At 48.4% G+C, this 70682-nt stretch overlaps 3 protein-coding genes across 4 annotated transcripts in view; 1 reads left to right on the forward strand and 2 right to left on the reverse strand.

Moving 5' to 3' along the window:
* Nucleotides 1-3948: 3948 nt before the first annotated feature.
* On the forward strand, nt 3949-26643 carry Itprip (inositol 1,4,5-trisphosphate receptor interacting protein). 2 transcript variants are annotated; one of them, XM_048423565.3, is made up of 2 exons: nt 3949-4600; nt 23081-26643. In XM_048423565.3, the coding sequence occupies exon 2, from the start codon at nt 23094-23096 to the stop codon at nt 24762-24764; it is 1671 nt and encodes a 556-aa protein (XP_048279522.3). In that variant the 5' UTR covers nt 3949-4600; nt 23081-23093; the 3' UTR covers nt 24765-26643. The 2 variants fall into 2 exon arrangements, with proteins under 2 accessions (XP_048279522.3, XP_048279521.3); XM_048423564.3 differs by lacking the exon at nt 3949-4600 and adding an exon at nt 8638-8764.
* Nucleotides 26644-37009: 10366 nt separating this feature from the next.
* On the reverse strand, nt 37010-59253 carry LOC125393513 (glutathione S-transferase omega-2). The gene is made up of 7 exons (XM_087907816.1): nt 59068-59253; nt 53360-53522; nt 53006-53114; nt 50415-50637; nt 48428-48529; nt 38482-38588; nt 37010-37305 (listed from the first exon to the last, which is right to left on the reverse strand). The coding sequence occupies exons 2-7, from the start codon at nt 53391-53393 to the stop codon at nt 37134-37136; spliced, it is 747 nt and encodes a 248-aa protein (XP_087763942.1). The 5' UTR covers nt 53394-53522; nt 59068-59253; the 3' UTR covers nt 37010-37133.
* Nucleotides 59254-60301: 1048 nt separating this feature from the next.
* The window catches only part of LOC148121296 (glutathione S-transferase omega-1-like), a 13373-nt gene continuing 2992 nt past the window's right edge, over nt 60302-70682 (reverse strand). The window contains exons 3-6 of the mRNA XM_087907817.1: nt 70432-70654; nt 65217-65315; nt 61435-61541; nt 60302-60751 (exon numbers count right to left, since the gene is read on the reverse strand). Coding sequence (XP_087763943.1) covers nt 60598-60751; nt 61435-61541; nt 65217-65315; nt 70432-70654 — 583 coding nt within the window. The 3' untranslated portion in view covers nt 60302-60597. The remainder of the gene's footprint in view (nt 60752-61434; nt 61542-65216; nt 65316-70431; nt 70655-70682) is intronic.

Raw genomic sequence — 70682 nt, forward strand, 5'->3', positions numbered from 1 at the left:
CAAGTTCTTACTTGAGAGAAACAGACCCTTCATATTTGGGTAAAGGTTTTCTAGTCCTAGACACATAAAACAACAGCTATGCAGTTTGTTACTTATTGACAAAATACTCCGTTTAAAATTCATGTGGTGTGTGTGTGTGTGTGTGTGTGTGTGTGTGTGTATGTGCAGTGTGCACATGTGTATTTGAACTCTGCTCCTCAGAATTCTGAAACAAGCACTCTTTAACACTCTAGCCCCCTCCAATCTAAAGCATTCTTAATTGAAAAGCTGAAAGTCTGTGTTTGGTGACACAGGCCTGAAATTCAAACCCTCAAAAGGTTATGGCAAGAGGGTTCTCAGCTCCAGCCTAGGCTATGCAGGACACATGGAGAGTGGTGGGTGGGAAGGAAGGGAGGGAGGGACCGAGGGAGGGATGAAAGGAGGCATTCCTCTGGTTCTGAGCCTGAGGGTTTCTAGCACGTATGTTGCTGATGGTTTGGGAGCTGAACTTCAGCCTTTGTTTTATTCATGTTGCAGGAGTATTTGTTTATCTTTGGATGCTGAATTCCAAGGACTGTTTAACATTTGTTGTGAGTTTTCAATTTTTCTCTTGTGATCTGTTTGTGCTGTAAGTTGCTGAGGTTCTGTTTGCTAATGTTTTATTTAAGATTTAATATTTATTTCAATTTTATTTTATTCTATGTGTATGAATATGTCTGTGAGAATGTATTTCTGTGTACCATGTGTGTGTGATACCCAGGGAAGCCAGAAGAGTGCATTGGATCCTCAGATGGTTGTGAGCTGCCATGTCGATGCCGGGAATTGAACTTGGGTCCTTTGCAAAGGCAGCGCTTCTCTTACCCACTGAAGCTGTCTCCCCAGCTCTTGTTTAGGACTTCTGACACAGAACCCATAAGTGAAATTATTACTTTTCTTTCTTTTCCTTTTCTGTGGATTATTTCATTTTTATGTCATTTTTATACCTTAAAAATGTCTTGAGATTATAATACGATTTCATCATTTCCCCCTTCCCTTCCTTCCTCCAAACCTTCCCATACATCCCTCTCCACTCCTTAAAATCCATGGCCTCTTCTTTCATTAATTGTTATTACATACACACAAACACATGCATGCATGCATACATACTTGCATACCATTTGGTAATTGACAAACACGTGATGTGCTCTTCCAACATATGTCTACTGTCTTAATGGGAAAACATCCAATCATTAAAGTTTTTAAGTGTAAATACTGAATTTTCTTGAGCATTTGTAGCTTTTTCAATTTATCTATGCTCTCCTCTACATTCTGACTATGGCTGTCACATTCTCCCGGGACTGGAGATCCAACCAGGGCTCTGAGAAGGTGCTCTGTCACTTAGCTATAGCCTCAGGCAGTGGGGACACTTTATATTACTTTTCCCAGGTTTTCCTGTTATCTCAAGGACTTTCAGGGCTAATGCTCCCCTTTATAGGTCTACAAACTTATAAATTTCATGAGATTCATTTTTTAATTTGGTTTGTAATTTCCTTTATCTTTTCAAAAAAATTGTCCTCTCATATGGGTGTGGTTCTGGATATTGGAAATAGGGCCATTAAACCACACATCCAACCCTCTAAACAAAACAGCACAAAACAAATCCGTTACTTATTTTGAGACATAGTTTTGGTAAGTTACATGAATTGGCCTGAGCTCACCTTGTAGCCCAGGTAGGCCTTGAACTTGCCATCCTACTGAAATTAGAGGCCTGAACCTGGTGTGCCTGGGTCCTGACTTCTTAAGCTCATGTGCAGTGGGCATTATTTATTTTGCTAAGTATCAGAAAGAACAATTGAATTTTACATTTGCCTATGACAGACTACGGAGATTTAAGACTTTGAAACCAGCTTTTATATTCTTTACTTCAGGACTGACTCTCTCTCTCTCCCTCCCTCTCTCTCCCCCACCCCCCCTCTTCTTTCTCTCTCCTTCCCTCCCTCAGCCCCCCCACACATGAGCAGTATACCTCACACTCATGCAAAGCATAAGGTGTTTGATTTGTATGGGGACTGTCCTATCTATGGTTACTATTGCTGTGATGAAGCACCATGACCAAAAACAAGTTGGGAAGGAAAGGGTCTATTCAGCTTACACTTCCACATTGTAGTCCATCATTGGAGGAAGTCAGAATGGGAAGCAGACAGGGCAGGAACCTGGGGGCAGGAGCTGATGCAAAGGCCGTTGAGGGGTGCTGCTTACTGGCTTGTCCTCCATGGCTCACTCAGCCTACATTCTAACAGAACCCAGGATCACCAGCCTAGAGATAACACCATACACAATGGCTGCCCCCACCCCATCAAACACTCCTTAAGGAAATGCGCTACAGGCTTGTCTACAGCTCCACATTAAGAGGCACTTTCTCAGTCTCTCCTCTCAGGTGACTTTAGCTTGTGTCAGGTTGATGTGAACTATCCAGCACCTCGACAATCTTGTTGTTGGTTTGGCTTTGTTTTATTTTGAAACAAGGTCTTGTTGTATGTCCTCCCTGTGTGATCCAGGATGGCTTTGAACTCATGATCATCCATCTCATACTCCTGGAGATAATAGGCATACACCGACGTGTTTTGTTTTGGTTTTTATTAGTCCAGGCCCCAGACAAACCACACACTTCCTTCCTTAACCAAAACCAGTGGGAGGGGTTTTTCCATCCTTGCATTAAAGAGCTTCTCCAATATTCCAACCTTGGGCAAACATCCTAAGCCTAAAATTCTGTCTTTCTAGAATTCAAGACTTGTATGGGTCCTAACCATATCACCCCCTCCCTAAGGGGTGTCCAACCTAGGCAAGAATTCTGGGAGGGGTTGCCTTTCTTGAGACCTGAACACTGAACACATAATTAAGAACAGGTGTGTGTGTGTGTGTGTGTGTGTGTGTGTGTGTGTGTGTGTGAGAGAGAGAGAGAGAGAGAGAGACTGGATGGGTGTGAGAGTGTATATGAGTGTGTGTGTGTGTGTGTGTGTGTGTGTGTGTGTGTGTATTCATTGTGGCACGAGTGCGCTATATGCTTGGGGACACGAGAAGAGGCCCGCTTGTGAAGGGCTTGTATGCAGGTTAGGATAATGGGCGTATCTAGTCCTGAAAGTAGACAGGAGCACCAAAGGGAGCACTGGAGTAAAATCATCAGGTTCAAAAGGCAAACAAATTTAATAAATGATTCTCATATTAATAAGTATATGCGGCTTGCTAGAAATTACTGAAATAGATCTTGCAAGCAGATGGCAATCCCAGAGTGCATTGGAGCACTAACCTTGACATTCCAAGCATAACACTGACCTCAACCAAAGGACTGCCTTTAGTGCAGGGCCCCCACGTCCCAGACACTTCCCCCACCTGTTCTGGGTGTCCTGTCCATTGAACTTGGAGTCGTTTTTTTTTTTGGAAATACACAGCTCTTTTGATAATTCTCAAAGTTCCTCTCTCTTCCCTGGCCCCCAACTCTGCAGTAAGGCTCCCCCACACCAGGAAAGGGTTCTGAGCAACAGTCAGCTAAAGACTGAACATAAAAGTGCCCCGGGCTAAGAGCCAGATAGTCTATATTTAGAACATTTTCCTCATCGCCTGTTTATCCGGCAGACTCGGGCAGTGCGTTCTAGGAGAGTGTTAACAAAGTCCCTGGACTGGACAGCAAAGGAGCAAGGTGCTCTAAGACCAAATGCCAGGAGTATAGACATCATCTCTAAGACACAATTATTTCCTCTGCTTTCTATGGGCGCTCCTGAAACAGTTTAATCCAGCCCTTCCCAGCCACTCCCACAAGTTGTGGGAATGTGCTGTCCACAAAGGCAGGCTTGTTGTTTGTTTAAAGTATGCATGCGACCCTGTTCTGTACCAGTCCTTGAGTGCTCTAAAAGCGACCCTACATCGACTTGACAACTGGAAAAGAGAGCGCCCCCTACAGCATTCGCGCATCTTCTTCCTTTGTGCCTGGTTGCTCTGGCGGAGAGACAATGCGTTCTTTAACCAGAAAATGTAGAGAACTGTTTTAATCCAGTCAAACTGCAGGAGGGAAAGCGGCCGGCCTTGTGTCTCGACTTATGTTTTCCTCAAGGGACAAAATAGGTAGCCCCAGGAATTCCACCGCTTGTAAAACGCGCCACAGAAATGCGGGTTGACTTACACACTGGCTTAACCCCTTCCATTCTGAGGCCCAGACGAGCTTTTAAGGGCGTCCTTCCCGGTTCTCCTGCTTGCCTTCCCTATTCCTCTCCAGAGGCCGGATCCTTAGCGCCAGGTCGCTGTTCAATTCCGCTGTCCTCTCGGGAGCATCTAGGAGACCGAGGGGAGGGTCTCCGAGGCGGACCCAGAGTCTCTCGGCCGCAACCCACACGGTCGTCCTTAAGGACCTACGACCGGCGCCAGTAGAGGCGGGCGTTTTGTTCTTATAAGGAGCAAAAAGTTTCCGTGACAACGCGGAAATGAGTAGTTTTGCAGCCCAGTAGCGCGGGGCAAGAGGAGTCTAGCAGGCGGGAGCCACCGCGGTCTGGTCGCCTGCGTCCCTGGATCCCCGAAGCCTGCAGTCCCGGGACCTCAACGCAGCGTGGAGCGAGGCACCCTCGGTACCCTACGGCTGCCGCGGCCGAACGTGAGTGAGGGCTCTCGAACGTGAGGCTTTGATGCTCCCCAAACTCGATGTGTGGGGTGAAGGGCGCGCAAGATACTGGGGACTCCCACAGAGTTGCGCGGGAGATCGTGGCCAGGAGCGCGGGGTGCGACGAATGCAGGGACCCTGGACCGGGCCGAGCCCAGGAGCTCCTTTAATGCACGCGTACGAAGTGGGCATTGTCTCCCTCATCACTCTTCGTGGGTGATGCACAGGGATCTCTCCTCCCGGGCGCCACGGAGCTCCCGAGTGCGTCCGGCAATCTGGGAAGCAGGCAACTGTGCTCCCCGCGCTGCCGGTTTTGGAGCCCCTAGCGGGGGGCCACGTGTTTGTGCCTAGAGTCGGGACCTTCCATCTCTTAAACCGGGTCGGGTGGCCGAGCCTCAGTTCTGGAAGAAAGGAATGGGAATGACGTTTGTTTCTTCATAGCTTGTCTTGACGCAAGAAGGTTGCTTCAGGCCGGATGAAGCCCCTGCCACTTCCTCTTTCAGGACTTCTAGTGGAGTAGACCCTGTGCTCTGTAAAACTTTCTCCAGGGCTTTAAGTAGTCTCTGCCTTTGATTTCCAGCCCCATCCTCGAGGCCCACTCTGAGCCTCCTTCGTTCAGGCCTTTAGGTAAACGGACTTAGAAGCCCCTGACCGATTCTTCGTACAAAATGGGACAATATTGGCCAAACCAGGGAAGAACCTCATTTAGCCTTTTCTCATACTGTCTAGTATGAGAATGGCCACCCTTCCCAAAACAGAAGGGAGCCAGATACTGGTACCATATAAATCAACACTGGGGGGCTCTCTGTTGTGTTTTGGGTTTCTTCTCTTTACAAACCAGTTCTGCTTTGGGGAGGCTGCCAGTGAAAGCCAACACAGCTGCTGTGGTCATTGGTCCAGGGCAGCAGTGACAAGGGTGGCCGCTGTCATTCACCTCCTGGTGCCTGCCTGCCGGCCTGGTTTGCATAAGTGGTCCTGTTACTTGCTGATTCCCTGTGAATGGCCGCTGTCCCTGGCCGTGCTGTCTTCAGATTTTCCACTTGTGGGTAACCGTGTGGTGGTTGGTTATACCCTCTCTCTGGATGGATCCCTGGGGAAGCTGGAAAAGCGTTTGCTTGCACACTGTCCTCACTGTGGCTAATTTTCAGAGACGCAGCAGTTTCAGGCTCTGGTGTAAAGGGGCAAAGACCTGAACTTTTAACCTGATGCCATCACCCCAAAAGTCGTTACCTCTCCAGGCCATGAGCGAAACATGAAGGGTGTGTGGGTGAACTTTTAATCAGAGGGCAGGAAGGGGCGGTAGCTTCTGGGAGATAATTGCTCACTTGTCTGCAAGAAACCTGGTTTTATAGTTTTCCCTTTTTGAACCCTCTGGGGTTAGTGTACAAAGGGATCCTGTTTGATAATAGTGCACACTGTCTTCAAGGAGACAGTGGTATGCACCTGGTGCTCTGCAGCCTGCAAGAGTGAGGTTGAGCTGGTGGAGTACACACTAGCCCAGTTCTCAAAGCCACAGCCCTGGCAAAGCAGAGCTTGTCCAGGGGAGAAAGGCTAAGACTGTGTGAACAGTGGAGAAAGCACTTCTGGTGAGGGAAAAAGATCACACCGTAAGTAACCCAGGGATGAGAAACTCAGGGGTGTGGCTATGGCTGTCAGGTGGTCCAAGCATTGAAAGTTGATCAAAGAAATGGCTTGTTCGATCTGGCCTCAGATTCCCTGGTTAGAGCAGAGATAGGGATCGACAGAGCACAGGCGACGTGCTGGTCATCAGTGTGAGCAGAGGTTGTGAAGGGGGCGGTGCCTTCTGGGTGCATGGCTCCATGATTCCATGCTTGGAGGTGAGAGGTGCCTCCGATAAGGGTCTGAGGCTGTTGCAGCCTTGTGGCTGTAGTAGAGAAGTATACTAAGCCAGGCTTAGTTTTTTCAAAAATTGAGCTGTGATTCGTGCCTGGTGTTGGTCCATCTTGAATACCCGCATCCAGTCTTAATGGCATGGTGAGGATGCTGAGAGCTGATGGTGTCTCCAGAGCCACCAGCACCAACCCAGTCCTTTGTGTGAATTAGAATAAGGTTCTCACTTCTAACAAGATGATACTGTACGGTGCCATTTAACACAAGGGCCCCATAGCTGAGCCTCTGAGACTTGTCCTTGCTCCACCAGCCTGGTTCTCTTGAACAATATGATAACTGGACAATCATTCACGGTAGTCAACTATTAAGAGTTTAACATGGACTGGAGAGATGACTCAGGGGTTAAGAGTCACTGGCTACCCTTCCAGCGAGCCCTGGTTCAATTCCACAGCACCCACATGGTGACTCACAACCAACTGGTAACTCCAGTTCCAGGGAACAGACACCCCCTTTCGGTATCCAATGACATCGGGCCTGCAAGTAGTGCACAAACAAACACGCCAGCCAAACACCCATATACCTAAAATAAAAATTAAAAAAAGATGGACTCATCCAGCTGGGGAAGGGAGGAAGGAAAGAGACAAGCCCATCCCTGGTGGGTGATGTGAGCCTTGGCCCAAGCATCAAATAACCGTTTTGATTACTGAGTGGTGTGAGGTGGCAGATCCAGTTTGCATCCTAAAGTGACAGGGATGAGTAAGTGCCACCTGGGTGTGGTGCAGAAGGAAAAAGTGACAGCCACATGCAAGGTGGGGTTTCCCAAGAAGTAGAAGGTGATAAGAGAGATCAAACGTGCTGACTTGCTCGTCCAAGCCATTCAGCCCCTCTGTGTCCTCTTCCTGCCTCCATCAAATCCTATTTATCTGCACGCATCCTTCCCAAAACCATGGAGGAAACCATTCCTAACACCCCCTCTCTTGACTCAAACTCAAAGATTGCTTGGCTCCTGTACCACCTGTCTTGTGCTCCATTAATTGGGAGGGCACTTTAAAACATAGACTTTATGGTGACTTATGCCAATAGACTGATTGCCTGTTTACCTGAGCAGAACATATCACAGACCTTGGCTCCTTATAGCTATGCCCACTATATACCCACCAAGGTACATATACAGGTGCACTAGAAGACACCTCCTGGTAGGATTTCTCCCTTTATGTTTTCATAATGCAGCTTCTTCTCATTTTATTTACCTATTTGCTTAGTGCTTTGCAAGCATTAACCCTCAGTCACACATATTTGCATAAGGTAAACATTATACAATCTCAGGGTTTGGGGGCTGTGCACTCCTCTATGTGCAAATCAATAGGATATTCAGGTGAGTGAGTCAATAGAAGCCAAGCACAGAACAAAGAAACAAGGTCCTTAATTAGCACTAAGGCCCTGGGGAGTGGGTGCGCACAGGGGCCACTTAGAACCCCTGCTTAAGCCAAGTGAGGCCTGACAAGGACAGTGTCTGCTTTGGCTGCCTCAAGCCACCTGCCCTGCCCAGCTGATCTCTCTCCCTGTTGTCTGTCTGGGCCACTGAGTGTCCGTGATGAGTGAACCATATCTCCAGGTGCTCCCCCTTCACATGTGACCTGCATGCGCTTTGGCCCGCCTCTCTCTAATTGGGTGTTCTCAATAGCTGGGCAGTTGCCTTGTCTATTCCAAGTCTCAGTGCCATCTTTAAAATCAGGATAAGCCATCTCAGGGATGAGGTGGGGAAAAACCACTTAGCTCAGTGCCTGGCCCAGGTCACAGTGTGGCTAGTCTAAGCTTCCTTCCAGTTCCCATCAGGCTAATGTCCCTCAGCTTTGTCCACTGAGGTCTAGATGAAAAAACAAGGCCACAAGGTTCTAGACTCTGTCCACCCCGGTACAGACAGAAAGCTTCCTTGTCTCCTAAAGCTGAGGACGAAGGTGACCTTTTGGCCTGAAAGAATACCAGTTTCAAGCTTGGCCTGCAGCAGGTGCCCAGACAGGAAAGCAGGGTGGGGAGGCCTCTAAAATAGTCTCTTGAGTGTTCAGAAGACCCTCTTCTAGGGCCCTCTTCAATGGTTTAGGACCCCTGATATTTTCCCACAAAGATTTATCTCCCCTATGCCATTATGCCTCACCCAGTGATGTCATTGGAATGGGAGCTCCTCAGATGGCATCACTGTTGCCCAGGCAACACCGCCACCATAAGGCAGACAGGAAGAACACAAACCACCCTCAACTGTAAGACACGTGTTACAGGACAAAAATCTAGAAGATGTAGCTACCACAGGTGGGTTTCTCGGAGACTGCAGAGAGGGTGGGCCATGGTGGGAGCCCAGTGTGTGCTCTGGGCTGTGGAGCTGGTTGGTGAAGGGTCTTGAGGCATTAGGTGTGTGTCCCAAGGGGAAGACACATTGCTGACTGCTATGTTCTCTCTCTCCTCTGAGCCATATTGACTCCATACGGGGGCTTCTACTCCACAGCCCAAATCTCCATGGAGAGGTGTGGGATATACTGGTACAGAGACAGCACTGGAAAAATAGCTTTCCCATGTTCTCCTCCTCCGTCCTTACTACAAGGGTTCTTCACTGATTAAGCAAATATGACAAACATGGCACTATATTAGGAATTCAGTAGCCTCGGGAGCTTTATAACCCAAGGCAGGCAAAGGGAGGAATGTGTGGAAGCCACCCACCCTCCAAGAGGTAGACCCCTACTTATCACCCAGCTCTCACAGGCCCCGTGGGATTCTCCAAGGGATAAATCAGTCCTGTACAGTCTCTTCATCTTCAGGAGCTTGTACTGGTCTTTTCAAGATACTTGGTTGTTAGGGAGTGACAGTGGAGAGGGTAGCCACGGTTGCTTGCTGTGTACCCAGGGGCGCACTGAGGACAGCTCTGTGCACCCAGCTGAACGCATGGCAGTTGTGACTCTCTTAATTGCTGACCCCATGGCTTCAGCCTCACCTTCTAAGGTGCTACCTGCTGCTGTCCTTCAGACGGAATTCCTGAGTGAGGGCTGTCACAAGCCATTGTTACCAATGAAAGATGCAGGCAGAGGAGCGCTGCCCTCCCAGAGAGAAGTGAAAAACCAGATGGTGTGGCAGGTCCTTCTCTACAAAGCTCCAGGACCCAAGGCCTTTCAGCTTCACAGGACCTGAGTCGGTCTGCTCGGTGCAGCTAGACATCACTTCAGGGGCATCTCTGTGTCTGATGTCCAGTGACGGTGGCAAAAGCAATAGCCCCAATTTTTATAGGAAAAATTTTAAGGTCCTCAGTGAAAATTGAAGTATCCTTGCCTGGGTAGACAATTTGCAAGCTCACTCTTCTACTTGGAAAACTGCCTCTCCCCCCCAAAAAAACCCACCTCTCAAAACCTTACATTCCTACAAACAGAATTATCTTTAGGGAAAAGAGCAGTTTCGTGCACTGAACATCTGCTCCCAGCGAAGCTTCCAGTGAAGCTTCCAGCGAAGCCTGCCCATGGCCCTTCACACGCCTGTTTCTCTTGCTCTCGGCAGTCCCTCAAGGTGCATACAGTCCCGTTTTCTAGAACAAGCAACAAGCTCAGACTCACCCCGTGTCCCTGAGACACGATTCCAACTTAGATCATCTGCTGTCGCGCAGGCCTTTCTCTCTGCCACCTCAGGCGTCTCTGCCTGGACTCCACAGAAAGCAGCATGTAGAACCCCACCGCTTGGGTGTTAAAAGTGAGAAGCTGGAAGACAGATCACCAGTTCCAGGCCTGAGCCTCCGATCCCTGTCTACTCTGTGATGTTAGCAGAGGGGACTGCTTTCTTGTCTGCTTAATGATGGTGGTAGCGGCTACCACATAGCATGCACTACATACTGAGATGCTCCCATAGGAGAAAACACAGAGTCCTTGCTTACCAAGTGACTCACTTCCCATGACTGACCACTCATGGTTTACCCGGGAGGAGAAACACTACTCCAAAGCTGTCCTGAGTGCCACTGTGAATAGCCAAAGAAAGTGCAGAAGAGTGTCCCACCAGCAGCATCCAACCTGGAGGGATGCTGTCTGTCATCATCTGGGCCCTGCCTGTTGAGAGAACCAGGCACTCATAGCACAGTTCCCACGGGAGCCTGTTTCAATAGCCTTCTTCTATAGAGAAGTCACCTGACGTTCATGAACGGGTCTTTTGTTTGCTGAGACTCGGTTCTGAATCTCTGAGGAGGCAGGAGAGCACCCTAGGCTAGAAGGGAGGAGTCAGGGGATGCCCAGGTCCCACCCCTACATCCTGCCCCCAGTACCCTGAGTTTACCCATCACTGTTTCTTCCTTATGCTTTACCCCAACACATACAACCCCTTCCCCTGTGCCAGAGAGCCCTGTTCCTTTTCCTAATGGCTCTGAGAAGGCTTACCCAGGTCACAGGGTCTCTCGTGAGACGTAGCTCCGTGAGTTCATTCAGAGGCTCATGCCTCATGTCCCACAGACGTGGCTTGAGCAGCATAGCATCCTGAGATCCTGGGAATGAGACTCCATACATTCCTGTACTCATTCGTTTTTCAGCAAGCGTTCCTAGCACAGCTGTCCTTCACGCTGCCCAGAAACTCTTTAGAGACGCACGATGGTTAATGCTGGCCCCCTGGAATTGGAGGGCAGGATGCTGCTGAACCCCCTAAATCACTAGACTTTCTCTTCTCCTTCTGTGACCTTTAGAAGAAGGTGAGGAGGTGGAAGATATAATTTTGTGTCCACAGGCTCCTGAAGAGTCTGCAGAAATGCCATTCATTGTCTTCTTCCCAAAGAAACAATACAAAGCCATCAACAATGTCATCTCCAGAGCGCAGCACCCAATGTGACGCCTCCATATCTCACCAATGGGCTGTAAACTGTGGAGTGGGTGTGATGATGTCATAGCACATGGCAGAGACAGGACTCAACAACTGGTCCTTCTGATCAGTTTGGCCCCTTTAGTGTTCTCTAAGCTTCTACAGACTTAAAACTCTTTCTTGCCAAGAGCTTTGGACTATTTCTGGGTGACCTTGGAATGGGGGAGGGACAGAGGTTTGTACAAATGAACTTATGGGTGCTTACAGATCGGTCATGGTTCTTGTGTTCATCTGGACACTTAGGATGTTCCAGGCACAGCCTAGGTACAACACGTATTTTCACATGTGGCCACTCCATCCCTGTGACTGGAAATTGAGTGGCGGCAGGTTGCCATTGCTGTTTTGCTTTGGGTAACTCTCGAGAAGCGGTGCTGGGCCATCACGGATAATTCACGGAGTGGCTTTCACAGCTGTTCCAAGCTGGACAGTTCGGGCCCTCTGCGCTCCAGAGAGACTTCGCTGGCTTTGGCCAACAAGTGTAGGAGGGCAGACAGGGGACAGGCAGCCATTCTGTTGTTCACTGTGGGTGAACAGGAACCTGAGGTTCTGCACAGGCAAAAGCTGACCACAGCTCTTGGTTTTTTACAGTTGGGTTGGCTTCCCTCCTCTCTGTTCCCCTTTAAAAAGATGAAAGGGTTTTGAGATCTTTGCAGGCTCAGACTGACTCTCTCTCTCTCTCTCTCTCTCTCTCTCTCTCTCTTCTTCCCCCCTTCTCTTCTCTTCTCTCCCCTTCCCTTCCTCCCTCCCCCCACTCTATGTGTGTGTGTGTGTGGGTGTGGGTGTGGGTGTGGGTGTGGGTGTGTGTGTGTGTGTGTGAGGCCTGAGGAGCTTCCTTTCTCTCCTCCTCTTCCTAGCTAGCTCTGTTCAGACACTACTTTGAGGTCCTGACTGAGCCTAGGGAGGATGAGCTTGTGGGGCCTATAGTAGGGGAACAGACCTTTCTTTGGCTGCAGAGATAGGTGGGGGTTGATGGTAGGAAGGCTTCCTCCTCTGTGTCTTAGAGCTGCAGGAGAATTCAGATAGGCCCTCTTCTGAGCTGACTTTGTTACCAGGCAAGGATCAAAAGGAAAGTGGCTCCTGGGCCTAACAATTCCTCTAATTCCCCATTCCCAGCTGCTCTGGAAGGGGAGGGCGGGGAGGCGGGGCTGTGGGGGAGGGGAGGAGCCGGGGAGGGCTTTTGTTTTTCTTTGTGTTTGCTCCTCGGTTCTGCTCTGCTCAAGGCTTCTATCTTTCTCTGACTCCAGCAACCAGCTCTGCTCTGTCGAGGCCTTCTGCTTCCACTACCCTGGGGCCTGTTCTGCCTGCTCCACAAACCAGGGAGCCTTGGAAGGCAGCGTGTGTACAAAACTCAAGGTGGAGAAACAGGAAGGGGGCAAGTGGGAGCCCCCCCCCTCCGACATGCCCTGCCTAGAGAGGGGAAAGGAGGGCTGTGTGTGTGTGTGTGTGTGTGTGTGTGTGTGTGTGTGTAGGGGATTCTACTCTGAGGAGTGCTTGCCTAAGCCAACTCTATATGAGCCTGGGAAGTGGTTAACAGGTCGTTCCTGTGAGTCACAGTGCCTGCTTTAGAAACTTGTGTCGGAACCCTGGGAGTCTAGGGAGGCCCCTCGAGCCAGTGCACACTTTAGGAAACTCGCGGAGAGGAGAGTCAGTGAGAGACGGATAGTCAGAGTCTGTGGAGGCGGCCCTCAGACTGTGGTGTGCCCAGTGTAAGCCCTGAGTCCTTGGCGCCAGGAGCGCCCCTCCCTTTGCCCTGGAGAAACCAGACCACTTAAGAGCCGCAGCTAACTGCTGAGGCCAGCTGCTGTGTACAGGTGTGGGCCTGGAGCAGTTGAATGACCTCAGACTGTTCCACTTGGACGCCTTGGGCCCCTCCCTACGAGGTGAGGTTGAAGGCACCCTCCCCAGAGGCAGTATCATGGGATAAAACACTAAGGACAGAGGCCCAGGCAGCCTAGTACTTGGGTGTGCCTGGCCCTTGTCAGGGCACACATATGAGAAGCCGCACCTCCAAAGGCCCCAGACACTGGCCTACTTCAGAACCTTCGTAAATATGTCTGACTCCCTTCCCTTGCTCTTCCCTTTCAAATTCGAAATGCTTTTGGGGAGGAGTTTACAAAGAAGACTAGTTACCCAATTTTAGCTTACAGAAATGGAGGCAAGGGTAGAGAAGGGTGGAGAGGCGTGCACGAAGTCTTTAGAGGACAGAGGACGCTCTGAAGTGGCCAGGCAAGCAGGGTTCAGAGAGGGACCCCCGAGTCAGGCTCTGATCGTTGTGAGACCTCAGGCTTTGATCTTGTTGTGTGGAAAGAGGACTACGCTCAGGTAGGGGAGAACTTCAGGACTGGAGAAGCAGGCCGTAGGAAGACAGAGTACCAGGACCTCACCCCAAAGGTCTACACTGTCTCACGCATCATTGGAGCAAAACAAAGGTCAGAGCATAGCCAAGCAGAGAGCCTGGGGAGGTGTTTGCTGCGGGAGAGGAGGCAGGCTACTTTTTTGTTGAGACCACGCCAGCTTCCTGAGACTGTTGTAACAGGGTATCCTCAGGACCAGACCGGACCCTTCCTTTCTCCCAGCTCAGATGTCCCTTGATTGACACAGCATCCCCTATCTTGATCTAGGATTTAGTCTCCCATTGCATTTCCTCTGCCCTATCCTTTCTACCTCTCAGAAGGGCTTGGGAACCCATTTGGATTCAGGATCTCATCCTAAGCTGCTTCGTCTAAACACCTCTACAAAGTCCCTTTGTCCAAGTAAGGTCGCTTTGGGGTCCGGATATTAGCCTAGAGTCACATTTTCTGCCTTTCAGTCCACACAGTGACTGCTGGATTCCAGGTGTCCTAAAGGGAATAAATGAGAGGAAAGGAGGCGTGGCCAGGGCTCAGAGCTGCAGTCCTTCCTCCTGCCCCTACCCCTGGCTGTCTGTTCCCAAGATATCACAATACCTGTGATACCCTTGGGCCTGGTCCTCTGCTGCTGGGAGTCAGGCAGAGGTCTGGACAGGGGAACACCTGGTCCCTCCTGGGAGATTGATGGTTTCCCTGCCTTGGTTAACGGTGGACACACCAACTAGTGAAAATGCAGACCAGGAAGGATGTAACCCTCCCACCAAGCCCAGAGTCCAGGCCCCTGTCCTTCCTGCCCCTTGACTGCCCTGGCCACTCTCATGACCCCAGTCCAGACAAGAGGATTGGCATCCTGGTGGCTTCCTTAAACCCCTTCCTCTTCCAAGAATGCTTTTGGCGATGTGACCTGGTACCGCCTTTGGGTCCAGCCAGCATCCCCTTGTGGGCTCACTGGTGGTCTGTTTAGTCTGTCTGGGTCTCCTCTGACTTCGGTAGAGGAGTTTCTCTGATCTTTGAGAGCCACAGACCTTTAGCACGGTTTCTGCATTAGTGGATACTCTTGAGACCAGAGTCTCTTCGAGTTCCTGGAGAAGCTATGGGGAAGAGAGCAAATACTTATGGCATCTGTGTGAAGCCCCCAGCACGGGCCTGGCATGCAAGCATCCCTCAAATGCTGCCATGACGATTCTCCCCAGGGTAGGTGCTTGGCTGACTGGGAGACCCGGGAACAGTGGGGACTGGGCTGGAGGCGGGACTTAGGCCTAGGCTGGGGAAGTAATTAATAGTTAGGCCAAGTGGTTGTTGAGGGGTTGGAGGCAGGAGCCCAGAGAAACAGCGTCCCAGGGAAGTGAGGTAGACAGCAGCAGCGAAGAGGCCCAAGGCTGCCGTGGAGGGGCTGCCGACAGCGTACACAGGCCCCGGTGAACCTCTGAAATACTTGACTGGACTCAGGTGGCTTTAAAAGAATGTTTTGAAATAATAACCAGTCATTTAAAATGGAGGATTCTGATAAAAATCCAAATTATTGGCTTCTTTTAGGGAGGAAAAGGGGTCTTGCCATTCTGGGTTCACAGGATATGCACTGTGGTGACCACTGCCCACAGGAAAAGCGTGTGCCATCCAAATGGCCAGTGCCCCCGCTGCTCAGCCCTCCACAGCAGGCTGACCTATTTTTCACTGGTGTCCTGACCTATCTCCCCACTTCTCCCCAGCAACCATGGCTTCACAAGCACTATTGCAGGGAGATCAACCGGAAGAAGAAAAGAGAAAGAGCCGGGTGGGGGAGGAAGATGGCAGCTGAGGCCCGGGCTACAGGATTCTGAGTAAAGGAGGTGGGTTGGGATGGACCACATCCTTTCTGCCTCCTTTCTCAATTATTCTTGTTGATCTTCTTCCTTCCTCTTTCTTTACTTCCTTTCTTTGTCTGCCCCTCCCTCTCCTATGAGGACGCGGGCCTGCGTGACCCAGCCCCCAACGGAGATGTCCTCCCTGTCCCCATGCAGGTACAAGTGAAGAGCAGTCCAGTCAGAGATGTTTCAGTGGTACCTTGTGTCCCCCGACCCTTGCTTGGACAAGGGCCAGCTCCATCAGGCCTTTCTCCTCCCCAATGTTCTAAAAGGGTAGTAGGTGCTGTTCTAGTTGGCGGTAGAGACAGGTGACTGCCATATCTGTATCTTCCCCGGGCATCTCCCAGCACACACTAAGTCAGCTCCCACGGACAAGCCTGGGGCAGTGCTGTGTCCAGCCCATGCACGATGCCTTGGAAACTGCAGAAGAACACTTGGTCGGCTTTGCCGGACTGTGGGTGAGGAAGCAGAACTAATGAAGACACGGGCATAGCAAAGGGCAGGACATGGTCCAAGGTTACAGCCGGACTCAGAACCAGCCGAGCGGTGATCCACTTGCTCCCAGAGGAAGCTAGTCTCACACTAGGGGCTCCACTCCTAAAGAACTTGAGAGATGGGGTGTAACGCTGAAATATAGGAGGCAGTCTGCTCTGGGCTCAGGCTGCCCGGGCTCAGCTTTCAAACTCCCAAACCAAGACGAAGGCCAAAAATGGCTCTGTAGTCAGCTGAGCCTTCATGATGTGACCCTGATTCTCCAGGGCCTAGGAAACCTGAGAGACAGTCACCCGAGTGATATGGTTAATTGCCACTCACATTGGGGCCATGAGGCACCCATTAGGAGCAAGAGGTGGTGGACGCACTCACTCAGTTCCCCTCAGCTTCCTGAGGAATGGAGACAGGGCAAAGGAAAAGGCTTGGCTTGGCTGGGATGATGCTCACTGACAGTCCCACTGCAGCTCAGCTGGATGATGCAGCTGCCAAGCTGATGTTCCGAAAGTTAAAGACACTCACACGCACAGTTCTTAGCACTGTGTCTGGCACCGGTAGCTAGCGTGTTCAAAGGGCCTGGCACGGAGTAGCACATTGCAGGGTGCTTAACATCATGCCTGACACGAAGTAGCTCTCAAAAATGAAAGCATCTTCTGCTATGCTTCTGCACAGACATTCCTACCAGATGTCACCTGGCAGGGCCCAAGGAGGGTGCCCAGTCTGCCTCAGCCCCCACGACATCACCCTCCAGGTCCAACCTTGCTGCTCTTTAGGCCTCAGTTTGCAAGTCCATAAATTGGGCCTAGATTAATGCAGTTCTAAATTCTTGCTTTCTCAGTATTGGCTTTACTGACAAAACTGGATATCATTAACTGGAACTGGAAACCCAAACAGAAGGCCCAGCACACAGCAGGGTTCAGCACAGACAGGATAGCCTGGGTCTTCTTGACTCCTTTCTTGAAGGAGCCAGAACTTAGAAAAAAACACACCACCACCACCCCGACGCGCGCGCACACACACACACACACACACACACACACACACGAATCTGCCATCAACCGCCTCCTTTTTTCCATTTCAGTAAGGAAGCCATCAGATGTTCCTCTGGACTCTGCCTCTCCAGAACTGCTATTGTAATTAATTAGCAGAGCTAATTACATCTGATGGGCAGGGCCAGACAGGAGCCCTTGGCAAGTGCCAGAGTCCAGCTGGGACACTGCAGGAGCCAGACTTCCCTTCTCCCCGGAGGGTACCTATAGGAACCTGACTTTAGGATGGGTGGTCCTCAGACTTGAGTACTGAGGGGCCCAGGAACCACCAGGAGAGTATGCTAAAACACCGGTGTTAGGCCCTACCCTGGGCTTTCTCAATGCTGGCAGAAGGTAGCATTCAAAATACATCTGTCTGGCAAACGCCCACGTGGTGCTGCTGCTGGGAGCCTTGGAGACCTGCAATCCCAGAAGGAGGCCCCTCATGGCTGAGGAATGGTCTGAGGTTGAAGCGCTTTAGTGGCTGAGACCATGGTGGGCAGTAGTTGCTGTTGGGGCATGAGACAGAGAAGGGCACAAGCTTGTTGCAGAATTCTCTGGAAGGAGGGAAGGGAGTGAGTGTGGAGCCTGGGACTTTGGGGCCAGAAGAGCCTTCAAAGGACAGGAAGGACTGAAGCTCTCTGTGCTTCTATGTGCCCCAGTGAGGTGTGTGTGGCTGTCTGACTCCCCACATGGACTTCCCTGTCAGGGATGGCCCTGCACTCATCACTGAGGGTCCTGATACATCCGGCCTTCTCCTCGCACTCGGGCGCTTGGCCGCGCAGCAGCAGCATGGGAAAGCCTGGGTGAGCCAGGCAGAGCAGCTGGAATCCCTACTCGCTCTGGCCTCCATAACCTCACGTCTAGAAAGTCTTCTGAGCTTTGATGAACCCATCTCTGAACCAGGGAGCATAGCCACCTCTTGGAAGGTCACAATGGTCACTGTGGACAGTGCCAGGCACAGGAGGGCTTGTCAGACAGGAGCTGCTGCCAATAAACTGCCAGAAGAGTTTGTTCCCCAGAGCCATGGTGAGGAATGCTCTGGGGTGCAGGAATCAGAGACCCCCTTAAGTAGCCACCTCATGCTTTTCCTCTGACAGGAAAAACCCGTTAGAATACCTGTCCCGGCCACCGCATTCACTGAGACACCCAGGGGTCACCATCTTCCCCAGTCTTGTACCCCAAGACCTGACTCTTTGCCAGGCTAAGTTTAGCCATATGAGCCACCCTCCCTGTGGGTGAGGCTGGAGTAGAGAGGAATTCAGCAAACTTCCTGTCGGCTTCCTGGCAAGTAGGCGAAAGCCCGCCAAATGACCCAGGTTTATTCCCAGAGCCAAGGCTGCCAACAGATGTCACAAACCCCAGGTGTGGGACAGTCCCAAAGCTGAGAGCTTTGGGACCAGCAGAGACAGATGTCCTTGGAGTGCCCTCTGGGGAAGGGTGTGTGTGCATGTGAGTGTGTGTGCATATATGAGTGTGTGTATATGCATGTATTCCTAGTTTATGAGAGCTTTACATCAGAACAAAAAGTCCTCCCCACTCCTCCAGGGCAGGAAGGTCCCTATTAACGGACTTGGGAAACAGGAGGACAGAGGCTTCAATCCCAGCTCTGGCAGACTGGGTGGCAGGCACAGAGTGGCTATAGCATTCAGTATCTTGGCCTGGCCCTCCCACCCCATCCTTGGGGCTCTGCTTACAGCCTCCACAGAGGTAACTGGGTTAAATCCCTGGGAAGGGGGTGATGTCTGAGCAGGGTGAGTCAGCAGGACCTCCCCCCTCACAGGCAGGCCCAGACTCTGAAGGAGTCTCCCCATTTGCTGGGGGGCAGGGCAGAAGGAGCACTGTGCCCAGGAGCGTCAGGAGCAGGGCAGTCCTTTCTGCTGCCAAAGCACTTTCCAGCGTGCATTCCTCCACACCACAGACTTGGGAAGGGCTGGGGTGCTTGGCAGGTGAGAAAACAGGCCTGTGGAGGCCAAGGGAAAAAAAAAACTGTCACATGGGGAGTGCCCGCTCTGTGCCAGGCACCATGCTGAGCACCCGTGTGCACTCGACCTTAGCACCCTTGTAAAGGAGGGGCCTCCTCGGGGGATGAGGATGGGAGCCCTTGAGTGATCCTCCTGAGAAGGCGCCACCGCCAGGGGCAGAGTCTAAGTTCAAACCCAGGTCTGCTGGGCGTCTCTAAGGCAGGATGCCGTATGTCTGCTGTGCTGCTTCCCTGGTGCTTTGGACAAAGTCTGTCTGTAGCCCCCATGGGTGCTGCCTGTGTCCTTCCAGAGCCCCCCTGCAGGCAGGGACATCTGTGTATCCCCACCCAATCACAGCTACTCTTTTGATAAGCGCACTCAGTCAGTGGCTCAGATCTCACGAGGGCTCTGGGGGGCATTGCCTTAGTGGGGCTTTACAACACCAGGAATCTCTCTTCCCGCCTGACAGATGCAGAGACGATGGGAAAAGCCGTAGTTTGTCCAAGGTGCCTAGGCTTCTCCTGACTTGGTCTGTCTCCTCCAAGTGCTCTTGACTCCCAGGTTTTGAGTTCTGATCAAGGGGGGCTCCTAGAGTCGAGCATCTAGCAGGCGTAAGGCCTTGCTCTGGTGCTATAGTTTGAGCTATTGTATGAAAGGGAAGAGCATTTTCCAGTCTGGGGCTTCGTGTTGGCCACACTGCCCATCTGGTGGCCCGTTCTCCCTCCTCTACTGATGTGGAAACCGACTCCTGTCCACGATGGGAGCTACTGTGAGTACAGCTGTGCCCCAAGGCCGCTGCCTGTGCTACCGGGGCCTTGAAGGGCCTAGGAACCGCCTAGGGTCACCTAGCTAGCTGGCTGCCATCTGGTACTCCTTTTAAAGTCCACAACCATGCTTGTCAGCCAGCCTCACAGTTCTGCCGTGGGCCACCCGGGTGGATCATCCTTGGCTGTTTCTGTGTTGTGGAAACCATGGCTGCTCAGTTTCTGCGGTTATCCAGCATACTTTCCTCCCCTGCTCGGGAGTGGGAGGCTGGCTGGCTGCCCCTGGACTTCTCCTCCATCCTACCTCTTCCCCCATCCTACATCCTGCGCTTTCTCCCATCCCTGGCTTTCTGCTCTGTAGAAACCTATGAGCTCTTCAGAGCTCAGCCTGAACTTGTCTCCTCTGGGAATTCCCTGGGGCTAGCCTCCACTCCCCAGTCCCTCTGGATCTTGCTGACTTGTGCAGCAGTGTTTGGGGTGGAGCTGTCTGAGTCACCTTTGTTCCCCTTGCTGGGAAATCCTCACCTGCTGGCGAACCCCTTTATCGGGGTACCATGAGGGTAAGAATTTCCTCATGCAAATTCAACGTCAGAGGACTCAAGCCAAAGGGCCCAGAAATTCCTGTCAGTCAGTGTTGGCTTGCCCCCAAGGACTCTTCTCTTTGTTGTCCAACAACACACTCGAGATCTTCCCTCTCTCTGCTGGGGTCACGGAAGGAAAGGGGCGGGACAGGTATGGGAAGGGTGGGTGGTTAGTTCCCAAGGCTCCTGCTGGGAGAGGGGAGGGTGCAATGTAAGGTTATGCTGAGGTGCCCCTTATCCTAGATGTGTGTGCATGCACGGACATGTGTGTGCATGTGTGCGCGCGCGTGCACACACACACACATACACACCTAAGATCTTTCTAAGGTCTCTCCCTCCACTCACCACACATTACAGCTATAGCTTCTGCAGTCTGAGGGGCAGCAACAAAGCTCACAAGAATTTCTTTTCCTTCATCTCAGTTTTAGACAGGAGACCCAGAGACCTTGGGGTGTGATTTTGTTTCTTCCCTTGAGAATGCCTGTCATCTCACATTACGGAAGCCCTCTTCTGCTTCTCATCTGAATATCCACATCGCTGGTATAAAGTTAAATAAGGGTTGCTTGGCCACAGCATTGTGATGTCATGGCAGCCCATCTGATGACCAAGATGGCTAGCTAGTTACTAATGGGTGGGTAGTGTATACTGAGGGGATTGTGTTGGACAGATGTATGGTTCATATTCCAGGCAGGAAAGAATGGAGCACCATGATTTCAACACCTTCCTCAGAATGGAACTTACAAGTTATAGTTTATTCTAAGAAACTTTTTAAAAATGGGAATGGGTGATTTGTCTGCACCATATGTCCATACCACAAGCATGCGGTGCTCAAGGAGAAAAGAAGAGGGCGTCCGAGTTCCCTGGAGCAGGAGTTATAGACAGTTGAGAGCTACCATGTGGGTGATAGGAATCAAATACTGACCTTTGAAAGCAGTAACCTGTTGGGACTGCCAACCCACATAAACATGGACATTCATTATTAGTTATAAAAGCTCGGCCTTAGCTTAAGCTTGTTCCTAACTGGTTCTTATAAATTAACCCATCTTTTTTAATCTACATTCTTCCACACCTGACTGGCTACTCTGCCTTTCTTCTTCCTAGAGTTCTCTCTCTGTCCAGAAGTCCTGCCTATACTCTCCTGTTTACCTATTGGCTGTTCAGCTTTCTATCACACCAATCACAATACATCTTCACTCAGTGTACAAATGCCCCACAACAGTAACCAGTGCTCTTAATCACAGAGCCGTCTCCCCAGCCCCAGCTGGCTGGGTGATTCTGGGTAAGGTCAGGAGTGGGGCTAGGGTTCTGTATTTAGTTTTCTGTTGGCTTGTTTTGGCTCTTTCTCTGTCTCTCTGTCTCTCTGTCTCTCTGTCTCTCTGTCTCTCTCTCTCTCTCTCTCTCGCTGTGTGTGTGCGTGTGTGTGTGTGTGTGTGTGTGTGTGTGTGTGTGTGTGTGTGTGCTCTTGGAGAACAGAAGACAGAATAGGACATCAGTTTCTCTAGAACTGGAGGACAGGAGATTGTGAGCTGTGTGATATCGGAGAGGAACCAAACACTGGTTCTCTGTAAGAGCAGTAAGGATGCTTACTTACCTGTTAAACCCCTGTCTTTTTGGGGTGGCGGACGGGGTCTTACTGTCTAGCCTAGGCTAACCTTGAATCTCGTGGCAGCCTTCCTGACTCCCTCTCCTAAGTGTGTCAGCCTGATTCTGGGTCCCTAGCAAGATTTCAGGTGATGCCTCGCCAGTGATCTGTGTATCACAATTTTCCTTGCAAATACTGCAAGAGGTTAGCCTTTCTCCCCCAAATCATGTAAGGCTTAAAAATCCATTCATGCTGGAGAGACTGTTAAGAGGTCAGATTCAGAGTTCAAATGTTTAGGTAAGAGAAGCAAGTGGCATCAATCCCGTGGCCCTCTGGGGATACAATTACCTTCTTCTCTTAAACCAAGAACCCTAGGCTCAGAGAGGTGAGTTAACACGCCCAGCATCACGCAGCTATTCTGTGACAGGGCTAGCACTGGAGCTTGTTATTCTGAACTGCAGGAAGATGTGTTCACTAAACAAAATTCAGCGTGGTAGAAGGCAGTGTCCGAGGCCGAGGAGTTTGATGGTGGGAGAACAACTCACATAGCTTAAAGAGAAAGGATGTCTTCACTGACCCGACTGGAAAAGCCAGAAGTGACGGTGTCATATGCAGCTGGGTGCAGGGTGTGCTTTACTCTGTGTTGGTGGCAGGTTCCCCTGCTGGTGGCGGAAGAGCAGCCCACACTGTAGAAGTAATCCTGTTATCAGACAGCCCTAGCAAGCCACAAGAAAAGCCTTTCTTCCCATTGGCTCAGAGCATTCATATATTCACCACAGAGCCAATTGCTGTGGGTGTAGCTGTGGCTGTATGGAGTAGTCTGCTTGTCTCGGGACTGGCGTCTGGATTTGGGTCTGGTCACCTGGATCTGAGATGTAGGTTTATATCTGCCCCAACCAAAGGACCAGGAAGAGAGAAGCCTGATCCTCGGGGTTAAGACTGTTCTGATCCCATCAAGAAAAGCTGTGTTGTGCAGACAAAAGAAATGTGTATGGCATGTGTAAGCCCGAGGCTGGGCCAGAGCACGGGAGACGGTTACAGTGTGAGGACCGGCACTAGCTCTTGGGGGCAGAGGTTGGCTCAAGGGTCCAGGGAGAAGGGTCCTTGAAGGAAACATAGGTGTGACCAGCATTGTCTTTCTCTGTTCCTAGGAATACTACAGCCATGGCCCTGGGACTTTTCCGGGTATGTCTGGTGGTGGTGACGGCCATTGTTAACCACCCCTTGCTGTTCCCCCGGGAGAACGCCACAGTTCCAGAGAATGAGGAGGAGATCCTCCGTAAGATGCAGGAACATCAGGAGAAGCTGCAACTGGAGCAGCTGCGTCTGGAGGAGGAGGTGGCGCAGCTGCTGGCCGAGAAGGAGGCCCTGAAGCAGGCCGAAGAGGAGGGCCAGCAGCAGCCAGAGGCCTACACTGCCTGGAACCTCTGGAGCACTCTCTGCATGATCCTCTTCCTGATCATCGAGATATGGCGGCAGGACTACCAGGACGGGCCCTTCCCAGAGTGCCCGGCTGGGGATGAGGATGAGCTGTCCGGACTGGGGGGCGCCCCACTGAAGGGCCTTCCCCTGCCCAATAAGGCCACCCTGGACCACTTCTACGAGCACTGTATCCGAAGCGCCACGGGGGATGCTGCCCGTACCCGGGAGTTTGTGGAAGGCTTCGTGGATGACCTGCTGGAAGCTCTGAGGAGTGTCTGCAGCCGAGACACTGACATGGAGATGGAGGACTTCATCGGTGTGGGCAGCATGTATGAAAACTGGCAGGTGGAGAGACCACTCCAGTGCCACCTGTATATACCCTTCACACCCCCGGAGCCCTACAGCTTCCGCCCAGAGCTCTGGTGTTCCAGCCTCTCGGTGCCCCTGGATCGGCAGGGCTACGGCCAGATCAAGGTGACCCTGGCCGATGGGGACCCTCTAGGCTGTGCCTGCAGCAAGACTAAGCTTGGGGAGGATATGCTGTGTCTCCTCCATGGCAAGAGTGGTGGGGTACAGCCCAGCGGAGGTGGGGGTGATGAGATGAAGGACTTGCTGTGTTCCAGAGAGACCTCACATCTAGACGCCATACAGGTCATGAAGTGGTTCCAGGTGGCCCTCACCAGAGCCTGGCACCGCATCGCCCACAAATATGAGTTTGACCTTGCCTTTGGCCAGCTAGACACCCCAGGGTCTCTCAGAATCAAGTTCCGCTCGGGGAAGTTCATGCCCTTCATCTTGACTCCTGTGATCCAGTGTAACGACTCGGACCTATATTTTGTCCCACAGCTCCCCAGGGAACCATGTAGGGGACCTCCAGCCTCCAGCACCGACTGGTTCCTGTCTTTTGCTGTCTCGGAGCAACAGTTCCTCCGGATCACTGCGAAGGCTTTGCCGGAGGACGCCTGCCACCTTAGCTGTCTGCAGATCGCCTCCTTCTTGCTCTCCAAGCAGAGCCGCCTGTCAGGTCCCAGCGGGCTGCACAGCTACCACCTAAAGACTGTCCTGCTGCACCTTCTGCTGTCCCAGCAGGCCACCAACTGGAAGGCCAGCCAGCTGGGTGTGCGTTTGCAGGAGCTCTTCCGCTTCCTGGAGAGAAGCCTCCTGGAGAAGAAGCTCCATCACTTCTTTGTGGGCAACCGCAAGGTGCCTGAGGCTATGGGACTCCCAGAGGTCGTGCGGAGAGCTGAGCCTATAAACCTCTTCCGGCCCTTCATTCTGCAGCGGACTCTTTACCACAGCACAATGGACTTCTTCTATGAAATGCTTAGGAATGCCCCAACGCTCATTAGTGAATATTCCCTCCATGTCCCTTCAGACCGTGCCAGCCCACCCTCAAAAGCTGTCGCCTTGTAGAATGTGAAATTGGAGGGTCAGGGGGACAGCATCCCATGTGTCTACCTTACTGGGGTTCTGTAAACCCGCACAGGAAACACGGTAGGCCTGGAGGGGAGCTGAGGTTCAGCTTGCTGGGAAGCCAGGTCCTGGAGAGTGGGGGAAACAGAATTGCAGCTGGACACTGGTTTGCCTTTCTGCCACGGGGGCTTGTTGGTGAAACCGTTGTTTAGGTTCGGGCACCGATCTTTGCAGCTTAGTTTTCAATCACTATGAATGACCGAGATGCTGACAGAACAGTCTCCCCCAGCACTGAGTTAGAGAGAGGCCAGCACTGATTTGAATGTAATCCTTTTGCATCACCATCCATTCTGTGCTTCAGACAACAGGGCTTCTACGAGGATGTTGTCGGAGGTCCGATTAAGAACCAACACTCTATTCCAGGGACTCTTGGCCCCGGCTGTCTGAAGCTGAATCACGAATGGGGACAGATGTGGGAACTCACAGCTTTGAACCACATCATACACAATAACAGAGGTCCCACGGTGGCCACCTTTTTTAAATACCTGGCAGAGGTCCAGGAGCCCGATGACTAATGTCTCCATTGCACAGAAATGGGTACTCGGTGGTGGAGAGTCTACAGATGTGTCAGTCACACATCTTACTCAGGTGCACACCTTCTCCCTGTCCCTTTACCCATGTACCAGGTCCTGACTACCGAGGGTGCCAATTACCACATTGGTTGCTGGCTCAGAAGCCCCTCCCATCTCCATCTCTGGTCTTCCCGGCCAACAGTGTGGTAGAGGGGCACAGATACCTGTGTCTGACTTCCACTTTGGCCCACTTTAGAGAAAGTTACAGGGCCCTGGGGCAAGGATGCTGACAGCGCTAAGCTATCCTCAGGGTCCCGGTTACAGGAAATGCAGGTTTATAAGTCGTAGGTGCTATGAGAACTCAGTTCTGGTCCACAGACCCAAAGCATCTCGCAGGTCCCGGCTCCAAGAGGGCGTCACCCCTGTACACGCAGTCTTTTCTGCACAGGCCTTGCTGGCTGACCTCATGGATGACCCAGACTGAAAGAACATGATGGAAGTTGGGCTCCCTGGGGATCCATGTGATGACTTTAGGCACAGCCTGGGAACTCTAAGGAGTGCTGTGGGCCCAGACATGCATCAGAGCTTTAGGCTGGAGCTGGACTCCTGTCCAGGCCTCTTCCGGGGGACCCAGCGGCCTCTTCTCCTTAGGAACTTTCACAGTGGACCAAAGGAGAAACAAATGAAGAGCCAGGCGGCACCCGCTAGCCCTCCAGAAGATGACAGGCCCTGCAGGGAACAAAGCCAGGCTTCGCACAGCTCCACGCACGCCTCCCACGGCCTCAGAGGGCTCCAGAAGACGGGCCGTTTAGCCACCAAGCCTAATGGATGGTGGAGAGGGCATGGGGGTAACCTGAGACGACAGGATGCCTGAGTGTAAGCAGGAGTTAGAGTGAACATCGGTGGTCCGCCCCTCCACAGCTTCAAGGGGGACCCTGTAAACAAGCCTCCTCAGAGTGTGGCTCTGCCCGCAGCCCTGAGCCACCCTGTCCAATAGATACCTCTCAGAGTCAGGGCAGACGTCCTCACTCATTGTCATCCGTGCCTTGTCCCTGTTCATTCAGATCCCCGTGGTGCATCAAAGAGAGCCCAGCAACCAAGAACCAGCTTTCAGAAGCCAAGACCAAGCCCCTCCTGGGCCTCCCCTTTCACCTCTGGGAGAAGAGTCACAGGATGAACCCCTGGCTTCTTGTTTGCTGGGGCACTTGGCGGGAAGAGGCGCCTGTTGTGTAGCAGGGCTGCTTCTGAAGCAGCAGGCTCTTGGTTTCGTGCTGCCTTATTTATATTAAAGGAAGAATTAAATTCTCGTAAGGTGTGGAGTTTGCTTTTACTTCAGAAAGTCTTTTAAAGCAGAGTTGGGCATGAGGGTAGATTTCCTCTTGGCGAGCAAAACTTTAACACACACACACACACAACACTCTCACACACACACACACACACACACACACACTTATACCCTTGGGAAATTTTTTAAAATAACAAAATGGAATACTTCAGCCTTTGAGGCAGCTCGTGCACTGCCTGCAGGGTCCCCCGACTTACCTTTGAAAGTCGGCTGCAGGGCAGAGTCCAGCACAAGGCCTTACTTCATAGAGCCAGTTTATGCAAAGGCAGGGAGGCCCTGGAACAAATGAGAAGCTTTTGCTTTTTGGAGACTCTCTCTTGAACCTGGAGCTCTAGTCCTCTGAGCACATGGGGCCTGTCCACAAAAGACAATCCCCTCTCCCCACACCTTTACACCAAAGACTTACTCTCCCATCCCCAAAACACACAGGACAGCACCAGTCTCTGCTCACTTGCTCTACTATAGGCCCCAGGACTGTGCTTGCTGCGTCTGGGTAAGGGTGAACTAGTTAGGACCCTGAGGTTGGTTAAGTTAGGGGAGGGCACAATGTCCCAGGCCAGGGCCTGGGGAGATGACTCAGGCAGTAAAATGCTAGCCATATAAATTCAAGGACCTGAAATTAATCCCCAGAACCAACGTGAATATCTGATGTGGCAGTGGGTGTGTGTAATCTCAGACAGACAGATGACTCCTCAGGGCTTCCTGGCCAGTCAACCTGGCCTCACTGACCAATAAGATACCCCATTTCAAAAAGCAAGGTAGGCCATTCCCAAGGAAAGACATCAATGTGGCCTCCATAGCCACAGTCCTCTGTGATGGGGAACTTTTATTGCTATCACAAGATACCCAAAGCAAATCACTTAGGAAGAAAAGTGTTATATAGATCACCATTTAGAAGGCTCTAGATCCCAGATCAGGCCACTGTATTTGACCTCTGGTGAGGATGGCAGGCCTATCACACTATAACGGGAACACATGGGAGAAGCGTTCGCTGCTTTACTGAGGTAAAGAGCCAGGCTGATAGTTTTAGGATAACTTTTGTGAGAACTAGCAAGGGTCCCCTAAGAAACAACCCGAATCTCCTTCAACCCTGATTTGAGGTCCTCCCAGTAGACTTAGCCTCTTAAAGTTGCTACATCACCACACAGTGACCAGACTTCTAATGCAGGAACCTTCGGCAGGTGTGGCATGGCAGCAACATCAGAGCTATGGCTCCCTGGAAACGGCATGTTGATCCCTTATCAAAGCTGTCACCCAAATCACCGGGAGAGTCTAGCCAGTTTCCTTGAACCTGAACCTGCATGGTGCTCGCATCCAGTCTGAAGAGACCATGTAGAGCTCTAAGCATACCCCAGCTGAAGAAAACTTACTTCCTCTCAAGAAAACTCAAATGGGTTGCTTTGTCGGAAGGCAGACCTGGGGGAGGCTGATCCCTTGGCTGGGGATTTGGGTCAGTGTGGTGCCAGCTGTACCACAGTTTTCCCTGAATACAATTGCGGTCCCACGGGTGATCAGGGCATCAGGCTGGGGAGGCCCTGGTTTCTGGCAGGTTGGTACAGGTCCAGGAGCACTTCCTGGGGGCCTGATGCATAGGAGGCACTGATCAAGACAGAAGTGAATAGGACCCTGAGAAGGAAGAGCAAGACGCCCTTCCAAGTTCTCCTATGAGAAGCACCACAAAAACAAGCAAACAACCAAAACACTGGAAGGGCCTGAGGGTGTAGCTCAGTTAGTAGGGTACTTGCCTAGGATGCATGAAGCCCTGGTTCAATCCCAGGCACCACCTAAGCTGGGTATGATAATACATACCTACAAAGAGTTTACGGGGTCCAGCACCTGAGTGACCCTTGCTATCCATTTCACTGGGAACAAACTCCAGGATCCACTGCAGGCTTTCATGGCCTTGCTGGGGGTTAGGCCAAGGAATCTACATTCTGCCAGACTTGCCTGCTAAGAAATCTAAGAAGTGTGGTTAGGGAAGACCTGGGAAAGCTTGGAGAAGGATGGGCAGCCATGTTTCAGCAGCCCCTGCAGTGATATAGCCTTCTGCTCACACAGGCAGTAACTCCTACCCCACACCAGTTCCTGAAGTGGGTGCTCTTACTGCAGTCCCCATTTTCCAGGCGAGGAAATAAGCAGAGGTCAAATGACGTAACTAGGGTCACATGGGGGTACATAGCAGTCAAGATTCCAACCCAGCTGTCCATCAGATTCAAAGAAGGAATATGTATTTGTAGTACTGAGAAATCACGAGCGTTCAGTGGGGGAAGGGTCTGGGAGGCCAACCACGAACATCTTGAATGCTAAAGTGAAATTTGACTTCATGCCAAGAGGAGTGGTGAACTGGTGACGGGTTTCTGATGTTGTTGTTGCCTGATTCATCTACAGCTATAGAGTAATGGGTACCAGGCTTTTTTAGGCCATTGACCAGCTCATCAATCATGACGCACTGACTTATGATTAGTTTGGAATGCTCTGCCTTAGCTTAGCGCTTATTTTAATCATTTCTCTGAATTCATGGTTGCCTCAGGACTTTCTCTCTCTCTCTCTCTGTCTCTCTCTCTGTTTCTCTCTCTCTCTCTCTCTTTCTGTATATCTTACTTTTCTGCTGTCTCCATGTCTGGCTGGCAGCTCTGCCTGGCTTCTAGTCCTAGGCATATCCCTCTCTGTCTCTCTCCCTCTCTTTTTCTCCCTTTCTTTCCTAAGTCTAGATTTCTCCTCCTACTTATTCTTTCTGCCCACCAGCCCCACCTATCCCTCTTCTGTCTAGTTATTGGCCATTCAGTTTTTTATTAGACCAATCGGGTGCCTTAGGCAGGCAAGGTAAAACAGTTGGAACACATCTTCACATAATTAAAAGCAGCAAAACAAATGTAACGGATCTTTGCCTTGTTAACAAAGGCAGCAGAAACAAATGGAGCACACCCTCACATAATTAGAGTACTATTTTACAGCATGAGCAAATGTAACAGACCTTGCCTAGCTAAAGTAATATTCCGGAACAGTAATGAATTATGAGCTCACTGTGGTAGGAGGTGCTGAGGAGCATGTGCCTATCCTCCAGAGCAAGGACGGCAGCAACGGTCAGTGAGTGTGCAGTCTCTCCGAGGCTGGGATTCAGAAGTCTCTTATTCAGCCTAGTCTTTCTCCTCGGGGAGCTGGGGTCTTGTTTGGTTTGGCTGGTAGTGAGCTCCAGGCAAAGCCAAGAATCACTTGCAGGGGAAAATACATGCCTACAGCTGGCCTCGTCCTCCTCCTGCACCCTGCTTTGTCCTGCCCAGAGAGGGGAGTTTTTAGACTCAGCTTTTCTCAGCGCCTTCTAAAGATAACTGTTCTCTTAGCTAGCTAGTGTTCACACACACACAGCAATACCATCATGATTTTTTTTAACTGACAGAAATCAAGTTCTCACCGCTACCTCTGAGTTCAGTCCTCAGAAGTCATTAGTATTGTTTTCTGTGCCTTCCCCTAACTCTCCCCAGACTATGTATATTACATGTGTGAATGCCTTCCTCCTGCTCTTCCACACATGACAGTACACCATCTAACTTTTCTGGTCAGCCTGTCAGACACTTGGCTGTACCTTTTTCCTTAAAATAGCTGCTCACTGTCTCACTTGGTGTTCCCACGTGCCTCCATTTACTCAACTCCCCCACCAAGGAGCCCTATCATCTCCATGCTTTGGTTTTTTTTCTCTTAGAAACAACACTGGAGTGAACATACGTGAGCAGCCAGTCTGTTCTGAAGTAAACCTTCCTCTCCCAGCTGTCACTGTATCCCATAGCAACAATCTGCTTCATGTGTGTTTACCACCAAGCGTCTTCCCATAGACACAGGTGACGGCCAGGGATCCGGCCAATCGTCCTGACACAGGATGGACAACGAAACACGGACCTGAGAGCTGAACAGCAGGCACGCCTCTGAGTCAGGGGAAGCCAACGCTGTAAGACGATGGCTCTGACCCAAAGACCTGGCTGGACCTGTTAGGAAGTCCAAAGACTATGGACCATCAAGAACCCTAAAGAATGCAAGTCACTGGGGATAAAATTGGGCAGCTCTGAGGCCTACTACGGAGGAATGGGAGAAGAGCCAGATCAGCCTCATGTTTGAGCTCTTAGCAAGATAGCTTTCTCACGCACGAGACAATGGAAGGCACATCCTCTAAGAGCACCTGCAGCACCCAAGTTGTTGCCTGAAGCACAGTTATTCAAAGCTCAGGAACTGAAATTGGGGTTCAACCTGAAGATCCAAAAAGCAAGGCAACCAGCCACTGGCTCTTCCTTCAATCTCAGTCTGAAATGGTGACCTGCCTCCAGGAATCTCAGAATGAGACCGTGACTGAGAGCAGTCTCCTCCCACTTTATAATCCTTCCTAGGGCTGGGATTAAAGGCAGGCACCGCCTGGTTTCTGTAGAGATTAAAGGCGTGTGTCACCACTCCTGGTCTGCAAGGCTGACTAGCGAGGCAGTTTTACTCTCTGATCTTCAGGCAAGCTTTATTTATTAAAATACAAATGAAATGCCACTACAGTTGTCTTCCAAACTGGTACTCATCTGAGTCTGTCTGGTTTGTTTGCCTCTGCACAGGATGAGGCTTTGCTTTAGGGGTGAAAGTAGCATTTCCCACCTCCCTGATGCTCCTCTGTAGCTCTAGAAAGAGATCAGAAAGTAAAACTTATCCTCAACTTCAACCTCAAGGACGTTCAAATGCATTCCTTTTGCCCTCCATGGGACAAAGGTCTTGAAGGGACAAGGCGGGGTTTGCAAGATAGATGGGGAGAGAGTCGGGAAGACTTTGCTCTGTTTCTTCCCAGCCAGTGGTTGCACTTTTGCTTTCTCTTGGACTCATTCTGTTTAAAACAGAAAGCAGAGACCCATATCTTGTTTCCTCTCCCTAGCCTCCCTTGACTGAATTCACATCTAAATAAAAATGTTCTCCTCCCAGTCTCATGAGACTTCTACACTTCTGGAGAGTGGACCGAGACCCAGTTCTCTGGGGACAGTGATTGTACAGCCCCCCTAAAAGACTGGCCATGGCCTTGAGTCTCTTCCAACATGCATCAATAATGCTGACTGAGGTTTCCAGAAGGCAGGATGTAGCCAGTTGGTAACTGAAGGATGCAGTTATTCTAATTCTAATGGGAGATGATGACGCAGCTCTTCCATACCACATTCCAGGAATCGGGGCCAAGCCAGATCACAGCAGAAACCCTGAGCAACCAGGCTTTCCTGAACCCACAGCTTCACCCAGCACGGGTTCTAAGAAACCTTTCCATGGTCTCCTCAGTGGTGTATTATGCTCTGGTCAGAAAGGAAGCTCCACGAGCCACAGGCATCCGGACCAGGACAGCCATTAAGTATTAAGGTTGTTCAGCTGGGTATTTAATGACCCAGAAAGACTCAAGGAAGAGCAGGCCCTTGCCCCAACTCCACACCTTCCTGTGTAGAGGCCCGCACATGAGGCCCGTTCTCTGGGTACCCAGCCACATCCCAGTGAGCCTGCTGCTGCAAGGACCAGTCGCTGGGACTAGGATGTGGTACATCCTAGCACAGTCTTACTGTAAGTCTGGGTTTTGCCTCCATTACCTCAGCTGTGAAATGGGGATATTGATGCATGAGAATATGAAGTGAACGGGTGTATGTGAAGCGCTTGGCTTAGGACCCCAAAAATGGACCCAAAGCCAGCACCTACCACACTTCCCACCCATACGAGCTCCTCAGAGTTGAATTCCCACTTCTGTTTGCCCTAGAGAGTCCTGCGCCTCTGACGTGAAGTCAGTCCGCCCTGGGTGCCCCTTCAGCACAGTGGTACCTCCAGGAATTATCTCACTCTTGGCTGTCTGGGAGCCAGACTTGTGCCGGGTGCCAAGGAAACCTTTAATGACCCTAGTGGAGGATTCTGGGATGCTGCGCCAGTTTTTGAAAATAGTGAGGCTGAGGCACTATGCCTTGGCCCTCTGACTCAGTGCTCTCACTGGCCCTTTGAATCTGGAAAATAACCGGAAGACGGAGTTCCCTCTTTAACAAGGAAGACACTCCGGAGATGGAGCTCCCTCTTAGACAAGGAAGGAAAAAACAGCTGCTAACAACTGCCTCATAAGATTCCCCTGGGTCAGGTAGACTATTGAATCATCAACCCCATCCCGGACTCATGACTGCTCATTCAGCAAACACACTGGACGGCTGTTACTGCTGTCTATATGCCCTGGTTATTATAAAGAGACCAGGAAAGCGAAAGCAAAGGGAGGATTCTTGCTTGAGAGCTCTGATCCCTCCTGGTGGAAGAGGAAGCTGGGTAGGGTGGAGACCAGCAGGAATTGGTGAAGGAAAGCCGAGGTCCCCGGAGGGTAAGGGCACTTGTGCAAAGCCTAGCTCTGCCCACTCCCAGCTCTAGGACATCTGGACAAGTCACAGGACCTCAAAGCCTCAGCTTGCACGTCTGTAAGATGGGGGAGTGACTCACCGTGCAAGGTTTTGAAGAGCAGGTATTGTAGGTGAGGTCCCAACATGCATTAAGTGGGTGGTAAACAACTTTATTTTGCTTAATGGGGGATTTTCAAAAAAAAACAACAACAACTTTTTATTGTCCCCCTGTTCCACACTGGGGAGCTGGTTTTAGCTGAAGACTTCCTATAGAGCTTCCTCAGAGAGCCCCGGTGACCTCTTCCCCTGGCTTGAGGCCAAGCATCCGCTTCTACCACTGCAGCTGGGACATCTGAGGGTACCTTCACCCCACCTCCATGCTGCTTTCAGACATAAGGAACAGAACCTCAAATGGAACAGTTTCACAAAGGCCTTTCTGTTCAGCCAATGGATGCCAATCGCCATTCAATCACTTGGAGACAAAAAGAATTAAACACCTCCAGCCTTCACCTGTTATGAGGGCTCCTCTTTATTCATCCATCTGTTTTGTTTTGTTTTTGTCTTGTTTTTGTTTCTTCAAGACAGGGTTTCTCTGTGTGTAATCTTGGCTGTCCTGTAACTTGCTCTGTAGACCAGGCTCAAAACACCTCTGATCTCTGACCTCTGTTGCCTTGTCCTCAGGTCCAGGACAGATCTTTCCTGACTGATCCAGGTCAGGAGATGATGGTTGCTATCCAAACATTGCCCACAAAGGGGAAGCTAGCTGCTAACAGCCAAGTTGTCTAAGGACCATTGCTGTCCAAAGCAGCTGTGGTTACGGTGCGGACGGCATGACACAGTCAAGCATTCCATAGTTCTTCCATGACACACACATGTAAATGTCATGACTGTTCTGGGGCTGCTCTGTGTTCTGTTCAGTGGCAATGCTGGGAGGAAGGGGCTGGAGGCTAGTTATGGGAAATCCCTTGGGGTTCAGTATCCGTAGTGATGGAGACTTCAACAGACAAGCCAATAAAAAGCACAGACATGTAGCATTTGGTCAACATGGAGTATCCCAGTTCCTCTCCATTAAGAAAGCCATGCTCTGTCTGTGTGTGTGTGTGTGTGTGTGTGTGTGTGTATGTGTGTGTATGTGTATGTGTGTGTGTGTGTGTGTGTGTGTGTGAGAGAGAGAGAGAGAGAGAGAGAGAGAGAGAGAGAGAGAGAGAGGAAGAGTGAGAGAGTGTAAGGGAAGCAGAGCAATGACAGTGGGTGTTTGTGCACCCTGGGGGACCTAAAGGGAGAGACTATCCCCCACCAAAGTACATGACAGCCACACACAGCAGGCAGGCCTGGTATCAGAAAAGGGAAGTGTAGTCTAGACTATATCCCTTTTAACACCCATAGCCACATCTATTGGCTGAGATCAGAGAATTTCACGTAACATTTCAAAATTACCCACCACTCCCATTGCTGCAGACTCAGCTTCACGCGCCCTCTGCCACCCAGTCCAGCTAGGATGTAACTGGACTAATCTAGATGGGGCTCCAGTTCAGAATCTCCCCTGGAAGGAGGGAGTGCTGCCCAGTCTCCTCTGCTCATGAGTTCTGACGTGAGCATCATCTATGACCGTAACATACTTCAAATGCTTCTGGAGATGGGCTCTTGCCTTACCTCAGTCCCAAGGTTTAAAATGTTCTCTACAAAACAAGCAGCAATAAAAACAGTTCTCTGGAGATCAGACAAGTCTTCCCATTTTTCACATTACTGCATTTGTGTGCGTAAGTATGGGGTAAACATGTACACATCTGTGCACATGGAGGCCAGATAAATGAATGATAAAGCATTCATTATCTTCCTCTATGGTTCTCCAACTTTTAAAGTTGTCTTATATATGTGTGTGTGTGTTTCACCTGCATGGATATATATGAACTACATGTGCAGTGACTGAAACCAGGACCCAGGTACATGGCCTGGAGCCAGAGGTTAGCACAAAACCTCCACTGGGCTATACCTGGCCTAGCTCTGGAGTGTTCACTTAGCCCCTAATCCATCCTTTGTGTTACAGAAACTTACAACAGCCCTGTGTGACTCTTGACTGAGAATTTACCATGGATACAAAGCCTATGCAAAACTTGGTTTCGAGGAAACTGGGAAAACCGTGGTACCTCATGAACCAGGTGTTCGCACCTGGAATCGTATTGTAGGAAACTTCATTTTGTTTTCAGATATGGAAATCTACTGGCTAAAGTGTAAATATAGGAAAAAAATAGAGGCCAAGAGGCAAAGGGAAAATGCTTCAGTTCACCAAGACTGAGAGGCCCCTGCATCCACAGAGGCTACGTGCCTTCTAAAGGTGTCTCTGAGTCTTCATTTCACCGACCCACGTGACCCCACACACCCACATACCCAAAGGCCATTCAAGACCCAGATAAGGGCAAGGGACATCAGCCTGCAACCTCTCAAAGGCCATTCAAGGCCCAGATGAGGCTGAGGGCTGCCGGCCTTTAACCTCTCTCCCCGTGAGCACTTTTCTCCAGCCCATGTTTCCAGGTTCTTCGAGTTTTGCAAGCTACTCTGTGAAGCCTTGAAAGTACACCTTCACCTCTCTAACTCGGAGGTATGCATTTTCTGTGTACCGCAACAGCTCTGCCACAGGCTGGAGCCTCCCTAGACACCTGAAGCGTTCGCCAGTCCCTGCAGTCTTAGCAGAGACCACAGGAACCATTCCCTCTTTCCAAGCATAGGCCCTAGGGAATAATGATTCACAGACTCTACAGTAACTTGGGTACCATGGCAACAGGGCACCACATCCGGAGCAGATGGTACCACAGACTGCCTGTCACATGGTGCCTCTTCTGGCAGACCTGGTCACCTAACCAAAGAGGCCGGCCTATGTGCACCTGGCATGGAGTGGTTAAAAAAAAAAAAAGTCCAGAGCCAGCAGACAGCAGTGCCATTATGAGATGCCAGGAGAGAGGGGGGGTTGGTCTGGATGGAGTCCAAAGCAGGAGCATGGGGAAGTCAAAACGTCACACCTGCAGTTGCCTGGCCTCTGGGACGGCTGGAATGCGGAAGGCTGGAAGAATACGCAGGAAGAACAAAGTCAAAATGATCCCAGGCTGCTAGGACACACTGGCATAGGACGGTAAGGGACAGTGTCAGTCCTCCAGAGAATGTGGCAGCAGCTTCCCGCTGAAGGCACCTGCTGGCAGATCAGCCACTTTCCACAACTCCCTGGCATCTCAGTCTCTGGTGGCACGGCACTGCCTGGTCAAGCTGATGGCTACATGGAAGCCAAGACAAACTGTCACTGCAAGGCAAGGCCAGCACACTGCAGCTAAAGCTTGGGCCAACCTGATGTGGAGATAGGAGGTCCATGGGGCAGGGTCTGTGTCTTCATCAGTGTTATCCTCCCCTCCCTGTGGTCCAGGATCTGGTACCCAAGAAGCAACAGAAGCATCTGTTGGAACCAATTGAGTGTGTGGCGCACATCCAGCAGTGACCTTTGCCTGTGACTGGGATTAGAGGGGCGGGTGTTTTGGAGACAGGATACTGGTTAATAAAGCACTATGTGAGACATCCTGAGCTCCAGTAACACCAGTGAGATTCTGACGTAGTTGGTCCAGGGTGAAAAACGGGTGTTTCATTTCCTGCTGTGGAATTTTTCCAGTCACAAGACCCTTGGGTGTCTCCCAGGCCCATGGCCAAATTTTGAACAGGAACGATACGCATGCCTTCCCATGTGGGCAGCAGTGCTTCTCTGCTAAGAGAACAGTATTTCAACATAGAGTGTGTGTGGTTGGTTTCTTTCTCTTTGTTCTTCCTCCTTCTCTTCCTCTCAGGATTTCTTCTCTCCAGAGAGACTGTTGAAGAGTAGCAAAGGCCAAAGAGCCAGGAGTCACTCTAGCTCCCAAATGCGCTTCCACATCAGAGCGGGGACGCTTTTTACAGAAGCTACGGGATTCAGACACATGACGATTAGACTATATTTTACACTTCCGTGTTTATGAAGGACCTCAAAGGAAAAAAAAGAACAGAAACACACTGACCCCCAAGACAACCCATGACGCAGAATCTGATACACTGAGAATCCTGGGCAATGCAGTGATTACCGAATGGCTGGGACACACAGCCCAAAGTCAAAAGCAGCAGGGTTGTTCTGAAAATAGAGATTCAGGAAGCCCAGGAACATGTTCTTATCAATGAGCAGGGCACAGACCGCGGGGTCCTGCTTCATGGCGGCTATCCAGAGCCTCAGCATCGGGGTGTGATTCACGCAGCTGCAAGACAGGAAAAGGAGAGGGTGGGCAAGGGGGGCATCTATCACTTTATAGAGTTGGAAGAAACAAAACCAACGGTTTGTTTGGGAACTACGGCAAGCTTAGTTACTATCCAGGAAGCCTGATCTTGGTGAGGAAAAAGGCTCACTTGGAACTGTGCGTCCAACTGTTGACTTGTGCTGGTGGCTTCGGTGAACGTGGAAAAATGCTTGTGAACTGAGGCAGGGGGATCAAGGGTCTTCAATTCACTGCTGACTGACCAACACCCTCCCACACTCACTGTCCTAGACCATTTGCAGATTCTACTTGTAGGGCTTTGGGGGAAAAAAAGAGCAGTTTTCCAAATACTTTTACAATAAATAAAACAATCACGAAACCTTGAAATACAGGTCTTTTCAAAGACGGACAGAGGAAGTCGGGTCTAGGGTTGGCAGATGATAAGCTAAGGGAAGACCGCTGGTGGATGGCAGCCATAATCTGGGGTTTGCCACTCCGCCTTGGAGGGAGCTAATATAACTTACCTGCGTGTTTAACTATCCAGTCACCTCAGGTCTGATGTGAAGAACTACTTTGCAAATGCTGGAAGTGCCCGGCATGCCTAATGCGGCTGACAGAGGTTGGAGTCAGCAGCAGTTCACACATCCGTCCCGTGTCACCGTGGAACTTTGAGGTGACAAAGCTTTAAACAGCCCTGCCACACTTTAAACATGCTTCCAAAAAAAGTGTGACGCTTTCATGATGTGTGGTTGCCCTTTGTTTATATGAAGATCATGCATGCATTGCTTTTGAAACCTTCTATTTGGGGGAGGGGGTGAGAGGGGGCTCAGGTGTGTGGCATGTGTTGTGACTCAGCAAGACCAGCAGTGCGGCCACGGAGGGAGCTACAGGCTGTTTCACCTATCTGTGAATACACAGGGGACAGTGGGCTCTGAAGCACCAGGAAGGCTTCTGCACACAGAGTCTTATCCGCAGAGATGTAGGTAACATGCAAGCCAGGACTGAGGGGGAGGAAAAACACAGGTGCATTTTGAACAAGGAAGCATGCATGAGTGGCGTCCAGTCCTGATTTCTGTTTCACAAACATTCTGAGACAGTCTACAGGGGAGTTAGTAGTGCCCAGAGCATCTCAACAAGTGGCACTCAGTGAATTTGCAATCGTATAGTAAAATGTCTTACTCAGATAGTCCATATACATCCAGCCGCTCAAACCAGGGCCAGAAGAGGTAATCAATCATGGATATACGGTCTCCACCAAAGAACGTAGTGTTCTGATATTCGAGAATCTAGAAATATACACAGAACAATAGCCAGTTAATTTATACATTCGCTGACATGATTACAGATGCCAAATAAAAATGTCAGATTAATTACAAGGAAGAAAAACTCTCTTGCCAGTGTTCTACTTTCAAGAGATGGCTTCCTCCCTCTGCCAGGGTTGCCATAGCTCTTTTAGGGCCACTGTCTTGGCCACACCCTGTTCCCTGCCTCCCTTCAACACTGAATAAACAACATGGCTCATCAGGCTGGAGAATATGGAAAGAGCAACCCAGGCAGAGGTAGCCCAGCCCTTCCCTCAGCCTGGGACAGGCTTCTCCAAGTCCTAGGCTGTTTCCAGATCATCTCAGCTTGGAGCTGGGAAGCTGGACCTTAGGCCAGCATTGCCCATTCCCCAGGGACATGAAAAGTCTGAGCCAGCTGCTAAAAACCAGCATAGAAACCCACCTTGCTGGTTGGTGTTGTGACCTCATCTCCCACGTATTCCTGGTACTAAAGGGGATGCTGCGGTCTGCACTGGTCTCTCTTTTGCCTTCTCCATGGGTTCAGAGCTAAGACAGATCAGTGCTGTTCAGTGGGTTTCCCTGCCTCCCAGCATGGTCTTCACCATACTTTCTTCTTTTATTCAAATTCTTCAAACTTCATGCTACTCAACATCCACATTCTACAATGAAATAAATACCTTTCTCAAATGGGACAACAACCTACATAGGTGGACTGTAAGGAGAGCACATCTTTGACAGACCATAGCCATTCAGCCACAAGAAAGAGCCTGCAGTTTTCCCAATCACTGAACCACGGTTTCCCAGAGAGAACAAGCTCCCAGTGAAGTCAACTGCTCACACCGACCTACGCAACATAGAACCAGCACCACACTTCTCTCTCGGCTGCTGGAGGAGGCTGCTGGGCCGGGTGAGCTGTGGGAAGAAGCTGTGCTGGTGTTCCCATCTTAGATTGGAGACCGTGCTGAGACACAGACCTCCACAAAGAGTCCAACTGTAAATTCCGGGCTGGGGTATGGCTCTGTAGGTAAAGGGCTTGCCACACAAGCCCAAGGAGGGGAATCTGGTCCTCAAAAGTCATGTAGAAAAGGCTGACACAGAGGTGCGCACGAGCACACACACACAGACACACAGACACACACATGTTCCCAGTAGAAATGAGGAGGTAGAAGCAGGTGGATCCTCCAGAGTCCCTGACAGAGAGTTAACTGAATCAGTGAGCCCCAAGCCAGTGAGAGATCCTATTTCAAAAACCTCAAAGTGGACATCACCGAGCAGAAAATCCAAAGCTACGCATGTTCGAACGTGTTTGCCCTCTTGGCTGTGGCATTGCCGTGGCTTTGCTCTCAAAAATATGCTCAGTGTGGTGACCTTTACCTCTGGCACAACGCGGAACCCAGGATGATGTATTTCCTACCTCTCACCAGCCAGAGTTCTCATCTGAAAGGGGATGGTAGCAGCTGTGGTCCCCTCAGAGTACCTCGGGGTATGGTGAGGAGGTGCGAGCCTGCGTGAACAGCCTAGCCCCTGAGGGCTCCACAGGAAGAACTTCATCCTGACCTCCCCTACCTGCCTCCCCTTCTCAGAAGGGAAGCAAACCTTGTGGTTCTAGAGCCTTCCTACTCCCCAGGGTGGCAAACAGGCTCCCTGATCATTGTCCCAGTAGGTGGCATCGAGACGCTAAGAGGATGGAACCGAGCCAAAAGCATCTGAACAATGAGACGTGACTCCACTGCTTGTTTCAGTCATGTACTAGTAAGACCTGGCTTAGAGAGTGTGGCCTTGTGGTGAGAATGGCCCCCATAGGCTCATGTCTGAATACTTGGTCCCCAGATGGCAGAACTGTTTAGGAATGACCAGGAGGTGTTGTCTTGCTGGAGATGTGTCACGGGTGGGCTTTGAGACCTCAAAGATCTCTGGCATTTCCAGTCAGCTCTCTCTGCTTTCTGTTTGCAGACTGAGATGTGGGCTCTCAGCTGCTGCCCCAGGACCATGACTGCCTGCCTGCTGCCGAGCTCCCCACCATGATGGTCGTGGACTCCTAACCCTCTGGACGGCAAACCCCAAATAAACCCCTCCAAGTTGCCTTGGCACGTTGTCACAGCAACAGAAAAGTAGCTAAGACAGGGGGAAGGCCAACGCAGAAGACGCTAAACTGCCTTGATGTTCAGAGCAGCTGAAGACCACCCCAGGCTTTCAAAGTCCAGTCGCTGCTTCCTGATCCACAGATGTGAACAAGCAGGCTTATGTTTTTGCTTCTGCAACTACAAACTGCTTCTGCCACCATGCCTTGGCTGCCATGGTTGGCAGTACCCTTAAATCATAAGCCCAAATAAGCCCTTCCTCCTAAGCTGCTTCTTGTCACTAGCGTACAGGGCAAGTCTAAAACTTCCCTCACCGTGGATTCCTTTACAGCTGCCTCCAGGTGACACAGGACACCCTGGCCTGGCCTCCCTGGAGATTTGCAGCTATCTTCAAGATCTTCAACAGCGGAGTTCCCTTCTGTGCAAATCTGGTACCTCTCAGACACAGTGTTACTCCGCTCCTAGAATGCCAGATACTGTGACAGGGAGCTCTTGCAAAGGGGGCATTTGGAGTTTGAAGCATTCAAAAGGATCTACCTTAAAATGTTCTGAGGTTGGAGAGAAGGACCAGTGGGAGAATGTACATGCCATGCAAGGGTGAGGACCCGAGACCAAATCCTAAAAACCCAGGTGAAAACAAACAGATGGACAAAGAGCCAGTTACGGCTTGATAGAGAAACAAGACCTCTGCAATCCTCGTGCTCTTTGCAGATATGAGGCTGAAACTGAGGAATCTGGGAAACTTGTGAGAAGACACCCTGACTAAACAGAGGAAAACCAACAGAGATGCTTGCCTCAAACAAGGTAGGGGTGAGACTCAACAGCAGAGACTATTCTCTGACCTCCACATGTGTGCCTGCTTACACACACACACATGCACACACACACACACCCGCACGCACACACAGTATATATATACACATACAGTGATGAATAAAAATATAAATAAGTAAAACATTTTAAAATAGCAATACAAGATTTGTTCTCTTTTCCCCACTGAAAAGGAAGACTAGAGGCGCGGTAACGAATAGCTGGTGAGTGACAGCAGCAGAGTGGGATGTTTGGTTTGCTGAAGATGTCTTATTTCCACCCAGGAACCAGGGAAGCCCTTCACCTCCTGCTAGGGAACTCTCGGGCTCCCCCTAGATCGACGTTGGAGGAATACCAGCAGGGAACACAAGTGGGAGCCGTGTGTGCTACTCCCCCTGGTGGCCATCGGTGGTGTGGCGCAGCGGCCAGGACTCCCTCTCTAAGTCAAAGAGGAGAAAAAAATCTTTAAGGCATTGAAGAAACAGGTGTTCCAGAACTGGAAGAACCTATTTCCTGCACCACGTACTATTTTGGGCCACGCAGCACCCCAATTCTGGCAACAGAAGAGCGATTTTAAAAAGCTAATCCCAGGGGCTGGAGAGACGGCTCAGTGGTTAAGAGAATTGCCTGCTCTTCCAAAGGTCCTGAGTTCAATTCCCAGCAACCACATGGTGGCTCACAACTATCTGTAATGAAGTCTGGTGCCCTCTTCTGGCCTGCAGACATACACACAGACAGAAAACTGTATACATAATAAATAAATAAATATTTTTTTTTAAAAAAAAAGCTAATCCCAGACTCCACAACTATCTGTAATGAGGTCTGGTGCCCTCTTCTGGCCTGCAGACATACACACAGACAGAAAACTATATACATAATAAATAAATATTTTTTTTTTAAAAAAAAAGCTAATCCCAGACTCCACAACTATCTGTAATGAGGTCTGGTGCCCTCTTCTGTCCTGCAGACATACACACAGACAGAAAACTGTATACATAATAAATAAATAAATATTTTTTTAAAAAAAAAAGCTAATCCCAGACTCCTTTAAACCACACATTCCAAAAAGCCCAGTATAAGATCTTCAACCCTTGCGATGGCCACCTGCTTTATACTGCTATCATTTAGACCACACCAGGAAATCCTTGGTCTCCAACCCTCTGGCAGTGCTGTGTCTCCCACTGGACACCCTGTACTTGATGGACAGGCAGAGCACCCTGCACCCAAATGCAATGGAAGAACGCCCAACAGGAAACACTGCCCCTGTGAAAGTGTTATACTTCCATATGCACGAGAGGTAAGTTGGATCAAAAGTTAAAACAACTCTGTGAGTTCGAGGCCAACCTGATCTACAAGAGCTAGTCCCAGGACAGGCTCCAAAGCTACAGAAAAACTCTGTCTCAAAACAAAACAAACAAACAAACAAAAGTTAAAACAAGAAAGAACAAAACTGCGTTTTAAATAGCCAAGTAAGCTTCAAATATGAGCAACTCCTCTTTAAATGGAATTGTACAAATTAATAAGAACAGCTAGTATGATCTTAGAGTGGAGACATACAGCATCCTTGAACAATTCTTACAAGACAGCAAGCTTAACCAAGCAGCACAAACAAATGGGCAAAAATGTCTTTTTGTTTGTAAAGAAGAAAATACAAATTAAACATTAACGTTGTGGCTGAGCATGGTAGAGCATGCCTTTAATGCCAGAACTGAAGAAGCTGAGGCAGGAGAATGAAGAGCTTGCAGTCAACCTGGGCTATACAGTGAGACCATGTCTGAAAAGAAAATGTGGAAAAGGTGGGAGGGAGAGAAGAGGCGGGAAAGAAGAGAAAGAAAAAAGTTAAGATTATGGGTGAAATTTAAACTCAATAAGCCATGGGAGCTCCTGCGTGGTGCACACACTATGTAAGCAGATACGACCCTCAGGCAAACGGTGCAGACGAGGCGTGTGGGAAACTCTGCATGGAAATGCAAATGACAGGAATACAAAGCAGGCCCACAAACATCAAGAAGCTGAACCAGAAAGTGCCTTATGGCCGTGGGAAGATGAAGGTTGCAGATGCTCATTCCCTCAGTGATGCTTCAGTCTACTCTGCATCAAATCTGATAACAGCTGGAAAAGAACCAAGCAAAGCCAGAGAACAGAGCCAATGCCTAAAGGCAAGATCACAGGGACTGTGAGGGAGAACCAAACACCACCAGGAAAAAATCTGTCCAATCTAGAAAGCTACCGCACTACCCTGGGCTAGATTTGGCAACTACCACCACAAAAAGGTTTGGAATAAGTCACTGGTAGAAAAAAGAACTCCGGATAGGTACTTCCATGCTGAACTCCACAAAGACAAGAAAAGCAGAACATGGCTCGAGTGTGATGCTGAAGTGGAAAAGTCAATACCATACACAAATAAAACTAAAATGGGTGTGCTTCTTAGATAAATGACTCAAGAAAAGCTAGGACGTTTGCCCAAAGGCGAGTTTTCCGTATGCCGAGACTACAGCATCCCAATGGTATGAAATGCATACCGGTGTTCCAAACAGCAGGAAGGAGGGCCAGCTGTTGACCTGATAATCAAAGCAGCAGACTTGGTTTATATTATAAGATTATTCAGTCTTAAGTGAATTTTTATTATTTTTAAAAGTTTTGTTGTTGCTGCTGCTTCCTGAGACAGAATCTCACTACACAGCTCAGACTAGCCTCAAATGTACACCCCACCCCCCTTATCTTTATCCTGACACGCCCAGGAAACTGGCATTTTTAAAGAAATAAAAAGATCATACAGGCCATATTTCAAAAAAAAAATCACCTGGATCTTAAGACCAAAAAAATGCAAGCCACGTTTCTTATTAGGCTACAACAAATGACAGATTTCACCTTGAAATCTTGGGCTGGGGAGATGACTCAGTGGGTGCAAACATGAGACCCTGAGTTCAAATCTCAGGACCACGCAAAGCTGGGTAGCAGAAACAGCAGAGACAGCAGCGCTCCTGCGGTGAGGGGGGAGACGTGGTATACAATGCAGGGAACAGCAAAAGACAGGCTGTGTTTCAAACAAGATGAAAGGAAAGACCAACACCTGAGGCTGTCCAGGTATCCACTGTGGCATAACCCCACCCAAACCCTCATACGCGAACATACACACACACACACATACACACACACGTACACACATAGACAGATGGATAGATAGATAGATAGATAGATAGATAGATAGATAGATAGATAGATAGATAGATAGATAGATAGACAGACAGACAGATATAAAGAGAATATCGGCTTATTTGTCCCTCAGAAAGACCACGTGTGTTCCACAGCTTTTCAGCCCACACAAAATCCTTCTTGTAAAACCCACTTGAAGTGTGTCATGATCCATACTGCTTAGTTGGGGGCTCCAAAGACACAAACACACACACACACACACACACACATACACACAATATCAGCTTATTTGTTACTCAGAAAGACCATGTGTGTTCAATAGCTTTTTAGCCCACACAAAATCTTGCTTATAAAACCAACAAGAAGGATGTGGTGATCCATGCCTTTAATCCCAGCATGAAGGAGGCAAAGTCAGACAGATTTTTGTGAGTTCAAGGTCAGCCTGGTCTATACGGTGAGTTCCATGACAGCCAGGACTACACAGCAAAACCCTGTCTCAAAAAAACAAAACAAAACAAAACAAAGCAAACAAAACAAACAAAAAAAAACAGGAGGAAAAATGTGAATTAGGGGGATTTCTGTCAGATTATTGTGGTAAGTTTTAATTTCACTAGGATCTCCTAGACTCTACTCTAGGCCCTGGAGTCTGTATATTACTGTTTGGAGAAACGGCTTTTATAGCTCATGTCCACCGGCTGTTTCAGATTCTGCTATTGTGTGTGTAGCAGCTAATGTTCTTCCTAACACTGTGGGACAAAACTCCCACCCAAACCCACTGGAAAAAAGCTGAACGTCTTTACATGCATGAGTGACAGCTGCCAGAGCCAGGGCTCTGAGGCCCTGACTAAAGACAAGTGAAAAGGGAGCCATTCAGGAGGCACTGGGGCTGGCCAGCTGGCCACACCTCTTCTCAACTGGGTTCAGAGGCAGTGCCTTAAAAGCCAGCCTTGCTGAGAGGATGTTTCACCGCTGAAACCGGCAAATGCTACAAAGTCAGGGATTTGGTTTGTCTCTTCCCCCCAACCCCATCCCCTCACCCCCGGCCCAGGGACTGTTGTGACATACTCATCTGCAACCTGCTGATACATTCCCATCTTTCTGTTAACACCCCTAGCTAGGAAGACTATGCCCAGGGTCCAGTGCTGTGGGCATAGCACTCTCCTGAGTTCTGCCTCCACATCTCTGCTCTGCAGCGCCATGACACAGTGCATTGGATCTTCTGTCCAAGTCCCAGCCGCTTATGTTTACTGGTTACAAACATGGAAACCAACCTCACCAGCCCCTCCACCAAAGTTCATCGTGTCTTAGTCCTTTGAAACCTCTCCAATCCTGTCCTCCGTCCTCCCATTAGTGAGCAAAGAAGGGAGGAACCATCATACCCCTGCCTGGAAGTCTGCAGTTACTCCACATCGAGTTTAGGGATCAAGTGGAAATTCCTTGTCCAAGGGAAAAGCTTCTGACTGTGGTACCCTGATTCTCTGCTGTCTCACACACACACATTCTCTCTCTCTTTTGCACATGTCTGAGCCTAGCACTCTGCTCTCTCTCCCTCTCCCCCCTCTTTCTCTTTCATACACATACCAGCCCTCTCTCTTCTGTATGTCTCCAGCCTAGCAGCACTCTGCTTGCTCTCTCTCTCTCTCTCTCTCTCTCTCTCTCTCTCTCTCTCTTTCACACACGCACACACACACACCCCAGCTCTCTCTCTCTTGCACGTATCTCAGCCTAGCACTTTTCTCTCTCTCTCTCTTTCTCTCTCTTTCTCTCTCTCTCTCTCTGACACACACGCACGCGCGCACACACACACACACACACACACACACACACACACACACGAGCTCTCTTTCTTCCATATGTCTCCAGCCTGGCACTCTGCATAGTTGCTTCAAAATGAGCCTAACGGTTGGTCTCCATTTCTGTCCTAGCCCCTGGACGTTTTTCTTTGCATTCCTGGTTAGCTTACAGGTTTCCTGATTTGCAAAGCACTAGAGTGACTATGGCCTGGGCAGGAGGTTGCGAGGAGTAAGGCGGTCTACGCAAAGCACCGCATCACAGTGTGGGCACAGGATACTGGCTTAGCTGTCCCGAGAGAGCCCCAACTGAAGAGAAGAGCCATGCTTGCATCCTGACTTCATAGACCCCATGTAGGAGAGCAGCAGAACAGCCAACATGCACTTTTAGTGATCCCTGAATACAGGACTTTGTCTTCAGCTCCTTAATCTTAATCTGACCCAGTATTTACGTATCATGAGAAAGGAACCAGACAGGATGGAATTATGGAATTGGTTCAGATGATATTGATTGAAAGGAGAGAGAGAGACAGAGAGACAGAGAGACAGAGAGACAGAGAGAGACAGAGAGAGACATTAGCTGGGTATGATGACACACTTTCAATTCCAGCACTTGGAAGGCAAAGACAGGCAGATCTCTGTGAATCCAAGGGCTACATAGTGAGAGACCCTGTCTCAAAAACAAGAAACAAAAACAACCGCCACCAAACATAGTGAAATTAATAACTCTACTCAGAGAGGTTTCGGCTGCTTCTTTTCGAGCAGTGTTGCCTCTTCTTGGGCAAAGACTCTCTTATTAGATGGCTTTTACAACTCTGTGCTTAAAGGCAGTATTGGTGAAGCAGTTCTAGAACCATCCCCAGATTCTTCTTGCCCAAGGCTCCAGAGTCCAGCAAAGCCACACCTAAAGTCATGACCCCACCATCCACTGCCGCCGAGGGGTTGTTGGAGTCTGAGGCCTCAGGACACAAGTGTATATTTCTTACTATGCTCTTCCAAATCACTGCAACTGTACATCTGCAATACAGGAAACATGAGCGTGTGTGAACTTAATCTGTATCTAGCCAATAGAGTCAAATGGAAGAATATTAATAGCAAGCCATCTTGTAAAGGGATAAAGACAGCAGTTCTCTGGCTGTCAACAGGGGAGCAGCCTCACCCATGAAAAGCATTCATTTTGGTTCCTAGACTAAAGAAAAAGAAAGTCGAGACCCACAGCACACTCAGAGTCGGGTGGATGGTAGGAAGCTCCATTACGGCCCTGGTACAGCAGACTGCTCCCTGTCCATCCACTAACCTTCCATTTCTAAAACACACAAACTGATTTTATTTGGGGAATCTCAGCTAAAAGATACCCCCCCACACACCTCAGCCTCCTCTGCTGATAGCCACGACCCAACAACTAAATTCTGGTCACTGAGGTGGAAGCAGTCACTGGACTTCTGGGCAGGTCCTTTAAGAGGGCCCGGCCATTTGACACTTTTCTCTTCCATTCTCTTTGCTAGAGTCTGAGGGGACAGTGATGCCAGAAGATCCGACAGCCATCTTCTTTTTAAGGACGAAAACCTTGCACTAAATGTGACAGAACAGAAGGATGAACCTCAGTCCCCTGCTAACTTCATGAGGAAACATGGAAGCAGTCCTGGACTCCCTCTGGCTTTGTAATGTGAGGGAATAAACCGTCATTAGACAAGCGTTCAGCAGTTAGGTCCCACACAGCTGTTGACCAACACCTCAGCCCCTTCAGCAGAAACCATGCAGAGAATCTCAGTGAACGCCACAACGCCGGGAAAGGACAAAAGCATTGCTCATCCTTGACAACTTTGCAAGAAGCACTCCAAAGCAGGTGAGGGATGCAAGCATTCACAGGTGACACTCAGATGACCAGAAAGGGACCGCGTCAACGCTTGGCAGAAAGTCTGCAATCAGGTGATGGCAGGTGTCTAGATTAGAGACAGTACACAGAGTTCGGCCCGTCGCCTCTGAAGGGACAGACACTCCATACCTCTTCCAGGTTGCAGAACTCCTGACGGAGGGCAGTCTTCAGGTCTGCACAGTCTCTCCCGCATCTCAGCGCTACTAGACATTCCTTGGTTAAGTGTGGGACCTAGACAGGGGACACAGGTTCTTAGTGGAGGTGTTTATGAAAACTGCCCCACTCCGACCCAAAGGCAGTGAAGCGTCCCACCTCCAGCACAGGAGGACTTGGCCACATGCCGATGTCCCCTGTCCCTGGCGAGGGGTTCTGGGGTATCTCTGTGCTCCCAGGGACCACTTCTCACAGCAGCTGCTCAGGCTAAGAACTTTCACAGGGTTCTCAGTGCCCCCTGCTTGATCAGTTAGTCCCATGCTGTACGCTCTTAGCGGGGACACTTAACCTCTTTAAGCCTCAGTGTTCCTATCTGAAAAATGGTTCCAGTAGCAATACTCCCCTCCCAGGGCAGTCAAGGGAGGGAATCAGTAGTTAGAGAAGATTTGGAACATCCTGAGTGTTCAATATATGTCATTAATTAATAACATAATTAATGCTATTAATAACATTGAGTTCCTGAACTTTTTTTTGTGTGTGTGTGTAGGTCAGATGTCAACACTGTGTGTCTTCCTCACTCACTCTGCATCTTATTTTTAAAACATTTATTTATTCATATTCTTATTTATTTACTGTGCTCATGTGTGTTCGTGTGTATGTGTGGGCATGCACACATGCATGCCCACACATATGCATGCACACATGTGGCACAATGCACAAGTGCCGACAAATGCGTGTGGAGCTCTGAGGACAACCTGCGGCTGTCAGTTCTCTCCTCCCACCACATGGGTCCAGGGGATCGAACCTGAGCCATCAGACTGGGTGGTTAACTTGCTGAGACAGAATTTCTCAGTGAACTTGGAGCTTGCAGATTTGGGGAGACTAGCTGGCCAGCAAGTCCCAGGGATCCTCCTGTGTCATCCAGTCCACCCCAGCAAGCACTTCACACCGAGCCCACTCCTTAGCCCTCACCGAGTCGTTTTCCTTTCTTTTTGAAGGGAAATGTCTTAACTTTGCTGTCGCTTTCTCTCTCATTACCAACAACTGTACCCAGGGCACATGCTTCTGAGAGGGCTGTCACTCTTCGGGCACAGCGTCACTCCAACATTTTGTACCTGGAGCTTGAGAAATGCTCCTTTTACCAGTCTCAGCTGTCTCAACACTTCCATTTCTAGTCGCGTGAATCTCTACCTTCCACTCTGAATGCCAGTGGCCACACCTGACTCTAATCCCACGTGAGTTCTTCTTCAAAGCCTCACAAGGTTAAAATGAAACTGTGTCATGATTGATTTTTAGAACGGATTGAAGTTGTGGAAACACATACTAAGTAAAAATCAAGCCTATGAGGCTATTCGCAATCGTGTGTATCTTATAGAATAGCTCCTCTACACAATTGTGTGTACCTTACAGAATAGCTCCTCTACGCAATTGTGTGTACCTTACAGAATAGCTCCTCTTGGCTATTGTGTGTACCTTACAGAATAGCTCCTCTTTCCAATTGTATATACCTTACAGAATAGCTCCTCTACGCAATTGTGTGTACCTTACAGAATAGCTCCTCTTGGCTATTGTGTGTACCTTACAGAATAACTCCTCTACACAATTGTGTGTACCTTACAGAATAGCTCCCCTTCGCAATTGTGTATACCTTACAGAATAGCTCCTCTACGAAATTGTGTGTACCTTACAGAATAGCTCCCCTTTGCAATTGTGTGTACCTTACAGAATAGCTCCTCTTCGCAATTGTGTGTACCTTACAGAATAGTTCCCCTACGCAATTGTGTGTACCTTACAGAATAGCTCCCCTTCGCAATTGTGTATACCTTACAGAATAACTCCTCTACACAATTGTGTGTACCTTACAGAATAGCTCCCCTTCGCAATTGTGTGTACCTTACAGAATAGCTCCCCTTCGCAATTGTGTATACCTTACAGAATAACTCCTCTACGCAATTGTGTGTACCTTACAAAATAGCTCCAGTAACATCTTCTGGCGAGCTCGTTCATAAGGGTCATATGGAAACAGCTTCCTTCCTGGATAGATGTCATCCAGGTACTCGCAAGCGATGACGGATTCATAGATAAGTTGACACTGGCTGTTCTCCAGGACAGGAATCTGGCCAAAAGGATGTTTTGTATAGTACCACTCAGGTTTGTTTTTCAGGTTAATGTTGATAACTTCGTGCCTTGAAAAAAAAAAACAAAAGAAAGACAGGCTAGAAATGAGAAGCATACAGGAAGACAGGCTGGAAATGAGAAGCATACAGGAAGACAGTTCACCTCAAACACAGACAGCTGTACCATGCGTGCTGAGAGCTGTCTGACACGGGAACTTTGTTTGTGTTCGTCTCTGCACTGGTGTCTTCTATGGCTTCTCTTTTCCTGGGATTGAATCTCAAGCCCAATAGCATCTCCTAAGAAGTGGCTGAGGCAAGGTGAGAGCCAGGCTGACTGACTCCATATGCACTCAGCCACAGCGCTGGGAGATGGAAGCCAGCAAGCACAAGTCCAAGAGGACATGGTGGCTCAGGTCTGCAACCCCAGGACCCAGGAGACAGAGGAAGCAGGACTGTAAGTCGGAGAGCAATCTAGGCTACATTTGAGGCCCTGTCTCAAAAGCAAAACAACCACAGAAACACAACTGTGTTATTTACAGGTCATACTAGACACTGGTGAGTGCTAACAGTGAAGGTCACACACCCCACAACAAGCTGTATGCTCAAGCTGAGATCCTAACTAATGCCTTCCCCTCTTGGTGCTCAGCGTCCACAGGTCCCATCTCTTGACATCGCTGTGGCGATCAAAGCAGGGATCGTGTGTAGTGTTTGGGAGAGTACCTAGCATATTAATTAGCACGCAATCACTTTTCAATCCTCCCCTACTCATTATTATTATTGGAGGTTCAAAACCAGGAGGTCACTAGAGGCACAAACACACGTTTAAGAAGATTTAAACACACACACACACACACACACACATACACACGCACACACACACACACACACACACACACACACACACACAAATGGTGACATTCTTCCAAATGGTAGTTCTCAACAAGATTATTTTACCTCTCCTCCAAGCAAGTAATGAACATCAATATCCGGGGACACTTTGGTTTTTACCAGAGGAGTGGGGTACCATCCTAATGGGTAAAGGTGGGGATCCTGACAAACAACCGGGGATACACAGGATAACCCCCTTTTCTCTCCCCAGCAAAGACTCATCTGGTCCCAAATGCCAGTCAGTGATGCTAAGATTGAGAAATTCCACTCTGTTAAACCAGTTATGGGTCTGGGCATGTAGTTTAGTTGGTAAAGTGCTTGTCCAGCTAAGGAAGCCCTGGATTCTGTCCCCAGTATCACACAAGCCAGGCATGGTGGCACACTGCTGTAATTCCAACTCTGTGGAGGAAGAGCTAGAAGGATCAAAAGTTCAAAGTCATCCTCAGATACAAACTGAGTTTGTGGTCATCCTGAGCTACATAAAACCCTGTCTCAGAGCAAACAACAATATCCCATAACTATTTTAATCAGTTCCTAAGCTGCCAGTTTATCCCCAAATGAGCAACACATTACATTGCTCTGATTTTTCTAAAAGCAAATAAAAACAACAGGTAACCATAGGGCTAAGGAGATTCGAGTCAGCAGGAATACTCTGGGGATGTATATTATACATAAGCATCTATGCAGAGTTAACTAAGTTATTTAAATTTTTCATTTAAAATATCTCCATATGGGTCTCTCTATTCACTGACACGAACTGAAAGTCTGACGCCAACCCCTATGATGGACATTCCGAGCCCTGAGCCAGAAGCTGAAGTAACATTTGAGTTTTGTGTGTTAGACAGGGTCTTATGTGACCAAGGCTGATCTGGAACTTGGTATGTAAACAAGAGCAGTCTTGAACTTCTGATCCTGCTGTCTCAACCTCCCAAGTTCTGAGGTCACAGGGAAGTTCCTCCATGCTTGGTTTCAGGTGGTGACTGGGTGTGTGAACCTGTGCCTTGTGCATACAGAGCAAGCACTCCTAGCAGGTCAGCTCCATCCCCAACAAACACTTTCTGAACACCTACTGAGTGCCAGGCTCTCTTCTAGAACCCCGATGAGGCAGACCCTACTCTCTCCAACTCTTTTTCTGTATGGTTGTCATGGGGGGAGGTGGTAGAAAGACAGAATGAACTAGGAAATGTTGGATGTAGTTAAGCATGAAGAAACAGAACAGAGTTACCCCCAAGCTGCTTGGGGCAGAGGTAGGGCTACCTGGGTGCATTTAGGAGAGGCTTCAGTGAGCTTGGCCGTACCCTTCCTAAACCAAGGGTGGATGAGTGGAGACCAGTTCACCGACAGCATCATTCGGTGTAGGCTGCCATGTCTGATGGTTCTTGAAAATCTGATTTGGATGAGAACTCAGGATTTCCGGAAAGCCTACACAAAATCAGCCCTTGGAGTCACTCAGCCTCAGAAGAAACGGAAGAGAAGCCCTTCAAAGAGCCTCAGACTTGAACTATTCCCCTGGAGATGAGAGGTGAGGGTGTGCTCAGGGATGCCTTACCTGATGCCTTTGGCCTTGAGGACCAGGCGTGCCCTGTGAGAGTAGGGGCAGAACCTCATGCTGTAGATGCGGATCACGCCCTCTGGGACTGGTCCTGGGGGACAGCTGCCTGCAGGGCGGGGCAGGGGTGAGAAGGTGGAGAATCTGTTAGCCCTGTGGGGAGGGGCCTTGCTCACCCCATGGATGTTCTTGGAGGACTCTGTTCTGAGCCTCCACTCAGAGGAACAGTTGCACATACAGTTTGTCCAAGTCTGTCCTCTGGTTTACAGGCCAAGGCTCAGTTACCCCTCTCCAGAGAGAGCAGCCCCATCACGCCTCTCCCCCATCCCAAGGGTCCAAGTCTTGAAGGTTTACCTCTCCCCAAGCTTCTGGAGGCATCCCCAGACATCAGTCTCCGGGTCTGCACAGTGCCCCAAAGCTCACAGTCGCCGCCTTGTGGCCCTCTGCTGCTGGAGTTTCCAGATACAACTGGGCTCCCTCCAGACCCAAACTGACTTTCTCAGCAGTGGTCAGCACTCTGGTGGAGGACAGAGAAAGTGAGTTGGGACCCCCTAGGATAATCTAGCCCTCCCCAAGACACCTCCCCAGATATGGAAGCCCATAAATGGGCGAGGGAAACAATAAGTACCCCAGAAAACACCTCTTGCTTCAGACACATAGGGAAAGCGTTTGGTGGGCCCTCACCCAGAGGAAGAAGCCTGGACATTTAAATCCCAACGTGGATTTCATAGGAATCGGAAACAAATTGATCAGGCTAATACTACCTTTTCCTTTCTCTTACAAATCCTCGTCCTAAGCAGATAGTTGACCACACCTGCATAACGTGTTCAGCGGACTTTCTTTTTGAAAAAGGCCAAACTTTCTCATGGTTCAGCAAATAGAACGGAACACTTGGGACATGATGAGACTCTGCACCACGCAGGAAGTGAATTATTTCATTTGCTGAACCATGAGAAAGTTTGAGCTTCAAGTCCACACCGCTCTCCCCGCTCTCGCCTCTTCCTGATATTCCATTTGTGAGAATTCTTCCCAAGTTCTGAAAAACTGGCAGTGAGGAGGAACAAGACTCCTGGAGCCAAGGACTGTTTCTGAGTCCTCCTCCAGCCCGACTTTCTGACAGAAGTCCTTTAGTGTCCAAGGACAAAAAGCTCAGCAGCACAGCACCCATCTACGTGAGGTCGAGGAGGCAGCTGGCCTTGATGCTGACACTGGTAAGCTGAAACCCTGAATGCCAGTAAGTGAAAAAAAGAATTCCTTTAACTTTCCAGGCCTGAGACAGAGTGGAGATTGCTTGCAAACACACTTTATGGCATGAAAGGAAGGACAGAAAAGCATCAGGTGTCTCATTTACACTCAGTTATTTCTGATTTACTTCATTTCCTAAACTTCTGTGTTGTGTGCTCAACACTGCTCCTCCTTTTCAAAAGTGCCCCAGAAGAATGACATTATTTGTTCAAAGTGAACAATTAGCAGAGTTAAAGGATTTTAAAAGTCCAATGATTTTCAAAGGCCCATTGTCCTGGGCTGCAACAGCAGAGAGTTGATCTCCAGAAAAACCAACAGCACATATGGACAGCTTCATTGCTAAATCTAATTTTTCACTAACATAACAGAGTCTTATCATAGCACTTATAGGACAGACGGTTCTGGGCCTTTGGAATTCTCACCACTCCTGAATGTCTTGGCTGATATCAATTTTTTTCTATAAAATAAAAATCTTTGTAATCTTCAGCACTAATTCAACCACAGCTTTAGTCAAGAATTCAGTGATTCTATGGGAGTTAAGCCTAAATGCCAATGTGTCAGTGATAGTTCCTATATTAGGGACTAGTAGGAGCATTTGGGTCAATGCTTGGAAGAGCACAGGTGCCCCCAGAAACCTGGCATCGGCTAAAGCAGACCCGTTCTTGCTTTGCTGACTCTTCCACTTTGGCCGATGCAGACACAGGTAACTGCTTCCCTGGAACTCACTTTGATGGAGGACCAGCTTTATGATAAACACAAATAAGAAACATAACAGCAGACTAATGCACCAGCCCAGGACAGAGGAGTGTCTGTTAGCATACCAAAGCAGATGCTGGCCACCAGGTTCTCCCAGCATCCTTCAGTCCCTATCTGTTACAGGATCCTTCTGGCTGGCACCCCTTGCCCCCCACCCTAAAGTTCTCTAGCCCAGGACTCTCCTGTCTCCCTGCCCCAACCCTCCTCACATGGCCCCGACTCAGTCTGCCAGTTATATTCACTCTGGACTTTCCAGATGTTTCTACTGCATTCTTCCTTACATCTATATAAAAACCTCAGCCGAGTAGTGGTGGCGCACGTCTTTAATCCCAGCACTCAGGGGCAGAGGCAGGTGGATCTCTGTGAGTTTAACGCCAGCCTGGTCTAGGAGAGCTAGCTCCAGGATAGGCCCCCAAAGCTACAAAGAGACCCTGTCTCAAAAAAATAAAAAAGCAAAACAAGAAAGAAAGAGAAAAAAATAAATAAATAACCCTCAACCCAATAGCCTCAATAAAAGGAGCTATCATATCCTTTTATTTCTTTTTTTTTTCGTTCATATTTCACATAAACATAGCAGGTAACTGAGAAAAACACATCCAGATTCTAAAAGGGAAGGCATAAGAGAAAAGCAGAATTTCAAAATCAAAATGAATTATTGTTGACCTGTTTGGTGCTTTCTTAGTTCACTTAAGCCCTAAATTGGTCCTGGAAGTGTCCTGAAGGACTTATTCTTCCATTCAAAAGATGAGTGAATGGGGGCCTAACAAGATTAAGCACTTGTTAAATGTCCCACAACTGGTAAATGTAGGAGAGAAGAATTTTCACTCTGGGGACAACACTGTCACCCAGTAGCTTAGTCGGTACCAGATGCAATAGAATGGACAATCAGAAAACTTCTCCCCATGGAGTGAAGACTGAAGGCTTTTCAGGTCTCAGCTGCTCAATTCTTGTAGCGTGAAAGCAGCCATAGGAAGTATATGAATGAACGGGCATGGCTGTGCACCACTAAATCCACACTCAGGTTCACTGTGCTTGATATATGTTTTAACAGCCTCTAACTTTTAGAGCTGCTTTAGGCCCCCAACAGCACAAGACATAGAAGTATCTAACGTTCTCCCCAGCTCCAACACAGCCTCCTATATTATTAACATCCCAGTCAGAGTGGTGCCTTCATTACGATAGATGTACAAATGTTGACACATCACTCCAAACACACAAATCATAAACCATTCACTCAGAGTGGTTCATGTTGGTATGATTTCTACATCACAAGTTATGGTTTATATTTGATACCTTTAGCTGCTTAAAACAGTATTGTTGGAAAGCATTTTTAGCTCTTTCAGTTGCACAAAATTACAACAGCTGGCCCAAGTAAGCCTGGTGGTTTTAATTTGGGCATTCATAGTTTATGTTGGAATGGCTGAGCTAACAATGTTCAGAATGGGAATTCCATTTGCAAACTAAAATGTTCTAGTATGCCAGAAGAAACTGCATTTCCAATTTTTCCCCTCATGATTCTCTCCTTCTAAAGGAAACTAAATCTATGAGCTGGAAATGTCACTGGTTAAAGGTTTGCCTAAGGAAGCTGTTGGGTTGCATGCTATAATCCTAGAATTTGGAGTCTGAGGCAAGAGGACCATGAATTTGAGGCCAACCAGGTCTACATAGTGACCCTGTCTCAAAAACAAAAAAGAAAAAATAAGGAGGATTAGGATAGGGATGAGAAGGAGAAGGAGGAGGAGGAGGAGGAGAAGAGGAAGAGGAAGAGGAAGAGGAAGAGGAAGAGGAAGAGGAAGAAGAAGAAGAAGAAGAAGAAGAAGAAGAAGAAGAAGAAGAAGAAGAAGAAGAAGAAGAAGAAGAAGAAGAAGAAGAAAGCTTGTTTATGGAAGGTCAACTTTTGAGATGTAGGTCTATTTAGAGTAGTTAGGACAGAGGTGAGAAGCAGCATTCTTCATCTATGGGAAGCAGGTTTCTCAAAACAGGCATCTGGAGCTACCTAGGTAGTGAGACCTGATTTCTGGCACTTGGGTAAATAAATCCCACGCCCCTTAGACCTCCACTTGCCATGTTTAAGATGACGACATTAACGTTATGTACATGATGGTTTGGGTATGGAATGAAGTCATGCAAACCTCATCAGTAGAATTTTAGCTCAGTGTACCTCAAAATTAAAGAGAAATACTAATGAATAAAAATACATTTTAGCAGCACAGCCCCTTCCCATTTTGCATCCATAAAGAAGACACACATTGTAGTTGAGCTGTCGGGCGTATCAGAATGAGACTCCAGCTCACAACACTCATTTCACCGGTTCACAGTTTAATGTTGGCTGAAAGTGTTGCATGCTGCAGGCGACATTTCAATAATGTGACTTTTAATCTCACCAAAGATCACAACAGTTTTCCCAGAAGGGTTTTAATCATGACCTTTAAGCTTGCTCTCCACTTCCTCTTAAAGATTCAGTAGGTAACTCCTGAATGCTTTTTGTAAATGTTTCCTCTGTGCTATTTCATGCTTGCTTCTCTATTATATTGACTAACTCAAGCACAAAAAAAAAATGTAATAAGGTCATAGAAACCTATTCAAAAAAAAGTTTCCAGGTATCTGAAATATAATCATATCCAATGTGTGTGTGTGTGTGTGTGTGTGTGTGTGTGTGTGTGTGTGTGTGTGTGAAGGTGCATATGGACACATGTAAACATGTATGGGGAGGTCAGGAGTCTTGAGTCAAGATCTCGCAGGGTCTCACACCTGGAACTTGCTGATTTGGTTGAGCTTGTGGCCTGAAAGCCCCAGAGATCCACCTCTGTCTCCCGAGGACTGGGTTACAATACACCTGACCTTGTACCTGGGTTCTGGGGCTGGAGATCAGGTTCTTATATTTTCTCAACAAGCACTTTGTCTACTGAGCCATCTCCCCCGCCATAGAGCCGCTTTTGTGAAACTACAGGAATCTTTGATCATAATGATCAATGACTTATGTGTTTTCAGAATGGAAATAACTTCTTCACTCTATTTCAGTTTGTTTTGAGGAATGAGTTTTGAGAAATGAGTTTTTCTTCTCTCTCTCTCTCTCTCTCTCTCTCTCTCTCTCTCTCTCTCTGTGGGGGGGTGTTTTGTTTTGTTTCATTGGGTATTTTATTTTTTCAAGACAGGGTCTCACTATGTAGCTCTGGCTGTTTTGGAGCTCAACTTGTAGACCAGGGTGGCCTCAAACTTACAGAGATGCAACTGCCTCTGCCTCCAGAGTGCTGGAATTAAAGGCTTGCACCATATGCCCAGTTTTATTTTTTTTTAAAGTCATTTCAGTCTCTAATACTTGCAGGAACTATATTTTGGTATATTTTTTGGTATTAACTGTTCTATTTACTATTATTTGACTTTCATAGCCTTTAAAAGACAGGCAGTCCCTGAAATGAAATTCCCCTGCCTGCTTGTGACCTCATCAGAAAACACAAATCCACTAATGCCAAGCAGAGGCCAGGAATTCTTGACTGTGGGATGCTACTTGCCAGTCTTCATCCAAACCAGAAAATAAAAACAATTTAATTTTGATTACAAGTATCTGGCTTAAAGACCCCTTCTTTGTTATTAGATTATTGACTTTTGTTGTTGTTTTGCTTCTTTGTTTTTGTTTTTAGAGACTGGAACTTGCTGTTCCTACACAGGGTTTCTCTGTGTAGCCCTGGCTGTCCTGGAACTCGCTCTGTAGACCAAACTGGCCTCGAATTTACAGAGATCCACTAGTTTCTGCCTTCTGAGTGCTGGGATTAAAGGTGTGCGCCACCACCGCCCACCTTTTTTTATTCTTTACCCTAGTGCTATGTTACCTTAGCACTTTTTTTCCTTTTTAGTGTGGCAATTTAAGAAAATACAACACCAACTATGGTTAGATACTTGGGCTTTCTTTTAAAAAGAAAGTGAAAAAGTTAGCAAGCCTTTTCTGAGAACCAAAATTTGAGTAGTTCCCAAAGTTCAGAATCGACCTCAATATGCGCTTCTCTTCCAACACAAGTGGCAGTGGCAGAAGAGACACCCCCGAATAATCTTCCAATGGTTACCTCTCTAACCCGGAGTTGGGCGGCCCGGCGACAGTCGTAAGGGCCGACCCGCCCCTTCGCAAGGCTCTGCTCCGCAATTGGTCGCCGATTCCTGACGACCAATACCCTCCAGCCAATACCCGACGAGTTTGGAAGAGCCAGCCAATAGACGGTCGCGTTACCGCAGCTAGCTAGAGAAATGGCGGTCGGGCCAGAAGTCTAGGGCTACAGGAAGAGGAGGTCGGGTAGCAGGCGGTGCGCCCCAGCATCTGGCCTCACATCCTCCTGGAAACCCGCGGGGAGCCGTCGGGGCCTGGGGCACAGGTGGCTCCGCCCGGAGCGAGGACGCTGGTGGTCCCGTTTGTGAAGTCAACCGGTTCCCTAGGGTGCGGCCCCACATCACTGGGAGGCTTAAATCGCAGAGGCTGCGCCCAGCCCTGGGTGATTATTATGTGCTCTGAAGAACGAATCACCCTACGATTCTCGCTGGCAAACCTGAAAACACATCAGAAAACCAGCCAGCCGATCGTGGTGGATGTCATTGCTAAGGTCCTCCGGGATATGTTTTCCAGATCCTTCTGCCATCACCTTAGAGCCTGGCTTAACCTCCGAACCAGCCACATCATCCCTAGAAAGTAATGAGGCACTCAGACGACCTTCTCGTGTGGGGGTGATCTGATTAACCTTTCTCAATGGGGAAATATCACCCTTTGCTTATCCAGTCTTAGATACTTAATTGGCTGATGTGGTTCTTCACGGTATTGCATATGAGACACCAATTTCTGTCTATTAATGGAATTTGGAAGGATTTGAAAGGGGCCAGAAGTAGGAACTAGAGAGGTGATTCAGGGGTGGTTCGGAGTGTTTGCTGCCCTTCCATTGGAAGATTCAGTTTCCATCACCCATGGCCTCTCTGCCAATAACATCTGCTCCAGGGGCTCCTTAACTCTCTTCTGCGCCCCCCCCCCGCCCCCTCAGACAATCCTTCCTTCCTTCCTCCCTTCCTTCCTTGGTCCCTCCTTCCCTCCGTCCCTCCCTCCCTCCCTCCCTTCCTTCCTTCCTTTCTCTTTTTCTTTATTTTTTTGTATCAGTCTTCCTTCCTTCATTTTTTTTTCTTTCTTTTTCTTTATTTTTCTTTGAAATGAAATTAGAAGCTGGGAACTCGAGGAGGCGGCTACCCAGTCACGCTGATTTGACGCTGTTTGGATTTAATATTCAAGGGTCACAATAAGAATAAGAGAATTAATGATGGAAATAATGGAAAATCGCAGTTTTTAATTTAGGAATAAAGAATCAAAATTTTGACTTTTTTTTGAAATCAGGAGTTCAAAGTAGAGATGATGGTTTGGGGATTTTCAGTGAAGAGTCTTAGGACCATTAGAATTGAATTATTCTAAAAATAGAAATACAGCAGTAGAGGGACCAGAAGGAAATCTAATCAGGCCATAAAGTCAAATCAGTGAGAAATGAGCCAGGGAGAATACTGGACTAAATGAAATCATGTCATTCAGATCAGTCAAGGAAAATATCATTCACCAAGGCCTATGCTCTTCAGAGCCCATAGTCATAGGCCTCGTGGCTGCCCTGTTGGTAGAGACTTATGAAACCACGAAAGGTCTTGGCATCAATTAAGTCAGAAGATACAATGGGGTCTTTCTTCATGGCTGCCATCCAGAGCTTAAGCTGTGGAGTGTGGGCTACACACCTGTGGGAAGACAAGAGAGAGGTGAGCTAGATGGACCAGGCAGGCATCCCACAGTCCCAGATTACTACTGCAGCTTATCCCCCTAAGCCTTTAAAATGTATATTTGAGAACACCTAAAATGCCAGCAGGAACTTTAGATTTGAGGGCTATTGTCGGGGTCTTTGTTTCGCAGAAGAGGAAGCCAAGACAAGCGTGAGAGACTTGTCCAGTTACAGAACTTCAGACTGAGATTGACAGCTAAGTGGTAAATACCGATCGTCTCTATGAAATGTGAGTAGAGGTCGCCCTAGATAGCTGCCATTTCTAAGATGCAGAAGTAAGCCAGTGTGGCCAGCTGTCAAACACAAAACAGGAGTTGAGAAAAGCAATATGGAAATCTTTAGAGTAGGTGGAAAGTAAGAAGTAGTCAACTCTTAAAAAAAGTCTACAACCTGAGGATTTTTAACCAGCAGAGGGAAAATTTTAAATGTTCTGCTCATGCCACAGATAGATGCCGCCTGCTCCCTGGGGTCTCGGGACGACGATGAACAGGTAACCTGACAGGTTCTGTCCGCCCAAGACTTTCCTCTCTGCTGGTCCTCATCATGCCCGTGACATTAAATATTTACCTTAGTTCAGAAAATCCCATATATAATATTACAACTCTCATCCCAAATTATGCACAAAATATTCAAATGTCTTACTCATTGAGTTCCAGTGCTTCCAGCCATTGAAACCAAGGCCACATAAGATAATCAACCATAGAGACAGAATCCCCACCAAAGAAGGCTGTTTTCCGATTAGTCATAGCCTGGATGTTAAAGAAGAGACAACAAGTTTATTTGTGCAACCAGAAAATTCATCATCAAAAACAACAGAGGCAAATCAGGTAGAACATGTCTAAGTCCTTTTATCCTGATAGAGTCAAGTCGGGTGTTTATATGACCAAAACTCCTCTGTAACCCAGAAATTCTATTTGGAAGTCTAAACAGTGTACCAATGGTTCCAACCTTCTTATTGCTGTGACCCCTTAATATAGCTCCTCATGATGTGGTGGCCCCCAACCATAAAAATATTTTCATTGCTACCGTGTAACTGTAATTTTGCTACCGTTATGAATCTTAGTGTAAATATCTATGTTTTCTGATGGACTTAGGTGACTCCGGTGAAAGGGTTGTTTGACCACCAAAGGGATCATGGCCCACAGGTTGAGAACCACTGTAGTATACATATGTTGGGAACACAAAGGTCCCAGCACTCAATGATAGCACTAGAGAAACCAGGAATGTTAAACAGGCAGGGTTGTCTTTTCAAAGGAAGAGATGTATAACCTGTACTGGTCAGAAGGCTGGGAGTGGAGCTGTCTAATACCCTAGGTAACTCCCCTGATAGATATGGCTCCCCAAAACTCCCACAGCCATACTGGAGGTGTCTAATAGTCTAGGTGACCTTTGTTTTATTATATGGCCAAGGGATATCTCAAGCTCCCAAAACTAGGATCAGAGGTGGCTGATAGCCCAGATGATCTCTACACTATCTGTCTGACCAAGACTACACCAGATCCTCCCCTGGGCCAGTAAGATAATACCTGTAACCTATCTCTACAGCCCTTCTTAAGGACGTGCACTTTGAGAAGCGTTTCAATGACATTGTGCCTCTGTGTTCGAAGGGTTGTACTGTACTGAATATGCCTAAAATTAACTGCCTGGTGTCAGTCCTAGAAGTTTAAACCAACACCAGCTCCCGAGACGTGTTGAGCCAGATTTCCTTCTTGCCTCATGCAGACTGTTACTCTGCCAGCCCTGGTGGTCACAGAGACCCCCACACTGATGTTCACTGCAGCACTCTTTGGAATAGCTCAACTGTGAGCTTTGCTGCCTCTCCAGAGTACAGTAAAGAATTTTTGTTACTCTCAAACCTTAGAACACTACACAGCAAGTGGAAAGGACACAGCATAGATGAATCTTAAAACACTAAAGCAGAGTATAAGAAGCTATAATGGCGTGCACTTTATATAGCTGCATTTGTACAAAGTATGAAATAACCCAAACTTCGTATCTGGTTCTTAATATGGATTCTGGTACTATAACGTGTTTATTTTTTAAAAAGTTGTCAAGTTGTTCTTTTATGCATTGGGTGGGTCTCTGAATGTAAATTTTTAGTTAAAAGTATAGTTAAGATATCCCAGTAATGGTCAGAATTAAGGATTAACAGGTGGCAACTATTTGAGTAGCACTTAATTCAAATGGGATGTTGCTGAAGTTTAAGAAGATGAGCTGATACTAGGGTTTCACCGAAGAGGGATAATGAGAGTATTATTTGGTTGTTAAGCCTGTACCTGATGTAGGAAGGTAGGGTGCATATGACTGAAACTCATTATCTTCATATGTGACACAGTCAAAGAATTTTAAAAGATCAGAACCAAACCAATTTGCCCACTACAAATGACCTCTGCAGTCTTCCTGAGAGGCTGTGTGATCTTTTACAGCGTGGGTAGACTGTTTATGTCTGATCAATTGTCTTCTCACCACTAAAATAGGAACCTGAAGAATGTGGACAGCATCTTTCCAGCCTCCATGCTGTCCCACAGAAAACCAGGAATTAGCAAAAACTGATTTAAGGACAAATATAAAACCCCACAATGAATGCAAGAAACTGAACTGCCCAGTACAGCAGGCGCAAATTAAGATGCACTGTTAAATTGTTTTAGGAGCTAGAAAAATAAGGGAAGTTACCGAACCCATTTTAGGAGATTATGATATTCATGATACCAGACCCAAATCAAGGTATCAGAATAGTGAATTTTAGGTCAAACCCATGTGCACATGGAGAGATATTCTTTATTAACTGAGTCTATAATACATGTGAAAGTCCGCTGAGCAAGATGCCATCCCCTGTAAGTCCACCGAGGAGAACCATGGCCTGGCCTGTCCGGCCGTCTAGGGAGGCATGAGTCAAAGGATTTTCAGGTTGGACAGAGCCCTGGCTCCTGGGGCACTGTGTGTCTTTCCCTTCCTGAGAAACCGAGCACTCCCTCAGGCAGGGACGTGTTCAGGCTGCTCTGCTTTTCTCTGTATGTCCCCTTAGTAGTCAAGGAAGCAAGTGTGGTCACTTCACAGGACAGCCGCCCTTAAGACATTAATCTTGTGTACCCTGGCCTGTGTCATTTGCAAACATCATTGTACCCTAGCAACTACAACTGTATTGATCCTGGCAACTGCCATTAGATTCTGTTTATGCCAAAGGTATAAAATGTAAGCATTAGGGGCTGGAGAGATGGCTCAGCAGTTAAGAGCATTGCCTGCTCTTCCAAAGCTCCTGAGTTCAATTCCCAGCAACCACATGGTAGGTCACAACCATCTGTAATGGGGCCTGGTGCCTTCTTCTGGACTGAAGAAAGAATACTGTATACATATTAATCAAATAAATAAATTTTAAAAAATGTAAGCATTAACAGATTAGAGCTGGAGAGAGGGCTCAGAGGTGAAGGGGCATGTACTGCTTCTCTAGAGAACTGGAGTTTGGTTCCCAGCACCCACATCAGGTGGCTCACAGCTGCCTTTAACTTCCGATCCGAGGAGGCAGGTATGACCGCACCCACCTGCCCCTTCCCCTCACATACACATAATTAAAAGTAATAAAAAAATAAAATCTTAAAAATAGAAAATTAGTAACAAGCTATAGTGAAATAAACTGCAGAAAGAAAAAGAAACCAGAACAAAGTCCACGCTCAGTGATAAGTAAGTGCTTGGCTGCATCCCCACTGAAGGCAGCATCTGTGATTCCCCCAGCAAACCCTGTGACCGAGTGTGAACTAGCATCTCAAGACCAAGCAGAAAGCTTTATCTCAAGATCCAAAGGACAGCTCTCCCCAAGGAACAAAAGTCTGGGCCTCCTCCGGTGTCTGCATTCCTAGCCGACTTCAGAGTGGGAAATGTTTACTGCATCATCAGCAGGGAAAGCAATAGTGAGGCTTCTGCTGTGTGATTACAACCAGGTTAAACTCTCCTTTTAAATACAAGAACATAGACTGGAAATGGGGGGGAAAGTGGAAACACGTGACATATTGTGGAGATGAGGTAACATTTTTTCATTGTTACTTTAATGCTGAAGTACTAAATACTTCAAGCCCATAAGCCATGTGTGGTCATGTATGCCTGTGACAGTAGACCTCAGGTCCTGAGGCAGGAGGATCATGAGTTTAAGGCCAGGACGGGCTGCATAGTGGGTTTGAGGCTTGCCTGGGATACAATAACACTTGTCTCAAAACTAAATAAAGATAAAAACTAGTCAGTGATGGAACTTTTAGATGTTTTGATTTATATCAATAGAACAGCCTACAGTAGTCGGTTGTAACTGACTGTTACTTGGTACTATTTCTAATTATCAGAAAGCCACTGTGAGGTGAGCATCTGAAGGAGGAGGGGAAGGAAAGGATGTAGGTAGAGATTACATTTATTATGGTGAAAGCTAAGAGAATGGGTACCTTCTCTAGCTTGCTCAATTCCTTCCTCAATTCTTCTTTTATGCCAGGATGGTCTTCCTTCTTCGTCGTCCTAGCAAAGCTTACAACCAAAGAGGGCACCTGGACAGAGGATAGTTTTTTTTTAATTTATCAGTGTGAGGCTAATGCCCTCCAGCACACACACAATAAAACTCTTATAGTCCTGCCCCCATACAGACATACTTGGATCCTCATAGTCATGCCCCCAACACACACACACATATGAACATAATAGGACTGTAAAAGGAACGGCGGGCTGTGTCCTACCACCCGGCTCATGGCTAGCTTACCCCCAAAATAATTACACAGAAACTATATTCTTTTAAACACTGCCTGGCCCATTATATCTAGCCTCTTTTTGGCTAACTCTTACATATTGATTAACCATTTCTAATAATCTGGATATCACCACGAGGTTGTGGCTTACCGGGAGGATTCTAACCCACGTCCATCTTGGGCAGGAGAAGAATGGCATCTGACTCACTTCCCTTCTTCCCAGCATTCCGTTCTGTCTACTCCACCTATCTAAGCTGCGGTTCTATCAAAGGCCAAGGCAGTCTCCTTATTAACCAATGAAAGTAACACATAGACAGGTGACCCTCCTACATCATAGGACCTTCATAGTCCTCACACCTAACACACATTCAAACATAATAGGATCCTCATAGTCCTCACACCCAACACACACACACACACATGAACATAATAGGACCCTCATAGTCCTCACACCCAACACACACACACATGAACATAATAGGACCCTCATAGTCCTCACACCTAACATACATATTCGACATAATAGGACCCTCATAGTCCTGACACCCCTCCAGAATGCCATAGAGACAAGTGTGGACCAAGTCCTAATGTTTAGAGAGACTGCAGCCTGCGCTTACAAACCTTGCTGTACACAAGGATGTAAGGTTGCATGGATTTCATAATTTGCAGGAAATGAAACCCACTTTGCCAAATTTGAGCCAGAAATTTCACAGACACCAAGCAGCCTAGAACTGACCAAATAGCCCTGGAACCATTGGAACTTTCTAGAATCACACTGAGATAGACCAACCAAGAGGTGTCAGTGCAGCCAGCACTAGTGAGCATTCATGGGCACTGGCACTGCTCTCACTGGGACGACCAGAAACACCACTGCTCCCTAGAATTTAATCTTGCGACCACCACCACTCCTCTAACTGGAAGCTCTGCCACCTGTTTGGCTGGCACCAGCCGTCCACACCAGGCCTGTTCCTTCACCCTGCTCTTGTCTTAGTTAACGGCACAGGAAGGGCCTAGGCCACAGGCCATGGCCCCAGTTGCAAAGGGAGCTGGGAAGAGCAGTTTTCTGAGTTCCTCTTAGACCCACAAAAGACTATTCAAAGTGGACTTGAGTCCCTGAAGAAACGACAGGTGTGGTGGCCGAAGCTTTAATGAGTGTGGTTGGAGTTGTGAGTTTTGATACTCAGCTCTTGACGATGACCTCATTGTGAGAGAGGAAAGGAACTCCCATCGATGTCAGCACAGTTGGCCCTTTTGTGGGCTGATGACCCACACACAGCCCCTCCAATCCACACTGCCATCTTTGACCCATACTGTCCCTTAATAGCTGCTCAATATTATTTTGTCAGTTCCCCACTGCAATGCTCTCAATTTTGGCTTTCCCTAAAAATGTATTTTGTGTGGCTTGGGTTCCACAAGCCTCCAGCGACACACAAGTCTTTACATAGTACTGTCTTGTGCCTCTTTTGCAAGTGCCCAGGAGTGAAGATGACTAGCCCCTCCAGCAGGTCAGAGGGCATCTCTGTTGTGATGAGTCATGGCCTCCGGCACAGGGGCTGCCCTTTCCCCCCAATAAACGAGAAGAATGGTGGGGAACCCTAGTGTTGCTTTCTGCACTTTCTTTCTAGTCAGTAAATAAATCATAGAACGTGGGTGTGTGAGCATGTGTGTATGTCTGTATCTGTGTGTCTGTGTGTGTGTTGGGGAGGGGTCACATGTACTGGAGTGTGTGGGTGCTTTCTACCCATGCATGTGCATGTAGAGGCAGAGCAGAACATGTTGACTTCCTCTGTCACTCGTCACCTTACTGCCATGGACAGGGTCTTTTGCCGAGTCAGATATTTGTGGTTTAGGCTGGGCTACCTGGGCTGGCTGGGCAGGGAGCTCTCCAGAACAGGGTGATGCTACCCTCCCTGCCACTACATGCGCCACACACACACACACACACACACACACACACACACACACACACCAGCAGTGCAGGGGCTTCAGGCACACAGACACCCCAGATTTTTATGGAGTGCTGAGGATTTGCACTGGAGACCTTGCGCTTGCAGAGAGACACTCTGCATACAGCCACCTTGGCCTGCACTTCCACACCCTCCAGCATTCCAGGTAAACTTTCCAGCCACTTCCTCTACTAAGCCAGATGACTCCCCTGCCGTTCTGCAGTGTCTCCAAACCAGAATGTTATCCTTGTCCATCTCCCTTCTTCTTAATGTTTTTTATAAAAAAAAAAAAAAACAATTTCTTTCTTTATAGACAAAGTGCTCCTTTATATACTGGAAAGTAATTCATCTGACTGGATGTAAGAGAGAATCGCTATTCCTGGTGTCTAAACACATGGCTTTCGGTCATCTCTGCTAATACTAATTTGAATTAATCCACTCTGACGATAAATAAGATGTAAAATCACATTTTCCTATTAACGAATCAATCCCACACCAGTTATGTTTTAAGGGGTTATTTATTTGGCGGGGGGTAAAACTTACATACACCATAAACCGTCAGGAAGGGAGCCTAGTCGCTGGAGCAGGAGCCGGGAGCAACAGTCGAGACCGAGCACCGGAACCAAGAGCCGGAACCAAGAGGGCCTATTCCAGATATGCTTCTCTTTTTAAAAGAGAAATATACCACGCCCCAGTGGGCTGGTATTTCAGCAGCTATTGGCTGACGGAGCGGAAGTCGCTCCCCGCTGCATTGTGGGCTCGTATTTCAGCGACTATTGGTTGAGGCAGCGGAAGTTACTCCCACAACACCTCCCCCTTTTGTTTAAGTAAGAGAGTTCTAAGCCTACTATGAAATTATATACAGCAAGTATAAACCTACACAATTATATACAATAAATACAAATATCCTATTCTAACTAGCTTAAGTCTTGTATAAGAAATAACTTGGCCATGTCATGAAAAGAAAGTAACTACGTTTATATAATCTTCAATCCCATCAAAGATCTGAGAAGGGAAATAATGTTACCTGAGTTATTAGGAAGTGCAATCAAACTTTCAGAACATGTAACAAATCACATAGACAATTGGCTACCTGGGCAAACACCCAAAATCATGTTTGCAGCGTTGAAGCAACCAACTTTGACTAAGGCCTAACGTAACTGACATACCATTTTCAAAGGCAAGGAACTTTTTAAAACTATCTTATCCTGTCTTGGCAGGATATGACAGTCCTGTTTTATCCATTTATGGATACTCTGTAACTCTGTCAGTAGTTGAGGTATGGGCATTTCTTTACCCAAAGGCCAGTTTTGCCAAGAAGAAAGGCTCCAGGTGGAGTGTCTTTGGTGCTCAACATTCTCTCGGGAATAGATCAGTGTTGCCAGGAGCGATTGTGTCTCCCTACCATAGAACTCTGAGTTAGATTAAAGGCCATTTTCTACAGCTCTTTGAAGAGGTTGAAGATTATCTATCTATATTGAATATAATGTCTATGTATCTAAAGAACCTGATTAGTCTAATTATAAATGACAAACTTAGATGACTATTGATCTATATTATTCTCAATATCTATCTAATTTAAAGACTGAAATAGTAAACAACTGTGCAATAAATGGGGACAATATGACCTCCAAGTATAAATAATGTGCAAGTATACATTGCAATATGGTAAATATATATATCAATACATAAACAATATATAAGTATCTTAATCAGAGGTAGAAGTGTACAATGCAATATGGTAAAATATACATATATCAATACAATATATATATATGTCAATATATAAAAATATTTTAAACAGAGGTAGAAGCATGCATGCCTAAAATAGTCAACATAATTTAAGTTTGTATCAATATATAAGAATCAATACCAATATATTTGTCTAAAAACAATAACTCACAAGTACAAAGCTATTATCCCATAATTCAATTATCCCGGTAGAGCATGAGACTCTTAATCTCAGGGTCGTGGGTTCGAGCCCCACGTTGGGCGCCAATTATTAACGAATCAATCCCACACCAGTTATGTTTTAAGGGGTTATTTATTTGGCGGGGGGTAAAACTTACATACACCATAAACCGTCAGGAAGGGAGCCTAGTCGCGGGAGCAGGAGCCGGGAGCAACAGCCGAGACCGAGCACCGGAACCAAGAGCCGGAACCAAGAGGGCCTATTCCGGATATGCTTCTCTTTTTAAAAGAGAAATATACCACGCCCCAGTGGGCTGGTATTTCAGCAGCTATTGGCTGACGGAGCGGAAGTCGCTCCCCGCTGCATTGTGGGCTCGTATTTCAGCGACTATTGGTTGAGGCAGCGGAAGTTACTCCCACAACATTTTCCCCCAGAAACTTCAGTGGATCGTCACTGCTAAAGACTGGCCATGGCACTTGAGTCAGCTCTGGGCACTGTGTGTTAGATCTGTTTAGACGTGACCTAAAACGCTAGAGGTGAAACAAGAAATCTGCCCCAGAGCACCCAGTCTGAATGTTTTCAAGCAGTAAGCAATCAGTGACAGACGCACAGCTCTCTCTTCATGGAGCTCACATTCGCAAGGCGAAGAAGACGTGCAGTTACCAGGGCAGAGGGCCCAGAGCCTCAGCGAGGAAAAGCTTATGGGAACAGAGCTGGAGTCCTGAGCTGCCTGGACATGTTTCTGGAGGGCAGCAGGTTCAAGCATATACAAGGCCGCCTAAACTAAGTAAAAGAAGGGAGAAGACTCCCAGCAAAAGCTGAGAGAGATGAGGGGCCATGTGGCAAGACGGGGCTGGACAGGGGGACTCATCAGGGGTAGAGTCAGGAGAAAGAGCAAGAGGGCCGGCTGTGAAAGGCAAGCAGGGAGCAGGGCGCCAGAGCCCGGCTGGGCACAGCAGTGGAATATGGTCCTCTGTTCATGTCCCTTGGCCCTGAACCACCACGAAGGAGCAACGCTGATTTAGCTTAAAACAAAACACCAGCTGGGATTTCATACACGTACCTTAGAGAATAACTCTAAGATCATCCTCTGGCAAGCTCTCTCATAAGGGTCATCTGGGAACAACTTCTTCTCCGGGTACGCCTCATCCAGGTACTCACAAGTGATGAGGGACTCGCAGATCAAGCGACCCCGACTGTCCTCCAGAACCGGCACCAGCCCAGACGGATTCTTCTGGAAGAACCACTCAGGTTTGTTTTTCAGGTTGATGTTGATGATTTCGTGCCTGGAAGAAACAAGGCTACTGAAGAGAG

The sequence above is a fragment of the Myodes glareolus genome, chromosome 7 (genome assembly GCF_982192425.1).
Source record: "Myodes glareolus chromosome 7, mMyoGla1.1, whole genome shotgun sequence".
In the NCBI taxonomy this organism is placed as follows: Eukaryota; Metazoa; Chordata; class Mammalia; order Rodentia; family Cricetidae; genus Myodes; species Myodes glareolus.

Excerpts from the sequence above, each read along its gene's own strand:
- Itprip (XM_048423565.3), top strand. The coding sequence starts at position 23,094 with ATGGCCCTGGGACTTTTCCGGGTATGTCTGGTGGTGGTGACGGCCATT.
- LOC125393513 (XM_087907816.1), bottom strand. The coding sequence starts at position 53,393 with ATGTCTGGGGATGCCTCCAGAAGCTTGGGGAGAG. Across the intron at positions 50,638-53,005 it reads CTCAAGGCCAAAGGCATCAG|GCACGAAGTTATCAACATTA; the intron begins GTAAGGCATCCC and ends TTTTTTTTCAAG. Across the intron at positions 38,589-48,427 it reads AGTTCTGCAACCTGGAAGAG|ATTCTCGAATATCAGAACAC; the intron begins GTATGGAGTGTC and ends GTATATTTCTAG.